We start from the raw sequence: 68,548 nt of genomic DNA on the forward strand, positions 1-68,548 counted from the left end.
GCTGGGAATTATTCAGCTGTGAAAAGAACGGCTGGGGAAGGGCGAGGGGCAGAGCTGGAGGATGAATGAACCAACAGGCTGAGATGAATGAAAGCTTCTCAAGGACATCAGTGAGGGAAGGAGACTGGGTGGAGATGAAAGGGTTAATGCAATGAGGTGGTGTCAGAGCCAGGGGAGGTTTTGCAGTGGTTTGTGTTTCTCCCCCTGGCAGTGTTTCATGCACAAACCCTGTGTGTGCACACACACACACACACACACTCTGCCCTTCCCCCGAGGGCTGCCTGGAAAATAACCTTTCCCATCTGCGGGGGCCCTTATTAGCTCCAGGAACGGGTGATTTTCCACAGGTGTCAGATGAGAAAATTGAGATGTAAAGCAGAGAAACAGCTTGGCCCGAGGTGGAAAATAAATTGGGTTTGGAGGCGCGGCTGGACCCGCTGTTTTCTCACGGCAGGAGGGGATGTGCCTTTGCCTTTGAGCAGGGGCTGGTCCCCAGTGTCAGGACCACGAGTAGATCTCATCCTGCCCCTGGAGGTTTAATCTAATTTAAGATTACAGAGGTTCTGAAAGCCCTGATTGGTGCCTGGGCGAGGCTGCAGAGGGGAATATTCCACCCTGGGCGCTTTTGGGTGGTGATCAGCAGCACCCTGAAGCCAGAGGGGGGCCGGACCCTGCTGTCCTCTGTCCTGGGCCAGCCCTGTTGCTATTCTTGCTCAGCCCTGTCTGCTCTTTTTTTGGGCTGTTTTTTTGTCCTCAGCCAGTCAGGCACCCCATCTCCCAGACAGGAGAGATGAAAATGAGCTCTTGTCCTCTCTGGAAGAGAAGATCAGGGAGAGACATGGAGAAAAAGTGAGGGAAATTAAGCAGAAATAGCTTCAGGGGTCATTTAAAAATATCCCCACGGCTGCCTTAAATATATATTTAGCAAGAATTCATAGTCCATGGCTGAAGGAGTTCCAGGCAGCAAATGTACAGAGTGGATTTTGATAAAGACCCACAGGATTTATCACAGCCTAGAGGGGAAGAAGGAGGGTTGGAGATGGGATGGAGACCCTGGGGCAGGGGGAGGCTGCAGGGTCGCCCCCACACAAAGCCACATGTTGAGCCCTTTGGGTCTCTGAACCATCAGGATCTCCCAGCAGGTGTCCTGCTGATGGGGTGGGACTGGCACACAACCTGGGGCAGGTTTGTGGTGCCACCACCACCCTGTCCTTGGTGGTTCTCCTTTGGCAGTGACCACTCCTGGTGCCTCTGCCTGGACAAGGACAGCCTGGCTCGGGTCCCCGTGGAGGTTGGGAGCAGGTGAGGAGGTGCTGGACTGAGCCCAGCCCTTCTGGAAGTGAACTGCTGATGGACCACCCAGAGGGCTGGAAAAGCAGGGAATTAAATCCATAAATCAACGTCCACGAGGAGACAGGAGTGGCAGGTGTGGTGCCATGGATGGAGAGCGTGGAGCCACCACGGGGATGGAGCTTGGGGAGTGTGAATCACTGGGGTGGCCCAGAGGGACTCTGTGCTCTTTGCATCAGTTGGGATGGAGATCCCAAAGCTTTTTTCAGCTCCCAGCCCTCTGGAATTGAGAAGATTCTAAAACCCCCTGTGAAGAGCAGCCCTCAGCCCCCAGGTCTGCCCTGTGTCACCAGCCAGCACCATGAATTATTCAGGGCTCCTCCATAGGGTGGAGGATCCCCTTACACCTGGAGAAGGGTCTCCTTGAGCAGCACAGCCTCGCCCAGGGCTTGGAAACACAAGATCTTGAGGGAATTGAACTCACACGTTCCTTCCCCAGGTCCAGCACTGCTCCAACAGCAGAGTCAGGCGAGGTTTTGACTTTGGGGCCCCGACTGAAGGTTGGTGGGTGTCTCCTTACAGACCTGTGGGCCTTATTGATTGTCTCCTGCCCGAGTTCCCTCCCCATCCAGGCTGGAACTGTTCCCCTCGAGATGACAAATGGAGCTGCCAGCCTCTGATTTATTTTAATTGCCATTTTTCCCTTCCCCTGGTGACATAAAGACGTGATGAATCCATGCTGGAGCACCCGAGATGGGACGTGCTGGGAGCTTGGTGGGGGCATCGCCCACCCCTACATATGGAAAAACTGCCCCCTGAACCCCCCAGTGTGGGGAAACTGAGGCACTGGAGCTGGGTAGGAGGAGGCGAAAAATTCTCTGCAGATGAATGGGGTGAGAAACCAGTTTTGGGCTGCCTGTGCAGCACAGGGGATGGAAAGGGCAGAAAACAAGGAAAAATCCTGGGGTTTTGTGGTGAGCACATCCTTAGAGCTGAGGGATCCCAGAACCTTCTCCTGGTGCCCTGGGGTCAAGTATGTCAGCTCACACCTTTTGTATTTGGGGAGGTGTTGGAGAGGAAAGATGTCAGGAAGGTTTGGTCTGTTCTCCTCCAGGGCTGCAGGCAAGGCCTAGAAGGGACAGGGACAGGGACAGGGACAGGGACAGGGACAGGGACAGGGAGGACGTGCTGCTTGGCATGACAGGATCCACTCCCCCCGCGGCTGGAGCCTGTCACAGGGAAGAGCTGCCAGACGTGCCACACGCAGCCCTGAAGACAAAAAGGAAATGGGGATGATCCTCAGAGGTGTGGAGGGGAGGTGTGAGGTGCCTGGAGCTGGCTGGCACATGGAGCTGTCTCCTGGGGCCACCTCCTTCATCTCTGTGTTCGTGCCGGGCGCTCCACAGGCCCCTTCCCTTCCCTTCCCTTCCCTTCCCTTCCCTTCCCTTCCCTTCCCTTCCCTTCCCTTCCCTTCCCTTCCCTTCCCTTCCCTTCCCTTCCCTTCCCTTCCCTTCCCTTCCCTTCCCTTCCCTTCCCTTCCCTTCCCTTCCCTTCCCTTCCCTTCCCTTCCCTTCCCTTCCCTTCCCTTCCCTTCCCTTCCCTTCCCTTCCCTTCCCTTCCCTTCCCTTCCCTTCCCTTCCCTTCCCTTCCCTTCCCTTCCCTTCCCGGCTGTTTGTTGCAAATGGTTGGGAAATGTCATTTTCCGCAGGCTGTGTCCTTGTCCCTCCCCTCTGGGGCGCGGGAAGGGCGCAGGTCTCCCTGTCTGGCTCCTCAGAGCATCCTCAGCCAGTGCCACTTGTGTCCTGCAAACACGTCACACTCAGCGGTGACATTACAGCTCAGAGCAGTCCTGGGGGCGGGGGGGTTCTCCCCCATTTTTCCCCTCCCTCTCCCTATCCAAGGAGAATCCTTTGCCAAGAGTCCTGGCCGGGATGAAATCTCTGCCGTTTGGGTCATTTTGGGCCCCTGTGCGGTTATGTGATGTCCCTCCCTGCAGAGCTGCCACCTGTCCGGTGTCTGCCCAGCTCGGCGGTGTCACCGTGCGGTGACAGGGGAACGGCTCCGGCGGTTAAAGGCACATCCCTGCCGGGATCTCTGCGGGAGCACAGACACGCCGGGCCCTGCTGGGCTCTGCTGCTCCCCCGGGCACCGGGGGAAACTGAGGCACGGCGTGGCGATGGAGCAGATCCCTGCCTGTCCGTGTTGGGCTCTGGGAGGGGGCGGGATGTAAATTCGGGCTCCTCTGAGCACAGGTGAGGCTTGGAAGGAGAAGGCGGCAGCTTGCAGGGGGCAGATGGGCCGGAGACAGAGCGGAGCCAAGGCTGTGGATGTGAGCAGAGTCCAGGGCTCCCTTGGCTTCCTCGGGCTGCGGGAGGAGCCGCAGGGCCCGGCACTGCACCCAAAATCAGGCGGCTCCATCCCCATCAGACACCCCCATCCTGATGGGGCCACGCTCAGCAAATCCCTGGGAGGGAAATGGGACCAACGGGGGGTCCCTGGGTGCCCAAAGCTCTGCAGTTCTGGGTTATGGCCATGCACCAGGTCTCCTCAGGACACAGGGACAGGAGAAGGATGTGGCCCTGCAATGCAATCCCTGATCCTGCCTTAATTCTCCCTGTACTTTGGGGGTTTATTCTTCCCTCTCCATTAATCTCTGAATATTAGGTGGAAAGCGAACAATTACCGTGCTAATGGCTCCATAAAATTCCTTCATTACTTATTAAAACTCCAGCCCTCCCCACGCAGCGGAGGGAAAGACACGAAATGGAGAAGAAAAGGGAGCCGGGGCAGAGGGTCTCGGGCTGGGCTGCGGCGGCTCAGAGCCGGTAATTCGGTAATTCACGGGCTGTCGTTGCCCTCTGCCGGCAGCGGGGCGGGCAGGGGCTGCTTCCCTTCCCTTCCCTTCCCTTCCCTTCCCTTCCCTTCCCTTCCCTTCCCTTCCCTTCCCTTCCCTTCCCTTCCCTTCCCTTCCCTTCCCTTCCCTTCCCTTCCCTTCCCTTCCCTTCCCTTCCCTTCCCTTCCCTTCCCTTCCCTTCCCTTCCCTTCCCTTCCCTTCCCTTCCCTTCCCTTCCCTTCCCTTCCCTTCCCTTCCCTTTTGGGGCCGCAGCTGCTGAAGATGCTCCTCAGAAATCGCCGCTTGGAGACCCCAAACTGTCCCCAAAGCCCTCGGGGACGATGCTAAACAGAGCTCATGGCAACACGAGCTTGGCTTTAGCAGCAGTTTAAGCCGGCCAAGGGGTGAGGAAGGCTGAAGCTTCTCCATCTCATTCCCCGGCCAAACCTCCCCGGCATCCTGCAGCGTGGATGTCCTCCGGCTCATTTTCTGCCGGCCAGGGCGAGGTCCAGTCCTCCAGCCCTTTTCTCCCGGCCAAGGCGAGGTCAAGTCTTCATTTTCTGCTGGCCAGGGTGAGCTCTGGCTGCTGCGGGGATCTCGGCCACCATTCCGGGGGAAGCTTTGCTCGAGGACCATGGCAGCCCCGCTCCCGGGAAGGCTCTTGTGGCCTCGCCTAAGTGGAGCTAATGGATTTCCATGTCTGCAACCGGCCAGCTGGGACACACACAGCTCGTCTGAATGCGAAACTGCAAACGGGCAAACGCCTCCCTCCCCGGCAGAGGTGCTCGCAAGCCTTGCCTGGATCAGTGGGGTTGGAGTGGGAGATCTGGGATCCATCCAAGGATCCATCCAAGGATCCATCCAAGGATCCATCCAAGGAGCCCACTGCCTCTCCTCCTCCGCCAGACCCACTGCAATCAGCTCCAGCTGAGTTTGGAAAGGAAAACACGCAGCTAAACACCAAGATGATGTTTTGGTTGGGTTTTTTTTTTGCAGGAAATTGCCAATTTCTGTGGTTCTGCAACACCCAAGTGTCCTGTGGGATGAGCCCAGCTCCGCAGAGGGACCTGGATGCCCAAGTCCCAGGGACAGCAGCTGTAATTAGATGTTTAGATCTAGGCCAGGGGCTCAAGGGCCATCTGGCACCTGAATTATTCATACACTTTTATCTAAGCACAGGCAGAGCAGAGCGCAGCACTCCTTCTCCAGCCTGGGCCCAAGGGAAGATTCCTGCTTGTGCCAGATCGTTTTTCATGGCCTGGCAAACATGATCCTCTCCAGGCCTCCTTCCCGGTGCTGCACTGCCTTTTCCCAGGGCCAAACCTGCTCCAAAACACACCAGCACTGCTGAACAGAGACCCACAGAGACCCACAGAGACCCACAGAGATCCACATCACCAGCAGCTGATGCAGAGGTGGAAAAATCCAGGAGGAGAAGTCTCCCCTTGGAAGGAACAGCTCAGGAGTGAAATCAGATTAAATGTCTATCAGGAGGGCCCGTTCCTGTGGTGATGTGGCCCAGTGCTCCCCCCCAAGGTGTCTTTTACCCTGTGACTCATCTGCTGAGGAATTTTAATCCCTGTCTTTCTCTCCCAAGCCCAGGCACCACCGGGAAGAGAAGAGGACCTTGGAGACAGAAGTCTCTATCACTTGTTGTTAAAGTGACGCATTTCTTCTCCAGCCATAGAGCTGTGCCGGGTTTTATGACATGTAAGTAAAAAAAATCAGATGAAGCTGAAATATGGCACATTGTGCACTTTTCTCTCACTTCATTGAGTGATTCCTCAGCTCCTCTGAGCAACCTGGGCTAGTGGAACATGTTCCTGCCCACAGAAGGGGTGGAAGGAGATGAGCTTTAATGTCCCTCCAACCCAAAACAGTCTGGGGCTCCATAATCCATAATTCCACAATCAGAGATGCAGGAGAAGACCTGGAGGGGAGGGATCTCTGTGTGGGATGTGTGGGATCTGATCCAGACTGCAGTGATGTTTTCTTATTGTACACTGGGATATCCTGCTCTCCTGACTCACCCAGGCTGGGATTGTCAAACACAGCCCAGAGAACCTGGAGCATCATGTTCTTCCCACTCCAGGGAATTCCTCCTCAGGAACTGCTGGATTTCCATGTGTTTAGATGGCAGAGAACACTGGATAATTCTCCAGTTGGCCCTGGGGAGTGAAAATAGCAATTAGGAGAGTGAAATTTGGGCTTGGGGGAATCAAACCAGGGTGAAATTGGGGTTTAGAAGGTGAAACGAAGAGTTTGGAGGGTGAAATCAGGATTTGGGGGTGAACCCGGGGGTTTGTGGAATGATATTAAAGCTTGGAAGGTGAAATTGGGGTTTGAGAGGATAAAGCTGGGGTTTATCCTCTCTGAAATTGGATGAATTTCAGGGGGTGAAATTGGAACTGGGGAGTGAAATTGAATTTGTGGGAGTGAAATTGGATTTTGGGGGGAAAACTGGGGTTGGATGGGATCAAATTGGGGTTTGATGGGGTGAAATTAGGGTTTGTTGGCACATAATTATTGCTTAGGGGGATGAAAATGGGGTTTGGGACATAAATTCAGGATCTGATGAGGTGAAATCCATGTTTGGGGGGAGAAATTGGGATTTAGGATGTTGGAATTAGGGTTTGAGATAATTAAATGAGGGTTTGGTGGGGGAAATTAGGCTGTGGGGGAATGAAATTAGAATTTAGGGGTGAAATGAGTGGTTGGAGTATGAAATTGGGATTTGAATGATGGAATAGAAGGGGGTGACATTCGGGCTTGGGAGTGAAATTGGACCTTGGGGAGGGAAATTAACATTTGGGGCATGAATTTCAGGTTTGGGCAGAGAAATAAGGGTTTGGAGGGGCTGAAATGAGGGTTTGGAGTGTGAAATTTGGGGTTGGGGGGATCCAGCTGGGGTCTGGTTATGAAACCGGAGGGTTGAGGGTGAAATTAAGAGTTTGGGTGCTGAAATTACGGTTTTATTGGGGGGAAATAGGGTTCAGGGGGATGATTTATGGGATCGCAGGATGCAGGGGCAGCAGTTCTACCAGGCTTGTAGGACCTTGCCCCAGCTTTCTCCCCATTTAAACCTTTCTTTTTCCCATCCACGCTCCCCACAGGGAGAGCGGAGCAGGAGGAAAGAGGAGGAAGCGCCCAGGACCCGCAGGTGGCAGCGGGATCGTCAGAAAACACAGGGATTAGAGAGAAATCCTGACAAAACACAGGGATTAGAGGCGTTCTGCCCCACGGGAGCGGAGATTCCCTGACACTGAGGCCTCTTCCCCATCTCCGAGAAACTCCGAGCTTCGACTCCCTCAAGGAAACACGGCACGGCTGGTGAAAGTAAAATGTATCAGGATAATCCCCTGTGATGTGAAACTTTAAATGGGAAATACTTCACGCGGTTTGGCGGCCTCGAGCAAGGAGTGACCGTGTGGCCCAAGACAGTCCCTGTAGCTACACAGGGCTCCAAACCCGGCAGAGGAGCGCGGGCCCGGCCCTGAGGAGCCCCACAGAGCTGCGGGAGCGTTTCTCTGCATTCCCTGGTGCGGACACGCACAAACAAATAGGGAGAGGGTGAAACAGGCACTGAATCCACCCGTGGTTCCTTCTCTCCCCCCGTGGTGAGTGCACTGGCGGGCTGAGGGGAGGCACAGCGAGTACCAGCGAAGCTCCGCTCCCCATCACAGCCCGCCGCTTTCTGAGCCCTCAGGCGCCGCCGCACCGCGAGCTCTGCCGGGGACCGCCCCCTCTCCCCCTGCGACCAATCAGAGACAGAAAAAAACTGATTGATTTTTCTTCTAGCCAATCAGCGCTCTGCCTGTCTGCACCCAATCAGACGCCTGGGGATATTTTCTCGCCCAATGATGAAGCAGGAGTGGGAATGGAGGGCAGTGCGCACTCTTCCGTGAGCGGCGTAGGGATCAGCCAATCAGGGCAGTGCGATGAGTTGACTAAAGACCAATGAGGAAAGGGCCGGGGAAAAAGCAACTCGCGAGATTTTGAGAGGCACGACGGGAACCCACAGCCAAGCGAGAGAGCCAATGGCAAAGAGCGGGGCGGGGACGGATAACGATTATTGTAACTGGCACGTAGCAGAGCCAATCAGAAGGCTGAGATAAGTTCAGCCCAGTGTCCAATGGGCAGCTAAAATGCTCCCATGGTTGAACTACCACGATTGACGGGTGAGCCTGTCCAATCAGTTCGCCGCGCCCTTTCTAACTGCCCAATGAGCGAGCGGGGCAGGGAGGCGCGCGACGGCGGCAATTCCCGCCCCCCCGCGGGAGCACGGGGCTGCCTGGCAGATCGACAGCGCGGCGAACCAATGGGAACGCGCAGCGCCAAGCGGTGAGCGGAGCTTCCCGGCAGCGACAGCCAATGGGCGAGGGCACCGCCCCGGGCAGCCAATGGGCGCGGGGTGGGGGGGCGGCGCGCGCTGCCGGCGCGGCTCCCAAGATGGCGGCGGGTGCGTGAGCGGGGCGGTCGGGGAGGCCCGGCGGGAGCGCGGCCGCCGCCGCCATGAAGGGCAAGGAGCGCTCGCCCGCCAAGGCCAAGCGCTCCCGGGGCGGCGAGGACTCGGCGTCCTCCTCCTCGTCCTCGCGCGGCAGCAAGAAGCCCAGCGGCTCGTCCGGCGGAGGCGGCGGCTCCAACGGCGGGAAAGCGGCGGCGGCGGCGTCCGGCGAGAGCAACAGCGGGAGCGGCCGGCGCGGCGCCCACACGGACAAGGCCGGCCGCGCCGGCAGCCGCGAGTACGACACCGGTTCGGCAGCGGCCGCGGGCGGCGGGGGCCGGCACGGCTACAGCGGTAAAACCGCGGAGGCGTCGCGGAGCAGCAGCAGCAGCAGCCGCGGCGGCGGTGGCGGAGAATCGCGGGCGGCCGCCGCTGCCGCCTCCTCCTCCTCCTCGGAGCCGGGCGGCGGCGGCGAGTACAAAACACTGAAGATCAGCGAGCTGGGCTCGGCGCTGAGCGACGAGGCGGTGGAGGACGGGCTTTTCCACGAGTTCAAGCGGTTCGGCGACGTGAGCGTCAAGATCAGCCGCCTCCCGCCCGGCGCCGGCGCCGCCGACGAGCGCGTGGCCTTCGTCAACTTCCGCCGGCCCGAGGACGCGCGGGCCGCCAAACACGCCCGCGGCCGCCTGGTGCTCTACGACCGCCCGCTCAAGATCGAGGCCGTCTATGTCGGCGGAGGCAGCGGCCGCCGGAGGAGCAGCCGCTCCCCGGCGTTGTTGGATAAAGAGTCTCCGTACGGCGCGGCCGCGGTCGGGGCGGTGGCGGCGGCCGTGCGGCACCCGCCGGCCGGGGCCGCTCAGCGGGCGCTGTCCCCGGCGGGCAGCGGTGGAGCTTTGGGATATCGGGACTACAGGCTGCAGCAGCTCGCCCTGGGCCGGCTCCCGCCGCCGCCGCCGCTGCCGAGGGAGCTGGAGAGGGAGCGGGATTACGGCGGGTTCTACGAGGCGCGGGTGAGGCCGGCCTATGGGCTGGAGCGCGTGGCCGGAGTGGCGGCCGCCGGGGGATTCCGAGGAGGAGGAGGAGGAGGCGCCGGAGCGGCCGGTGAGGAGGAGATCAGCCCCGAGGATGACCAGAGAGCCAACCGCACGCTGTTCCTGGGCAACCTGGACATCACCGTCAGCGAGTCGGACTTGCGGCGAGCCTTTGACCGCTTCGGGGTCATCACCGAGGTGGACATCAAGAGGCCGGGGCGTGGGCAGACCAGCACCTACGGGTTTCTTAAGTTTGAGAACCTGGACATGGCGCACCGGGCCAAGTTGGCCATGTCGGGGAAGGTGCTGCTGCGGAACCCCATCAAGATCGGGTACGGGAAAGCCACCCCGACCACCCGGCTCTGGGTGGGCGGCCTGGGGCCCTGGGTGCCCTTGGCCGCCCTGGCCAGGGAGTTTGATCGGTTTGGCACCATCCGCACCATCGATTACCGCAAAGGGGATTCCTGGGCCTATATCCAGTACGAGAGCCTGGACGCGGCGCAGGCGGCCTGCACCCACATGAGGGGCTTCCCTCTGGGGGGGCCGGATCGCCGCCTGCGCGTGGACTTTGCCGACACGGAGCATCGGTACCAGCAGCCCTACCTGCAGCCCCTGCCCTTGCCGCCCCCGGCTCATTACGAGCTGGTGGCGGAGGCTGCTGCTTTTGGGGCTCACCGGGGAGCCCCCCCTGACCCTCTGCGGGGGGCCCGGGACAGGACGCCACCGTTGCTTTATAGAGACCGTGACAGAGACCTTTATCCCGAGACAGAGTGGGTGCCCCCGCCGCCCCCTGTGCGGGACAGGAGTAACCGGGCGGCCGCCTACGACCCGCTGGAGAGCCTGGAGCGCCGCCGGGACGGGTGGTCCTTGGAGAGGGACCGCGGGGAGAGGGAGCTGGGCAGTAGCAGTAGGGATCAGCCTAGGAAACGGAGACTGGCGGAGGATGGAGGCCGCCACTTGGACCGTTCCCCCGACAGCGAGCGCTCCTCTTCCTCCCGAAAGCGCCACTGCTTGGCCACCACCTCTCCCCCGGACCGCAGCCCCGAGCTCCTCACGGGCCGGGAGCGTTACAGTAACGACCCCGAACGTTCATCCCGTTTGCTCCTCTTGGAGCGACCTTCCCCCATCCGGGAGTCCCGCCGGGGCAGCCTGGAGCGGGGCGGGCAGAACGACAAGCGAGACCGCAAGAATTCTGCGGAGCGGGAGCGCAAGCACCGCGCCGCCGCCGCCGCCCAGGAGTGCAAAAGCCCGGCCAAAAAGGACGAGCGGGCGGCCGAGGGAGGTGGCGGAGGCTCCCGCCTCAAACCTCCTCCCCAGAAACAGCAGCAGCAGGACGGAGCGGCGCAGGCCGGCGCGGCGCCCAAGCTGTGCCTGGCTTGGCAGGGGATGCTCCTGCTGAAGAACAGCAACTTCCCGTCCAACATGCACCTGCTCCAGGGGGACCTGGGCGTCGCCAGCAGCCTCCTGGTGGAGGGATCGACTGGGGGGAAAGTGGCTCAGCTCAAGATCACCCAACGTCTCCGCCTGGACCAGCCCAAGCTGGACGAGGTGAACCGGCGCATCAAGGTGGCGGGTCCCAATGGATACGCCATCCTTCTGGCCGTGCCCGGCGCCTCGGACGCGCGCCCCACCACGGCCGGGGCTGCCGAGGCCGCCGCCACCTCCACGCAGAGGCCGCTCAGGAATCTGGTGTCCTACCTAAAGCAAAAGCAGGCTGCTGGGGTGATCAGCCTTCCTGTGGGGGGGAACAAAGACAAGGAGAACAGCGGGGTGCTGCACGCCTTTCCGCCCTGCGATTTCTCCCAGCAGTTCCTGGACTCCACGGCCAAGGCGTTGGCCAAATCAGAGGACGACTATCTGGTCATGATCATTGTCCGTGGGGCGTCCTAAAGGCCCTCGTGTTCTGTTCCCAAACCCTGCCTACTCTCCTCCATGCAGCCCCTCCAGCGTGTGCCAGGTGCTATGGGATACAGCCTTAGCCAGCCCTGTTGTTATTTTAAATAGATCTTTGTTTATAGGTGATTTTTTTTTTCCCAGCCCGATTTTTCTGTTACTACATTTTTCTATAAAGGTAGAAGTCCAGAGAGGTTGGTTAGGAGTAGTGTGAATAGGATATTTTGAGAATTCCCTATCAGTGGGGACAGCAGGGAGGCTCAGCCTGCTTTGATTTACAGAAAATAGAAAAAATAAGAAAAACTGGGGTTGGGGTGGGAGGAGGGGGGGGGGGGAAGAAAAACTCCCGTTTTCTTAATTTAGATTCATGTCCTTTTTTCATTTCATGTATTTTAAAGCAAGTCCCAAGAGCTCGTTCTCTAGAGAGAGCTCCAAACCAAACAGACCAGATTTAAAGCACTCAGTGGAAATGGAAAAAACACACTTTAATAACAGACTGGTGTCAGCTCCTCTTTTGAGTCCTGGAAATTCCATGTTGGCCTCAGGCCAGAGGCCCTTTGGCCCATGGGATCCCTTCCCTGGGGAGCCACAGTGGTTTCCCCGTTGAGCCTCATGGCTCAAGGTTGATGTTTTTCAGGTGAGCAGCAGCTGCTCTCGGGTACACAGCAGAACACTGAATTCCTTTTTGGAAAGGGATTCCTTTTTCATCCACCTCCCCAGGTGCATGCACTGAAACTGGGGTTTTTTTACCAGGTGTATTTCCCTGATTTCCCCAGTGTATCCCATATGTGCACTTTGGGTTTGTAGCAGTGACCAGGTTTGGTGGAGAGCTGAGGACTTTGTTGCAAACCAGGAATGTCTTGTGCTCGCTCTGGTGTGCAGGAAACAAGGAGGTGCTTTAAGGAGAACTTGAGTTATATTGTGGGGTTTTGGTTTTTATTGCCTTTTTTTTTTTTTTCTTTTTTTTTTTTTTTTTTTTGGTTTTTCGTTTTGTTTTCCAAGAGTTGCAGGTTCAGTGGGGTCTGGTTCCACAGTGCAAACTGAGCAAGTAAGTGCTTCTCTCCAGAGATGCTTTTCATTCTGTGATAATTTAATTACATAAAAGTTCTCATTAACATTTTACCTCTTTGTTAATAGCAAGGAACTGCTGTCTGCTAGGGACTTTTCAGGTACAGTGTGCAGCGGGCATTACATGAGGTTTGTCATGGGCACCTGGAGTAAAGTGGTGTTACCATCCTGGAGGAATATTAAAAATACTCCAAGATGCCAAGGTTTGAGCTCTTGTTATTGTGATTCAAGGATGAAACAGTTTGCAGGTTGTTTTTTTTTTCTCCAAAGAACGTAGTTAATTTTTTTTTATTTTTTCCCCAATCATTGGGCACTTTTCTCCAGTTGTCTCAGCCACCTTTGATAATCCAGGCATTTAGGAAGGAAGAAGGGATCTCAAACCCTGATGGGATCTAATTCCATGATACTCTGTTTACCAACCAAAAGTGTGTTGCAGCAGCTTCTAAACTGAAGTGCAAATCTCACTGTATCTCTTCACAGGCCCCAGAATTGTAACCTTGCACTTAAACCCAGAATGTAGCCTTGCACTTAGCCATGTTTTCAGGGATTTGGGCAATGGAAAAGTAACGCTGCCTCACCCAGTCCATGCTCTGGTGGATTCCCTGGGTAATTGATACAGGCACGAGCTGATTTCTGTTACAACTTGCACAGCAAAAAAATCAAATTCAAAGTGTGGAATAGGATGCAAATAGGAGATGAAAGAGGAAATGTCTTTGAATGTATTTTATGGGTGTAACTGAACTTGCTTGAGTTTCTGTCACAAAAATAGGAATTTTTTGTTACTGAACCACTTGTCAGAGAGGGCTGTGGTTTAAGAGGGCTTTGAGTCCTTTATCTGCCCAGAATGAGTGGACCCAGTATCCCAAACGTTGTGGTGAACTAAGAATTCCAATGTGGCAGCATTTCTTAAACCCAGATTTTGTTTTTATAACTGCTTTTCTTTCTAAACGAAAAGGTGAAAGCCTCATTTAATGCTCTTAAATTTAAGGGTAAAACCCAGAATTTCTGGGTTGTCCTTCAAATGTGAATGTAAGAGATGGCAGAATGCAGCTGTTCAGCTTACTATTAACAACGAGAATTTTGGGGAATGGCACCAGAAATGCAAATCACTGTGTTTAAGGAAGAATCCAGTGTGTTTTACCACTTATTGCAAAGAATGTTTTAATTGGAGCAGGTGCCTGTTGTGTGCCAGCAGGGGATCAACGCTGCAAGTGCTGCTTGCATTCAGAGGGGGAGTTTTCTCATTTCATCTGACAGAAATCACTTGCAAGAGTTTTCTAGGAAAGAGACTTGAACAGCTGGGAGTTTAAATCTGAGGGAAAAGAAAAGCTCTAAAGTTTGTTTTGGACATTTAAAGTCACAGAGAGAGCAGCGTTCGTTCCGCTGATCCGCAGCAGGCACCTGCTTAAAAACACATAAAACTTGGGGTCAACATAGCTTGTCAAAGCCAGCTTGGTTTGGGAGGAGCATTCTAGGTGCACTTCCATTTTTCCTGGGAAAATCACGGTGGTTCCACCTGCCACTGGCTGTTAAATCGTGCTGTGCTGGAGGGCGAGAAGGAGCAGCTGAGGCTGTGCTTGACTCCAGGTTTTCTGGTTCCTTATTTAATGGAGCACCTGCTTCTCTGAATCTGGTTTATTTGTGGTTGCTGCTCTGTTTTGTAAGCGAGGATGTTGACGCCCTTTGAGGGTTCTTGTGGCAGAACTTTGGCAGCTTTTATTATTTTTTGCCAGCACTGAATTCCCGTGCTGCCATCCCGGCCGGTGCAGCTGGGCAGGCTGTGCTTTCCTCCTTGCTCTGAGGTGTTCCCCATTGGAGTAACTGTCCACTGAAGTCAGCTTGGCCAGGGCTGAAGGTTTTTAGAAGCCTGTGGGTGATACCACTGTGTGTGTAGAGCAAACCAGATGTAGCAGCTGTTGGCTCTCTCCTTGTGTCTGGCATTACATTGCTCTGGCGAGAGCTCAGTATTCCCTCCCGACTCGTGTGCAGCTGGTGTTCTTCTATTTCATTAGTGTTGTTGAATTAGCCTGGAAAAAGGATGTCCTTTTCCTGAATCATTTCATCCTCGTGCTTTATGCTGTGGGGGAAAGAACCTCAAACGACTCGTAGCTTTTGTTTGAGATTTTAGTTGGTTGTTTTATTTGTTTCAATTGGAAAACTTTGCGCAACTTCCTTGGCCTCGGGCCAGTGGCTTTGTTTGCTCCTGCTGAGCTGCTGCCACGGGAGCACCGAGGTTATCCTCAATCCAGAGGTTTTTAGGGGCACAAACACCAACACATCCTTGTCAGCCTCGCAGGGAGAAAAGGCCGCTATTGGCAGATCTCTCTCCCTTTTGTTTCCTACAAGGATGTTCAAGGTGGGATATTTTGGTGACAGCTTTCTTGGCCTCTGTGCAGAGCCAAGTTTTATAAAGAACGAGTTTTAATTTTATGTGTGGGTTTCAGAACCCTCTGGTTGATGGTAACTGAGGTGAAAGGCCTGAGGTGTTAATGGGGAGGAGGAGCAAATCAAAATTGTGAACACGAGTTCAAAAACTCTGAGGACTCAGGGAAAAATGGCTTGGAAAATGGTAGTTCCTGGCTCTAAACAAAACAGTGTTGAGGGCAGCGCTCCTGGGGAGTGCTCTGCACCCAGAGGGGAAGGAATGGTTTGCCATGTGGCTCTGGAGCTTTTGGGGTTCTTTCCCCTTTGTCCCCCCGTTTATTTCTTTATGGCACCCAAGGACAGATATTCCAATGATTGACAGACTGAACGATGAGGTGATTTTTGTATCAGGCTCAAAGCAGAGCGGGTGGTGCAGAGAATGGTTCACCGAATATTCATCTTTCCTGCAGTTCTGATTGTGTGAAAACGATGGCTAGGAGATACAAACTTGAATAGTAACAATTCGAAATTATCTTGGGCGTTGTCTTTGATTTGACCTTTTAATATTGGCATTGTCTGCTGCTAGAGCTGCGCAGCAAAACGAGGGCAAAGGAGCTGTGTGACACTACATTTCATGGTTTTTGTTGATAAGTTGCCTTCAGGAAATAATACCCAGCGAGGAAAGTCAACCGAATTAGCAAGAATTAGGTTGGTTTTTCTCCTGGTTAATGATTTCAATGTGCCCCATCAAGTGTTATTGCAAGTTGAGTAATCATCAGTACTGTAAGCCTAGTTTAATCCTGGTCCAAAAAAGAAGCCCTGCACTGCTTGTTTTTGCATCTGTCCCTAGAAGGCGACTTCATTCCGAGGTTTCGTGGCCGTGGGTGGTATTGGTGCTTTTTGAAATCCAAGTAGAATATTCAGAAAGGCCTCGTAGATCTTTTTGTTCATCTGTATAATGTAGGGAGGGGAAAAAAAAACCCAGATCTGGTGTACACATTTGTATTGAAATAACATTTTTTTTCCTCCTGCAAGCAAATCTGGTGGACTGCAGAAGACAACCGCATGGGATACCAAGCTCTAATGGACCTTTGGGAAGAGAAGCTGTGGCTTATGTGGAATTTACATGGGCCTCCTGGTGGAAGAAAGCTTATCTGTTTAGTATTTGTGCATTTTACTAAAAATGGCAGCTTTTAAAAAAAAAAAAAAAAAAAAAGTTGTGTATCTGCTATTGTGATGCCAATGCCCGTGTTTTAAGTGGAAAAAAAAAAAAAATTGACCTCTTTGCTTTGTGCTGTGTACACAAGATTGCTGGAAAAAGTAAAGGAATACCCTTTTTATGGCTCACACAGCTTAAAAGTAGCTGTCACTCAAAACATGCGCTCACAGTTGAGCTGATTTTGTTTCATTCTAAATAAATTGTTTCTTTTGAGGAAAATGGTTTTTCTGCCTGGAAGTGAATTGACGACAAACGTTTGACCTCCCCCTGTTGTTGGCAGCGGAGGGGGTTCCTGCTGCTGCTGCTGCCCAATTTTGAGCTGATAGTTTGTGGGTCTTTTGAGCAAGAAGCAGAGGGGAGAGAGAGAGAGAGAGAGAGAGCACCGACACACGTTCGCGTTGAATCGACCTTGTGGTACCAGGCAGAAGAATTGTGTCTGATGGCCTCGGCCGTGGCCTCCCCCAGCGTTGTTTGCAGTGAAAAAAGGGGGTTCACTTTGCTGCGTTTCTCCTCAGCGGGACGGGGCAGCCGTGCTGCTGCTGGCACCCAAGAGAAGCAGGGGAGCAACCACCCGCCCTGAGCCTCGGAACGGTGCCCAAACTCTGGGGCTTCGCTGGTCGGAAGAGCTGGAGTTGCTGAATTTTAAGTTTTTTCCTGATTTGTTTCGTTCACCCACCCAACACGTTTTGCCTTTAGTTTTGATTCTTGGTTTTTTTCGTTGTTGTTGTTGTTTTTTTTTTTTTTTAATTTCGAAGAAAAAAAAAAAAAAAGAGTTTCGAGATTGCTTTGAATCTTGCACGTTAAAACCTTTGCAACCAAAATTGCCAAAAAAAAAAGAGCAATGAGTCCTTAAAAAAGTGTTTAAATGCTGTTAATAAAAGCCTTTCCCGCCGCACGCGAGGCGCTCCTCCATCTCCAGGGGCTTTTCAGCAGTTGTGGGTTTTAGTGCTGAACGGATGAAGAGTTCCTGAGAGCTGGAGGCGGTAATTTAAAAACCTTGGCGTGGTGTCTCAGTGCCTTATTTTTTTTGACCGGGTCTTTTCGAAGCCGTTGGTTCCACACGCCTCAGGATGTGCATGTGCCCTCTGCTCGCGTCCCGGCCCCGCCGCGCGCTCCCGGTGTAGCACAGACGGGGAGAGGAGGAAAAAAAAAAAAAAACAACATTGTGTGCTGTAGTTCTCCTGTCCCGGGGGCTCCTCCTGAGCTTTGGAAGGCTGTTCCTCCCTCCGTGCAGGAGCACAACTCCGTGTTTGCTGCGGGAGAAACTTCGGGGCGCCGCGCCTGAGGATCCCCGCGGCCGTCGAGAGGAAGCCGCCGCTTTGCTGCTTTGTCGTCGGCTTCAGGAGCTCCTTGTGTTTGTGCTCGTGGTAGAATTCTTGTGACCTGCCGTGAAGACACCTCCAATGGGCAGCTTGCCCTGTTGGCCTTGACATACTTTAACCTCCGTGGATAACCCCCTGCAGCCGGGCAGGGTCTTTGCTTGGCCGACGGATGCTGTGGTTGTGCTCCGCGAGGTGTCTGTTCCCGGGGCTCTGTAAATCCCTAAAAGCAGGTAAGGGGCTGGAAGAGAGGTTGAACTTGAGTTGTAATGTAAAAGAAGATTGTTGTTGGCCTTTTGCTGTCTTGATTCTCCAGTTTATTAATGCTTGATGCTACTAATTGTGTTTTCTTCAAGTCACCGTGCTGCTCCACCCGCTGGGGAATGGGAGCCAAGGAGGCGACTCTTGGATGTTCTTCCCTGTTTGTTTTGGGGTCCTGTTGAGAACCAGGGCTGTGCACATAAAGCATCATGTTCTGGCAAACTGGAGCTGCTGTTTTGACTTCGTGAACTGCTTGAATTAACGCTGCTTTAACCCAGAGTGGTGTTTATAGTTTGTGTGTGTTGATAAGGAAAGCCAAGCCAGTGGTTTGGCAAATTGTCCGTGTTTGTGGGATGCTGGTGTAATAATTTAAATGAAGCTTTTTGTTGTAAATGGGGAGCAATTGTAGTTATTGCTGGTTATGAGGAAGGGAATTGGAGAGGGGAGACTCAGGAGGTGCCTTTTCTTCTAGAAGTTGGTATTTGTAGTTAAAATTCCTAATTTTTGCAATGTATTTGTTATGCTGTTGAGATACAACCTCTGAATCTCCTTTAAAGTGTTGCACAGTCGGTCTGGGGCTGGTACCAATAATGGGAGATGTGTTTCAGCCCCTCTGCCTGGGCTGGGGGAGGTTGATGCTGACAGGAGATGGGTGATCTGTTAGTGTACCCCAAAAAAGGGGCTGTTTTTGGCAAGCTGCTCACCTGCTCAGGTATCCAGGTGTTTGTGCCAGGGCTCAGGCACTATCCCACCTTTTGGGTACGCCTTAAAGTGTCGGTGGCTGTTCCACAGGAGTTCTGCCTCTCTGAGTCAGATTTCACTGGGAGACGGTTCCCTGTGTCCTTTTACATCATGCCTTTATTGCAGAGCCTCGGAGGTGCCGTGGGATGTTCTCCTACAGTCACTTTGCTCTAGCGAGTTGTTTTTCGTGCTCTGGGTCTGCCCCTCTGCCTTCTCAAGGGCTCAGAGGGATGCTCCAGCAGCCAGGTAGAGAGCCAGGCTGTTGTTAAAACCAGTCTCTTGGAAGGGTTAAGTGCTCTATATGCATCATATTAATTTAGCTAATGAGACTTCTGGGGAAAGTGGATTTATAACGAGAACCATTTAATTAACTGCACTGCAGCAGAGCGCGGCGCGAGCGGATTAGATGGGAGCCGGTTATTTGGATTCACACATTCTTTTAGAGCTGTGCTTTTACCAGCTGCAGCTGAATTAATAAGTTTAAAACATCAGATGGCCCAGATTCTGCTCTTGGCCAATAACAAGCTTGTGTTGGCCTCATGCTGCTGGTTTACTGTGAAATGGCAAATGCTCTTGGGGGAGACGCTCCTGCCTCGTGTCCCGAGATTTGGGGCAAAGACCAAAAAGGGTTTGGTGGAACAGGCAGAGCACTGGAAAGGCTCTGGGGCTGGATGGCTTTGTGATTCCCGTTGTGTCTCCTGCGGTTCCTGGCTCGGAGCCCTGTCCCTGAGTGTAATTAGAGCTGCCTTGAGAACTGGGTGAGGTGAACTCCTAAGGCACAGTCAGCTCGGAGGGACCGGCTCAGCCACACGTGCCGTGATGGGTTTGACAGGAGCTTCCTGCTCCTCATCCCAGTGCTGATGGAGGTGCCTGTAGCAGGAGCAGAGAACATGGACAGTGGCACAAAGGTTGCCTGGTTGTTTTCTTCTCTCTGTATCCTGCTCCAGGGATGGATTAATTAAACATTGGAACACAGGGGTGTGGATGCTGTCAGACATGGTGCTGTTGTTAGAATTGTTACCTCCCAGCCCAGCTCCTGTGCCCAAACTCTTGGGTTTGAACTCAAGTGTGTTGTCCCAGGGATGTTGTCAGCTCCACAGACGAGGAGGATGAGCTGTAGATTAATTGTGGATCACAGTTATTTCATCTCCTTATCTGCCTGCCTTGACCTTCATACCCAGTCCTGCAATTGCATCTGGAGATTTTTAGCTCTCTTCAGTATTTCCTGTCCCCACATCCAGTGATAAGTCAGGCCAAGGTTTAGCAAAGCACACAACTCGACCCAGCCCCGAGCTGGCAGCTTTCCCTGGTGTTCCTGCCCTTTGCAGGCGAGCACTTGGATCCTCCAGCCAGTCTCTCCTTTCAGGTGCCTGTGCTGCATTTCCAGGCTGTACAACTGCACATTTTAGATGTGGCTGAGGACACACCAGAGGTGCAGAAGGGTTTGAGTGAAGGGAAAGCCAGTGAGGTCTCCTGAGGTGGTTGTTCAGCTGTTTGCCCATGGGGAGGAGATGTCCTTTGGGCCATGGAGGTGTTTGCAGCCCCCTTGGCCAAGGGGTTGCTTGGGTTGTTGCCAGCCTGGGCTGCTCCAGCTCTGAGCTGGGCAGAGGTTCAGAGCAGGGGGAGGTCCTGAACCCCCCACAAGCTGCTGTTGTTGAGGCTTGTGGTGAGAAAAGGGGATGTTGATGTTCCTTGTGCTGCTCCTCATGGGTGGGCGAAGACAAGAATACAGGAGGGACTCTCCATCAGCAACTGGAGTGACAAAGGGGAGTGGATTCAACTGAAAAAGGGGAAATTTGGGGTTGATATTGGAAGAAATCCTTCCCTGTGAGTTGGGGAGGCCCTGGCACAGGGTGCCCAGTGCAGCTGTGGCTGCCCCACCCCTGGAAATGTCCAAGTCCAGGTTGGATGGACTTGGAGCACCCTGAGATAGTAGAAGGTGTCCCTGCCCATGGCAGGGAGAGGAACAAGATGAGCTTTAAGATTCCTTCCAACCCAAACCATTCCAGAGTTCAGTGATTTTAAAACTTTGTGTTTCACCTGTGCCAGCCCAGCTTTCCCCTCTGGCACTGAGGCACAGCATGTTCTGAGCTCTCAGCTATCTCAGAGTGCCTTTGCTGTTCTTGTGGCACCCAGAGCTGATCCCAACATCCCAGTCCCAGATATCCCATCCCTTGTGTCACCCAGGGTGCCTGGGACTCCTTTCCAGCTTTCCAAAGGTTTGAGGTGCTGGAGCTCAATTTATTGGTGTTATTTTCCTCCCTGGGGTGTTGTAAAGACACCCTTTGCCTCTTTCTGCCAGAGTACAGTCCTGGCTTTATCTTGCCAGGGATATCTGTAGGGGAAGGTTTTTTAAATCTTCAGAGGCAAAGTCTGCTTTGGAAAAGAGACTTTGACCCATGAATTACTTCTGGAATTGTCCATGGCCACGAGCAAGAGCTCCCATCCCCTTTTGTGGTTTCTGCAGGCTGGAAAGTTTTCCCATGAGGATCTCAGCTAAAGCTAAAACCTCTGCGTTTTCAACATCTGCTTTAATTTTTGTTCATTAGAGTCTCTGATAAATTCCCATGGACTTCAGTGAAAACCATTATTGGTCCCTTTAAAGATTTTTTATTATTCTTTTCCAAACAACTCCCACCTCTTATGAATCCTTTCAGCTCCTCAGGAGTGATGTTTTTTAATTCAGACTCTGGTGAATTGCAGCCTAATAATGCTCTGCATGGTAAACACGACTGCAGGACATGCTCCAGGCCAGGGAGGGGAAGGCAGCACCAAAAAAAAAAAAAAAAAAAAAAGAGTGTTCCTGTTATCAGTGTGTGTGAGGACAAACAAACAGCCCAGACAGAGCCTGTGGTTTGTGCCAAACAGGGAGAGGGAAGAGCAGCCACGTTTCCTGTGGCTGGAAGGTCCTGTTGTCATATCCTCACCCAGCTATTTTAAATTGCTTTTGGCTTTCTTCATGTGGTTTTAGGTAAACACAGGGAGCTCAGCAGTGCTGGGAGCTGAAGCACCTTGTCTGGGGTGTGTTTTGTGCTGCCACAGCTCTGAAAAAGCCTTTAAAAATGGGAATTATGGAGATTTTTCCCCGCTGTGGTTAATGAGTGTGCTGGGAGCAGGGTGGAACTGCAGAGGAGCAGCTTTCGGTGGGTTTGGGTTCAAACAACCCCTGGAAAGGGCTGAAGGGGATACCAGGGATTGGAAATTTTTGTCCCTCAGCCTGGTCTCAGCCCCCTGGGGGGTGTGGGATTCCCAGACAGCTCCCCAGGCAACCCCAGAGCTTGGAGAGACAACTGAAATAATCCCAGCCCAGCCCTTGGAGGGGATTTCACTGCCAGATAAAGATTGTTCTCCTTATTAAATGATAAACCTCAGGATCAGCTTTCTCCCTGTCCAGTGCCTGGGTTTTATCTGCTCTTGGCATCTGAGGAGTGCTGGGAAAGTCCCAGCCTTGGTTTTTTAGTAGATGATGTTTTTTATCAAGGGCACAGCCTGACCACAGACACTGCAGGGCAAGGAGGGGGTTTATTTTATTTTATTTTATTTTATTGAAATGCCTAAATCCACATTTCAGGAGCTCTGTCCTGCCTTTTGAATTCCCCAGAACACAAAACAAGGAAGGGAAACCTGCAGCTCCAGATAGCCAGGGAGCTCAGGGGTGTACAATGACTGTATAAATTAATAATATAAAATAATTCCAGTGGGATTGGAGGGGGGAGCAGTGTGATCTCTGATTGCACCAACTTCTGTAGCTTTGATATCCCTGAGCTGAGCCTTATCAGCTTTTCATCCTGCCATGTGGAACATCACTTGGAGTGGTTTAACACCCAGCAGGTGCCTACCCCATAAATCAACCCTGCCAAGAGCCCTGGCAGGAGGTGGGAGCAGATTCTGGAGGCTGCCCAGGCTCTTCCTCCAGGGTTACACCTGGGAGTAAATCCCTGGTTAGCAATGGGAGAGCATTTCCTTCCCAAGCAGGAGTGATCCTTTACCTGCCACGGCTTCTTGGAGAAGCCACTTCCATGTTTTTCTTCTTGTTTTCTTAATCCTGTGGTGCTAAAATTAATCAGGATTCAGGGTATCAGTCCTCAGTCTGTCAGAGATTAGAAAACTAATTATCTAAATGAAATTGTTAAGGGTTTTTTTGGTTTGTTTTTTTTTTCAAAGGGAAAAAAAAACCACTTTCCCTTTGGGAAAAAAAAATTAACAGTTTCAGATGTTGTACCAGGTCTTTTTTGGGGGTACAGTGAAAATTGGAGGCTGAATTCTTGGCTTCCTTTGGTCACTCAAATTCCTTCCAGCCACAGTTTTAGTTCCCTGCAGGTCGCTGCATCTCTGGAGAATTTTTTGGTGTTTGGTGTCTCTGCACCTTGAATTTTAGAAGATTTTAAACCAATAAATCCTGGTTAAAGTGTTTCCAAATGCAATTTTCCCATCAAGACCCAGCTGGTCAAGGCATCCCATGTGCAAAGGATGAGCTTGGGCAGGAAAATGTTTCCCAGGGTGGCTCAGGGGACAGTGCTGGGATTGACGTTGGTTTTCCAAGGGGTTTGGTTTATTGGGAGTGAAATTATCTTCTTGGAAAGATCCAGGAGATTTTTGGTGGTTTATTTCCAGTGCAAAGTGTGGGGATGTTGCCTGTGAGGGTTGGAAGGCAGGAGGGATCCAGAGGACCAGGAGGGATGGCTGGGAGGGCACTGCCTGTAAATGAAGCATTTTTCATGTTGAGGATCATTTTTTAGCTGATTTTCTCTACCACAAACAAGCAAGGGAGGAAGGGAAATTCTCTTTGAGTGAGGGAAGAATTTTCAGGAATAATTTTCTGCATGGAAAGGATGATCAGGCTTTGGCAGGGAGGTTTGGAGTGCCCATCCCTGGAGAGTTCAGGGAATGCCTGGAGGTGACACTCACTGCTCTGGGCTGGGGACAAGGTGGGGATCAGGGACAGCTTGGACTGGACAATCCAGGAGGGCTTTTCCAACCTTAAAGATTCTGGGATTCTGAGAAGGGAGTAGGGACAAAAAAAGGGATTTTCTAATCCACCTCAGATTGCAGCTTTTAACCTCATTTGTGTCCCAGCCACCCCTGTTCTTGCATTTCTCCACACCTCCTGTCCTGCTCTGCACTGTGCAAAAACAACTTTGGGAAAGTGATTTACAGGATGATTTCAGTGGGATGGGAAAACCTTCCTGGGGGCAGATAATTCCCATCCTGCTCACTGCTGCTGTTGTATCCTGCAGTAAATAAATGCCTTTGGTTTTCAGAGCTTCCAGGGGGGAACTGAACCATCTGTTCTGTGTTTGCCTCCCCAGCACGAGGTGTTTGACCACCCTGGGGCTGCTCAGTGGGAAGAAAAAGGTTTTGAAGACTCTTCACCCACCTCCCAACCCACTGGCAGATGATCCAGGGCTCCTGGGAGGAGCTTCTCATTGGTTTCCTCAACAATTTTTGGATAGACAAGAGGTAATTGTGGCTGGAGAAAGGTGATTTACCCATGCAGGGTTATTTTGGGGGCAGGTAAAGGCTGGTGGTGGTGCCCATCCTTGGGCTGAGATGTGGGAAATGGGAGCAGAAGGAAAAAGAGAAGGGAGGACAAACACTCCCATTTTACTAAATAAAGGTGAGGAATTGGTGACCTGTTGGTCTGATAGAGAGAAAGGGAAGGATTCTCCTTCAGATCCTGGAGGTTTGGAGGGGGGAGCTTTGCTGGAGCAGGTGGGATGGGATGGGAGGTGTGGACACACCACGTCCTGCCAAGTTGTTTCTTGGTGGGAAAGAGGTGAAACTATCCCAGGGCTTGTGTTGGAAGGAGGAAGGTGCTGAGCCAAGGCTCCCACATAATTCCTGTTACTGCAGCAAAGCAAAGCTCCTGGCAGTGGTTGATTTGGTGAGAGGGAGAGTGAGGAACTTTATTATTTCAAGAGGTGTCCTGGTTCTGCCTTTAATCAAAAACTGCTTTTGCCTCCAGGTCCTCTGTGCTGTGCCTGGGATGTGGAATGGCCCCACTGCAGCATCTTCCCAGGGATGGAGGAGCTCCTGGAGCAGCTGCAGCATCTCCCCAAGGAGAGAGGAGCCCCTGGAGCAGCTGCAGCATCTCCCCAAGGAGAGAGGAGCCCCTGGAGCAGCTGCAGCATCTCCCCACGGAGAGAGGAGCTCCTGGAGCAGCTGCAGCATCTCCCCACGGAGAGAGGAGCCCCTGGAGCAGCTGCAGCATCTCCCCAGGGATAGAGGAGCCCCTGGAGCAGCTGCAGCATCTCCCCAGGGATGGAGGAGCTCCTGGAGCAGCTGCAGCATCTCCCCAGGGATGGAGGAGCTCCTGGAGCAGCTGCAGCATCTCCCCAAGGACAGAGGAGCTCCTGGAGCAGCTGCAGCATCTCCCCAGGGATAGAGGAGCCCCTGGAGCAGCAGATCCCTGTGGAAGTGTCACCCTGCCCTCCCAGCCCTCCCCAGGGCCAGTTGTTTGTGTGTGAACAGAGTGAGCTGAGAGCTCTGGCTGTGCTCTGGCACTCTCATCTCCCTGGCTGCTCCCACGAGGTGAGTGAGTCAGCTCTGCTCTGGGGAGAGACAAGAGCTGAGGATTAAATCTTGAGAGGCAGAAAAAAAAAACCAAAAACAGCTCAGGAGCAAAGGCAGAGCAGAATCCCAGCCTCATCCACACCCTGGGCTGTGTTTTTCCCATCAAATGACACTGAACACTGCGCATTTCTCACATGGCTTTAATCAGGAGAAGGATCCAGGTGTACAAAGAGAATCTGGCAGCCAAAAATTCCAGTTTTCAGTGTTGATACTTCCCAGTACAGAGCTGCAATCAAAGCCCAGCCTTTAAAACTTCAGCCAGATCAGGGGCTCTTGTTCAAATTGGCTTTTTTTAGCTTCCACTTTTGGGCTGAAGGCTCGAAGAAGAAGGAAATAGGTGAGATGAGAGCACAGGCTCCAGCAAAGAGGAAGGAGCAGGCGTAGGTCTGGGTGTAGTCATAGAGCCACCCTGCAGGAGAGAGAATTGTTGTTAAAGCTGTGGGATTTTTCTCAGTGAAAAAAATAAAAATCATTTGGGGAGGTGGGTGGGAGGCAGAGGATGTGTGTTCTCATCTAAGAATTCCTCAGATATTTTCCTTAAATTATTTTAACTCATCCTGGGCAGCATTTCCTCTAAGGAAATGACACGTAGGGCATTTTCCCCAAAGCCAGCTTTGATCCTTGCAGTGGACATGATGTTTAATGTGATTGAATTTAATCCCTGAATTTTTTTTTTTTTTTCCCTTCTTTAAATAAGCAGGCCTGAAGTGGCTGCTGGAAGATCCTGTTGGACTGATGGGATGATTTATTTGCATGTTGCTGGTGTTGGCAACATCTGGGCTGCAAACCCCCTGTTCTCCAGCCCTTGTCTAACAGGAGACACCCCAGGCCAGGAGCTGGAAGTGAACTTGACAAAAACAGCTCTGGGAGGACTTAAAAGGAAAAGCTGAATTCCATGGAGCCTCAGGAATCTCTGCAGGACAACAGGTCACCTTTTAAAGTGACCTCCAAGCGTTGGGTTTGGAGGCAAATCCTCTCTGGTCTGGGCAGTGCTTTGAAAGGTGGAGAATTCCTCTCTTTGAATCTAAAATGTGCAAAGTGCTGCACATAAAAATCCCAGTCCAGTCCCAAATGTGGGTGTGGGGCAGCAGCTGAGGCAGATCTGCTGCTGGTGTGAAATAAAATTCTTCTGGAGACACCCATGGGCTCCCCTGATTTACACCAACAGCAGATCCCAGTCTGGGATCCCTAAACCCAGGAAGGGACAGGATACAGTCCCTGAAATCCTGTTCACATGGGAGGTAAAATTTGGAGGGAGGCACCAAACATTTCCCTGCTGTGGATTTCCACAGGAAGGTTTTATAAAACAGGAAAAGCTGCTCATGGCCAGTTTCAGTTTCTGCTGGCTCCCTGCTGTCCCAGGGGCAGAGCCTGTGTTTGCTCCTCAGGGATGGAGAGGAGGATCCAGCCCAGGCTGCTGCTCTGGGGACTCTCCCATGACCCTGAGGATCCTCTGGAGTGTTTCATTCCCAGGGGTGGGATCTGTGTGTGAGTCTCTGGGATTTGGGGAGGAGAAGGGATGTTGACGTAATCACTTGTCAGAGGAACAGGACAGAGTGCTCCAGCTGAGCTCTGATTTATTGCAATTCCTTCTTAAAATATCCTTCAGGATATTTGCTAATTTATTTTTTTAAATAAAATATGTTTTGTTAACATATTTTATTAATATATTTTAATAATACGTTAACAACTAAAATTATTTAAGAGCATTTATTTTGGAAATTTTACATTTCCTGGGGATTTTTTTGGGATTTAGGTGCAGTGGGATTTACCAGCCATCAACTTCCATCACACCCCAACCTTTTCAAGCATCTCCACTCTCTGTGCCCCTCATTCTTTTCTTTCCTTTAGCTGCAGAAATCTGAACTGGGAGCTCGTGGTGTGCAAACCCCAGCACAGCAGCAGTTTTGTGAGGAATGCTGGTAAATCCCAGGTAAATCACCAATGTGAGCCAAACAAAACCTTCCCAGCACTGCTGGTGCTCCCAGCTGGGCCAGGCTGTTTAAATGGTGCTGTTTAAATCTGGAATCAGGAGTTTTATTTATCCCTGAGGAGCAGAATTCAGTGGGAAAGTGAAGATAAAATTGAGAAAACCTCTGAACAGATGTGCCAGCAGAGCTTTTGGGTGACTCCAATCCTCTCCCCTTTCACCACCCAAATCTCTTGGGAGTGTGGAGTTCATGCTCTGGGGCTGGAATCTCTTCTGGAATTTGCCTTAAATGCTTTGGTTCAGCTCTTTTTGCACTTTGAGTCAGTGATTTCTACTGCTCATGGAAATAAACTGTGCCTCATCTTGCTCATGGTTGCCAAAATAATGTTTATTCTGCTTTGGGTTGGGGTTTTTTTCAGCTTGGCAGCATCCAGAGGTGCCAGAGGATGGGGAGATCTGAAAGAGACTCCAAACCTTCCCTTTGGGTCCTGCCCCTGGATTTCAGAGCTTTGCAGGTAAGTCACCTTTTCCTTGCATTAATTGGTCTAATATGCAAATCAGACAGTTCTCATTATCCATCATCATTATTTCCATTTGGGTTTGATAAAATTGTGATTCTAAACTCAGGGTTTTTGGGGAGGTGAAAGCACCAAATCCCAGGGGTGTCCCAGAGCATTTAAATCCTGCGTTCTGCAAGGAGCAGATGATGGTTTTGGACACTTCATCAAGAGTTTCTGCTCTCACTCAGTTTTCACACTTAAAACAGCACTGGGAGAGAAAATTAAAGAATTTATCTTGGATCCTGAGCTCTGGATTGTTTCCATCCTGCTCTGCCTGTGAGGAGATGGATCAGGAAGTGTTCTGCTCCTTGGCTTCATTTGGCCTTTATTTCTCCCACCTGCATTAAGGCTGATTTCTTTGGGAAAGCTCTTTGCAGGAAACCTGCCTTGAGCCTCACAAACCCTCTGCAGAAAGGGAAAAGCCTCCCCATTAGTGCAAATATATTGCAGGTGGCTGGAAATTGAAACTGCAGCGTGAGAGTGGATAAGCCAAGGTGTTTTAACTCCTGCTGTGTGTTCCTGTGCCAGGGGATTCAGTGGGATTGAGGGATGGCTTTGTGCTGGAGGTTCAGCAGCAGGGATCTGCAATCCAGGCTCTGCATCACCCTGACAGTGAAATGTTGTCAATGAAATGTTTTGGCTCCTTGAAATTGCCTCCACAGACAGAGAGAGCAGAGCCAGCCCAGGGATATTGATTAAGGATATAATTTTTTTTTTCCCTGTGCTGGTGGAACAGCATTTGCTGAAACTTTGCACGGAGATGGAATTTACAGAATCTTTGGCAGCTTTGAGCCTCTGCAGGCTGGGGGCAGCTCATTTGGAGGGCAGGGAACAAAAAAATGATTTTTTTGGATTGGAAAGGACCCTAAAGCTCCTCCCATGGGCAGGGACACCTTCCACTGTCCCAGGTTGCTCCAAGCCCCATCCAGCCTGGCCTTGGACACTCCCAGGGCTCCAGGGGCAGCCACAGCTGCTCTGGGCACCCTGTGCCAGCCCTTCCCTTCCCTCACAATTCCTTCCCAATCTCCCATCTAACCCTGTTCTCTGGCAGTGGGATCCATTCCCTGTGTCCTGTCCCTCCATCCCTTGTCCCCAGTCCCTCTCCAGCTCTCCTGGAGCCCCTTTGGGCACTGGAAGGGGCTCTGAATCCTTCCCCTCTCCAGGTGAGCACCCCCAGCTCTCCCAGCCTGGCTCCAGCCCTTGGAGCATCTCTGTGGCCTCCTGGACTCTCCAGGTCCTCCTGATGTTGTTCCCCAGGGCTGGAGCTGCAGGTGGGGTCTCACCTGGGCAGGGCAGAGGGGCAGAATCCCCCCCTGGGGGCTCAGCCCAGGAACATTTTTGTCCTGGCCAAGATTTTGGAGGAGAGCAAGCCCCCTGCTCCTCAGCAGAGGCTGGACACTCATTTCTAAGCACTTAAAATCTCCCAAATCCTCACAGCTGCCTTGATTTCCTGGCAGAGGGAGAAGAGCAAAGGCTTTTCACTCTCCTTATCTCCAGGCCCAGAGCTCTGGTGGCTGAGCTGTGTAATCTCTGACAAAACAAGAGATTCCTGAGCCTTGTCCCCACGTTCCAGTGCCTCTGCCTGGTGGGAATGTTGCTGAGCCTGTCCTTGTTTTCCCTTCCTCTCCTTGCTTCCCCCTCCAGTCCAAGTTCAGTGTTATTTTAACACTGTTGGGAGTAAAATCCATGGTAATGTGGTGGTTCTCCTGCTGTGGTCAGGGCTAAGCTGTGCATTGCATTTTCCAGATATTCCAGGCAGGATTTGCTGAATATTCCAGGCAGCATTTCCCAAGCTGCTGGTTGGATTTTGCAAAGTCCCAAGCAAAACGTTGCCTGTCTATAAAAATACAATTCTGAAATAGGATTTATTTTTTTTTTCCTCTCCCTTTGAACAGAAAACCCATCCTGGGATGAATCCCTGTAAGGAGAGTGGACCAGCAGTGTGTTTTCTCCCTGGATTTCTGGGGTGGGTGTGTGTTTTCTGTACCATCACTGACCTGCTAAAGGGGGTCCTGCCATGGCTGCCATCCCTGCAAAGAAGGCAGCAAAGCCCAGGTAACTGTGGAGCTTTTCCACTCCCACCAGATCCACCTGTTTGGAAACCAAAAAGAATAATTAGTGATTTCATAGGAATGAAATATTGCACAGGAGATTAATTGATTATTTTTTTCTTTTTTAAGCACAAGAGATGATTTGATTTTTTTTTTTCTGGGGAATTTCCTCTTCAGCTGCAGCTTTGGAAGGACTTTGCCCCTGCAGGTCTGATCCAGCCTGGGATTTGTTTGCCTCCTTTAGGCAGCTGTGGAAATTGCTGGGATGGGAGACGCTTTTCTGCCTTCCAGCTGGCCAGACTTTTGAGGAAGGAGTTTTAAACTCTGAATTCCTTCCAGAAAGAAATGCCAAATTATAATGGTGCCTCTCCCTGCCTGGATCAGAGAATCCTGGAATGCTTTGGGTTGGGAGGGACCTCAAAGCCCAGGGACCTTTCCACTGTCCCAGGTTGCTCCAAGCCTCAATATCCACCCTGGCCTTGGACACTTCAGGGATCCAGGGGCAGCCACAGCTTTTCTGGGCACTCTTTACCAGGACCTCACCACCTTCAGAGGGAATAATTCCTTCCCAATATCCCATTCCCTTCCATGGGAAGCCATTCCCTGTGTCCTGCCCCTCCATCCCTTGTCCCAAATCTTTTTCCAGCTCTCCTGAATCCCCTTTAATCCCTGGAAGGAACTCTTGAGCTCTCCCTGGAGCCTTTTCCTTTCCAAGCTGAGCATTCCCATCTCTCCCATCCCTGGAACAACACCTCTGTACCCTCCAGCAGGATCCTGCTGCATCTCTCTGCTTGTTCCAGGTGATTTTTGGGCTCAGAGCATCACCCAGAGCCCCAGACTCACCAGCACGGGCAGCACCAGGGCCATGAATCCCCCACAGAAGACGGCAAAGGCCACGGTGTAGGCGAGGAGCAGAGGGAAGGAGGTGGCCAGCGGCCCCAGCAGGTTGGTGGCCCCGGTGAGGAGCAGGTAGGTGACGTGGAAATGGTATTTCTTGGTCCAGTTGTGGTCGGCCAGCCAGCCCGAGAGCAGCTGGCTCAGCATCTCCGTGATCCCTGGGGGACAGGAGAGCTCAGGGGAGACGTGGCTTGGGGTAAGATTGAAATTTCTGTTGTTTATAGATATTTTTATATATTATATATATATATAATATTATATATTTATATATATATTCGGTTCATATAAATATATTGGATATTCTAAATCTAGCTGTATTTTATATGATTATTTATATTATTATTCTGTTGTTTCTATATATTTTTATATATTATTGGTTCATAGAAATATATTGGATATTGTAAATCTAGCCGTATTTTATAGTATTTTATATGGTTATTTATATTATTTGTAGTATAGGTATTATGTTGATATTTACCGTGTTTTGTATTGTTTATATTGTTTTATATTGTTTCTATTACAGTTAATATTCTATTCTATTCTATTCTATTCTATTCTATTGATATAACATAATATAATATAATACAATATTTTATTCTATATTATATCATATCATATTATATTATATCATACTATATTATATAAATTATATTATGTTACTTATTATAGTAAATTTTATATTATCTATATTGATTAAAATAATTAACTGTATTTCATAGTTAAATTATATTTACCTTCATATTACTATATTTGTTATTTAGTACTTGCAAATTTTTAATATTTTTATTTTTTTACTATATATTATATGATTTTACATATTATATATTCTAATATAGATATTAGAAAATATCTATATTAGAATATATTATTTTAATGTGTTATTTAATATAATCAAGTTAAATGTTAAATCAAATACTATTTAATATATTAAAATATTAAATCTTTTATAGTATTTTATATTTATATTATTATCATACATTGATCGTGTTACACATTATTTATATTAATTTATATATTTATATTATAATTAATTTATTCTTATATTTATTTCGTAATGTTAATTATTTGTATCCTTTTATATTATAAACATTATTTTTATAGATGTTTATTTTTATATTTTAAAATTATTATATTTATTATTTATTAGTGATTTTTATAATATTACTTATTTCTATAATTCAATTTTATTTCTGTTACTGGCTGTGTCACATCCCAATTTCCCTGTTCATTGTGAGGACGTGACCACAAAGGGCTAAAATGCCAAAATTTCCAGGTATTTTTTCCCTTTTCCCTTGTGCTGCTTTTCCCAAGGGCACTAAAATGCTCTGGAAAAAAAAATTCCTGTCAGACCCCTCTAAATGCCCTAAATCAGGAACTTGCTACAGAGAAAAAGCTGAATATTAAGAAGAAAAATGTGCCCACAATTTTAATTTTTCTAAAAATCCAAAGAGCACAGAAACTCAGGCCTGACTCTCAGTCATTTGGGTTTTCAGAGTTTTGTTTTTTACATTTTTTGATACATTTTTATGAAGCAAAGATCCAGGAGCTCCTGTCCCACTGACCCCTGTGTCCCTCCCACTCCTAATTCCAAATATCCCATTAATTCCTGACCTCTCCTCACCCCCCACTGCTGAACATTACCCAGCCCTGCAGAAATAAAATCTATTTTTATACAATAAAACATTTGCTGCTGATTTGAGGCTGGAGCCACTTTCTTTACCCCAGCAAGGCTTTAATGTTAATTAATCCTGGCTCATAACCAGGGTTTGGTTTTTGGGGATTGTGCTTTGTTTTTTTTTTCCCCAATATTGAATTTCTCCCTCCTGGGTCAAAAACTGGAGGGTTTTGGATTTTTGGGGTGGGTTGTGGGTTTAAGCACAGCAGGGGAAAAGCTCCAGAAGGACACACAGAGCACCTTGTAAGTGGAAATTTGGGGAGCAGGGGAAATTTGGGAACAGGGGAAATTTGGGAGCAGGAAAAATTTTTAAGGGGAAATTTGGGATCAGGGGAAATTTATAAGGGGAAATTTGGGGAGCAGGGGAAAATTTTAAAGGGGAAATTTGGGGAGCAGGGGGAATTTGTAAGGGGAGATTTGGGAGCAGGGGAAATTTGTAAGGGGAAATTTGGGGAGCAGGGGAAATTTGGGGAGCAGGGGAAATTTTTAAGTGGAAATTTGGGGAGCAGGGGAAATTTGTAAGGGGAGATTTGGGAGCAGGAGAAATTTGTAAGGGGAAATTTTGGGAGCAGGGGAAATTTGTAAAGGGAAATTTGGGAGGAGGGGAAATTTTTAAGTGGAGATTTGGGGAGCAAGGGAAATTTGTAAGGGGAAATTTGGGAGCAGGGAAAATTTGTAAGGGGAAATTTGGGGAGCAGAGGAAATTTATAAGGGGAAATTTGGGGAGCAGGAGAAATTTGGGGAGCAGAGGAAATTTATAAGGGGAAATTTGGGGAGCAGGAGAAATTTGGGAGCAGGAGAAATTTGTAAGGGGAAATTTGGGGAGCAGGGGAAAAATTTAAGTGGAAATTTGGGGAGCAGGGAAAAATTGTAAAGGGAAATTTGGGGAGCAGGGGCAATTTTTAAGAGGAAATTTGGGATCAAGATCATCCCATGTGTGGGATCACCCAGATCCCACTGGGGGGAACCACCCAGAGCCTCACTGGAGCTACAAGAAGCGACTCTTTATCTACAAAAAGATGTAAAAGCTGAACCTCTACCAGGAGTATCCATCCCAGGACCATTTTTTTGGCCAAATTGGTGTTTTTTTCCTGTGAGCTGTGGGTGTGAGGGATTTTTTTTTTTTACCTACCAGCCACGGCGATGAGGTGGGAGCCATCCCTGCCGCTCATGCCCAGAGTCCGAGCTCTGGCCACCAGGTGGAAATAGGGCACGAAATAGGCCAAGTGGCTGAACAGGAAAGACCAGGTGAAAACGAAGAAAACTGGATCCTTCAGCGGGGAGAAATCCAGGAGAGGCTGAGCAGGTTCTTTTTGAGAGGTTGAAAGGAGTTTGTGGCTTCTTTGGGCGTCGGGGGGTGTTTTTGAGGAGGAGCTCTCCAAGGTGGGCTTGTCAAGCTTTCCCAAGGTGTTTGTTGGGTCAGAGACATCCCTGCCATGGGACATCACCAGTCTCTCTGTGCTGGGAGCCTCCTGTGCAGGGTGAAGTTGTAATTCCCTGTGAGTGTTTCCATCTAAGCATCCACCAGGAGATTCTGGATCTTTTTTTGCCACTGGAGATCCCTCGTGTTGATTTTTGGCAGATTCCCGAGGCTGTTGGGTCCTGACAGGCCACAGCAACATGCTGGAAGGCACCAGGTTCAACATGATGCCTCCAAAAATCAGGAGAGTACCTGAGGGAAGGCAAGAAAAGGAGTTTTGTTCTTGGATTGGGAAGGGAGGAGCAGCAGGAAATGGCCTTTGTAGAACAGTTTTCACTGACCAAAGCTCTGCCATGAGAAGGGAGTTTGCCTTCTCCTTATGGAGGAGGTAACAAAACAGGGATTTTTTTATTTCTGTTTTTCTAGCTGGGAGTTCATTTTGCTGTGATGCACAGAACAAATCCACAGCTACATCTGGAATCTGGGAGCTTGTTTTGTTTTCCTTATTTAAAGTCACAATGGACTTTAAAGATGGTCTTAAAACACTACAGTAAAAGTAGTAATTTTTTGGGTTTGATTTCCAAGGTCTGTGCTTTAACTCTGACTTTAATGAGTGATTAATTATTAACAAGATGTCCCCAAACTCTCCTAGAAGAGGCAGAGTTATTCCTCACTGTGTCGAATTTATAAAAAGACCCTCTTACCCTGCCCAGACCTCCCCAAACACCCTCTGAGAAACCCACAAACTTGAAAGAATGGGATATTCCTCACCCTGCCAGGCGTAGAGCTCGATGAGGAGCTGGGTGAAGGGAGCCATGAGGAAGGTGAGCCCCATCCCAGAACGGGCCAGGGCGTTGGAAAACGCCAGACGTGCCCGGCAGCGCTTGGCCGTCATCACTGCTGCAGCCTGGTACAGGCAGGCAAAGCCCAGCCCTGGAGGGGGGAAATGAGAATTCAGGGCCTAAAAATGGCTCCTGTGTCCCTTTATTCCTTATTCCTGTCTCTCTATCCCAAGCTGGCAGTTCCCTGGCTCTGCAGTGTTCAGCTGGAAGGGGATTTTTGCTGTCACAGTTTCGGTGTCTGGAGGATTGGTGGGTCCCTTCTTTTGTAATAAATTTTAAAAGGCCAGGAGCCGTGTACCCAGTCCTGAGGAAGGGGGGAAAATGAGAATTCTGGGCCCAAAAAGAGATTCCTGTGTCAGGATTCCGTGTCCCTCTATCCCAAGCTGGTAGTTCCCTGGCTCTGCAGTGTTTGGGGCTGAAAGAAGGAATTTTTGCTGTCTGGGGTTTGGTGTTTGGGGGGGATTGGAGGCTCTGCTCTTTTATAAGAGATTTTAAAAGGCCAGGATTCATGTAGGTGCAGGGGAAAAATCAGTGTTAGTTGGGACTGGAATGTTGAAACTGGTGTTTTGTTGTGAGCATGAAGCTTGGGGAGTTCACACTGTCTCAGACAGGAGCTGGGGGTGCTCTGGCACTGAAGGGTCACAGGATCACAGAACATCCTGAGGTGGAAAGGACCCACAAGGATCATCATCAACTCCTGGCCTTGCACAGACACCCCCAACAATCCCACCCCGTCCCTGAGAGCTTTATCCAAACACTCCTGGAGCTCTGGCAGCCCTGGGAAGGAAAGAAACCTTTCCCTGATCTCCAGGCTGACACAGCTCCAGCCCTTCCCTGGCTCCTCCAGCTGAACCAACCCTCCAGCCCCTTCCCCAGGTTGAAATGAGCTGATGTGATCATGTCTCACCTGGGAGGAATCCCATGGAGAAGCAGAGGAAGGGGACACTGGTGGCCTGAGTGCTGAGCAGGCAGCCCCCGGCCACCAGCCCTGCCCCGAGCAGGGAGGTCGGGCGCTCCCCCAGGCGCCGGCACACCACGGCCACCGCCGGGGCTGCGGGGAAAAGGGACACAGCTCAGCCTGGGGGGTAAAAAGTGCTCTGCCAGGGCTTGGGGACCTCGGGGGGATCATTGGGAAAGGCTCTGTGTGCCCAAAGGGCTTCAGCATCATCCCCATCACCAGGTTTGGGAGGCAGGGGGTGAAGCAGGGTTGGGGTGGGTTATTGCTAATAATGTTAATAGTGTTAATAATGTTAATAATATTAATTAATGAACATTATTATTAATGTTCAGGGGAGAGGCTTTGCCTGTGCCCTGGGAGCTCAGGGAATGGGGCAGGGAAGGAGGCAAACCCCAAACTTGGAGCTCTCCTGAGCCTCCTTCCTCAATCACACCATGTCCAGAGACTCCAAATTATTGCACAGCTGGACAAGAGTGTTGTTTGCTCTGGGTCTGTCCAATGAACTCACAGTGAAGTTCAGGGGATCCCAGAATGGGCTGGAAAAGACCTTAAAGCTCATCCAGTCCCACCCCTGCCATGGCAGGGACACCTTCCACTATCCCAGGGTGCTCCAAGCCCCATCCAGCACTTCAAGGAGTCCACTACTTCTCTGGGCACCCTGTGCCAGGACCTCATCACCCTCACAGGGAAGGATTTTCTTCCCAATTTCCAATTTTTTTCCCACTATCTCTGTGTTTAGAGCACATCCCTGCTCAGACACATCCATGGGACCCATGTCCAGTTTGGAGCAGTCTGGGATGGGGAATTGGATCCATAAAACACCCAGGACAGAGGGAGCTCAGGCTCCCAGCCCTGGGGACACCAACTCACCTCCAAGGAAGCGCAGGGAGGACATGATGGAGCCAATCCAGCTGACCTGCTCAGAAGATCCCCCCATCTCCTCTCGGAACACCACAAAGAAAATCCCAAAGGTCTTGAGCATCCCCATCACCAGCACGTTGACCTGGATTGGGAGGGGGTGGAGGGTGAGGTGCCACAGGGGATCAGGAGGGAGGAAAAACTTTTCCTTCTGCTTCTTCTGTGGTGATGTGGGAGAAACAACCTGGGGCACTTGGACTGGTGGTGCTGGGGATGGTCAGCAGGGTGGGCTGGCCTGGCCATGCTGCAGTTTGATCCCAGCAGACCCTCAGGAAACCCTCTGCAAAGTGACTTCCCAAAGGAAAGGAAAAAAGTAACTCTAGAGCTCAACTCTCCTAGGACACCTTTACCTTTTTAAATTAAATTACTGCACTAATTGTCTCTATGGATCAGTTTGGAGCTCACTGGGAGCTGATGAGGGCATGGATGTTATCTGGGGCAGTTTCCCAGGATTTCTCTGCCACAGGGGGCAAAGGACAGACACTTTGTGTCCTTAATTTTAACTCCAGTTGTCTCCCTGGTGGTTAATGATTGGCACTGAGTTATTTAGGGGGCATCTGAAGTGAGGAAAGCTCTCCCAGCTTGGGGGATGGTGCCTTTACAGCTGGACTCAGTGGCCTTAAAGGTCTTTTCCAGGCTTCACAATTCCTTAATTCATCACTGGTGGGCACAGAGAATTTGTGGCTTTAGGTGGTGTTGAGGTGCCTGGTGCTCCCAGAGGGTACCTGAGAGTTTGGTGCTCCCAGTCAGCCCCTGGCTCCCACCTCAGGGCCCTTGGCCAAGGGGTTTGGGGTTTGACACCCCCGTGGTGACGTGTTTGAGCAGGGAAAAGGCATCCTGGTGAGGGAACCCTCTTGTCCATGGCTGAGACTGGGACATTGCACAGGGATCAGCCTGGGACTGTGCCCTGGGGTGGATGGTTGGGATCAGCCTGTCCCACCCTGATTGAGCCTGGAGACTTTGGGGTGGTTTGGATCAGCTTATCCTAACCCTGAGTGGGCCTGGACACTTTAGGGTGTTTGGGATCAGCCTGTCCCACCCTGATTGAGGTGCAGACTCCCCCGTGCCCAGCCCCGGGCAGGTCTGGTCCATGCCCTGCTCACCAGGAAGAAGTGGAACACCACTCCCCACGCCCACCCTGCGGCTCCTTGGCTCTTCCCGGCTGTGGGAGCCTCCAGCTCTTCATCCTGGGGCCTCTCCCCTGCTGGTGAGAACATCAGGACACATTAAACACCTCCCATGCTCCTGTTCCATTCACAAACAGTTCCTGTGCTGCCCTGGAGCCCCGTGGAGCTGCTGGGACAGACACCCCACCCTGCACTCACTTGGGTGATGCTCCCACCGACCTTCCTGACAATCCCCATTATCCCTGTCTGCAAATAGTTTAATATCACAGAATCACAGGATGTGCAGGTTGGAAGAGACCTTCAAGATCATCGAGTCAAACCCAGCCCTGACACCTCAACTGGGTCATGGCATCGAGTGCCACATCCAGTTTCCTTTTAAACACTTCCAGGGATGGTGACTCCACCACCTCCCTGAGCAGACCATTCCAATTCTTCTTCATTCCCACCAAATTGCTGCAACCACTTGAGTTTTAAGGGTGAGCAAGTGCCTTTAGCAGTTTGGAACCCAGAGGTCACTGAATGGACCTTCCTACTCCCTTCTCTGCTTCTGTCCCTTCCATCCTCTCCCCCAGCCCTGGCAGAGGCAGGATTGTTGGCAGAGGAAAGGACACACAATCACAGAATTGTGTGTGGTGCTTTATTTCAGAGCTCTGGAAGCCGGGGGATCTTGGAGGACCCAAATCTCGGCTTGTCCAACATGCTAAATTACAATTTTATACCCTTTCTTGTTACATAAGGATTTGTGTTAATCATTAAACCCCATTGCTCCATTGATTCCATCCCGAGGAACAATAGTCTGTGTGATTCTTGCTCAAGATTCTAGTTGGAGAAAATAATCACATTTAATTACCAAACTGATATTACAACTGACAATTCCAGCATGTGTCATACTAATGATTATATCAGTACAGATCCTCCTGCCCTAAATTTATTCTTTTTAGAGCCTGTGTGTTCTACCAGGGTTCCCTTTTCTCTCCCCCCACCACCTGGGCAAAGTTATATTTTATTTAGTTAAAACAATAGCATGGAATAACTATGGGGATTCACCAGAGTAAGACAGACTTAATCAGCATATCTAGTCTGGTGACTGGGATGCTTTGGAAAGAAAAAACAGAACTTTAAGCTCATGAGAAGATGAGATTAGAAATTTGCTTAAGAGAAGAAGATTTAATCAACTTCTTACATGGATATTTTAAAAAATGCATGAGTTGTTTGTATGATCTTTTAACCTAAATGTTGTAGTAGAAATTATTAACCTTACTGAAATGGTGTATAAGTTCTTGAAAAACCTGAGTAAAATCGGATTCTGATCATGGTCAGTCTCCCCGTCTCTTCTTCAAATAATAAATAACATCCTGGTTAGAGTGGAGCCGTTCCCCTGTTTTGGGGGATTTCAGAAATCAATTTAACCCTGTGCTATCAGCATCCTGCCCTGGACTTTACATCCCCCAGGGATGAGGATCCTGGGAAGTTTTCCTTACCGCCTTGCTGCTGCTGCTGCATGCTGGAAAATCCTCCCCAGGACAATCTACAGCGAAGAGGAATCTCTTCAGAGTCTTTTCATTTGGTGCAGAGATTAAATCCCTCCTTTTTGCACCCCAGAATCTTCATTCCCGCCCGGGCAGGGCGGTGGTGCCTGTCCTGGGCAGGACATGGAGCCTGGAGGGGCTGGGGGGGCCAGCCCATCTCATCCTCCTCCTTTTCCTCCTCCCTGGAGGCAGAACTTGGCTTGGGAGGCCCCGAGAACCGAGAGTCCCTCCCCTTCTCCAGCTGGGAACAGGAAACTCGGGGAGTTTGGAGCAGAATTCCTGTTGGGAGGAGGAATCTGCCAAGGAAAAGCTCCGGATGCTGCCAGGGCAGAGCCCGGGGCGGCACCGCTGGACTGGAGCCCAGCCTGGGGCTGCACAGGAGCAGAGCCCTGGCCCTGCCTGTTCTGCACGGCAAACTCATCACTGAGGAGGGACAGGCTGGGAAAATCGGTGTTTTCCAGGCGGACAGAGCGGCTGGGCTGCAGCCCCGGGGCTGGAGCGGGATTGGCGTTGGCTCCTGGCTGTAAATCTGCTCAAAATCCGGGGTAAACACAGCCCTGCTGCTGCTCCCTGTCCTGCTGCTCCCTGCCCTGCTCTGGGCTGATCTCTCATTCCAGTCATTCCTGAGCCCAGAGAAAACCGGGATCCGTGGGGACAGTGATGCTCTCTGCTCTCCCTTGGCAAAAAATTCAAAAGCTGCATCATTCTGGTGGAGCCCAGGCTCTGTGGCAACCACAAATTAAATCCCAAAGGTCTTGAGCATCCCCATCACCAGCACGTTGACCTGGATTGGGAGGGGGTGGAGGTTGAGGTGCCACAGGGGATCAGGAGGGAGGAAAAGCTTTTCCTTCTGCTTCTTTCGTGGTGATGTGGGAGAAACAACCTGGGACACTTGGACTGGTGGTGTTGGGGATGGTCAGCAGGGTGGGCTGGTCATGGCTGTGCTGCAGTTTGATCCCAGCAGACCCTCAGGAAACCCCTCTGACTTTCCAAAGGAAAGGAACAAGGTAACTCCCTCCAGGAGGATTTTTGATGTGTTCACTCAGCTTTATTTAAGCAGGGTGAGGTTTGCAGTGAGGGTGGTTTCAGGGCCAGCAGCACCTGCACCCAGAGCTGTTGATGGCCAGGGGGAAACTCCAGCTCCAGCTGCTCCCAGCCTGGTGGGATGGAGAGGGGAGAACCCTGGGCCACCACAGAGCTTGGATGTGCCAAAATCAGGGATTTACTGCAGGTGAAGGGATGTGGAGCCTGGCTGGGCTGGGGCTGCTCCTGTGTGAGCCCGTCCCTGTCACTGCCCACTGCTCCAAGGAGTAAAGTCAGAGCAGTGACAGTGTCATTTCTGACTCAGCCCAAGTTCTCCCTCATGCTCTGCTGTGAAATTTCCCCTTCCAGCAGCTTCAGCCCAGCTCCTTTTCCCTCCCCAGCACTCAGGAACCCCTGGGGTGTAGCAGCTCCCCATCTTTTTGCAGGATTGTTTCCCTGCAGCGTTTCAAACCTGCCAGGAGTGAGAGGGGCCTGGATTAGTGAGGATGTTGCCAAAATCCCCTCACAGCTCCCAGGGCACCAGAATGTGCAGGTTTGAACTTCAACCCAAGGCACAGTGAGGGAGTAACTCCCACAGAATGTTTAACTTGAGGAGGCGAAATGTTTCCTAGGAGAAATTCCTGGGAAAGAATTTGTACCTTTTCTCCTGCAGGAGCCTCCACCAATTCCAGAGAAATGCTAATGAAGGGAGTGGGAGAAGTTACCTTTGGAAACAAAGCACCAGGCCCAGCTCTCCCAGCCAGAGCAAAGAGAAGGAAGGAAAGAAGGGTTTTTACAGGTCATTTATTAATTTCTCCAACAAAAGAAGCCCCCACACAGAGCAGGGAGGATCTGCTCCTTACAGGGCCTGGGGCTGTGCCCACGGCTCATCCTCAGCAGCACAAGGACTGAAATGTGAGCTGGAGGCCTGGGGAGCTGCCCAGGGGCTGCAGGGAGGGGAGGGAGAGCTTCATCCTGGCCGTGGAGCTCCAGAGGGAGGGTGGCAGTGCGGGAGGAGGAGCAGGGCTGGCTGCCAGGGCTCAGGACAGCAGCTTGTGCACGGCCACGGTGATGCTGTCGTGCTTCTGGATCATGATGTTCCTGCAGAAGGGGGAAGGTGATGAGGGAGGGTAGCTGGGACTGGAGCAGGGAGGTGGGCAGGGGGATCACAGAGCAGCCACAGAGCCTATCCCCATCCCAGAGCTGCTCCATGAGCTGTGATGGGGATGTTACTGCTGCCTCACTGACTGACAGGCTGGGTTATAAACAGGGGTCCCAATCTTCCTTATCCACAGGGATCCCCCAGCCCTGGTTATCCACAGGGATCCCAATCTTCCTTATCCACAGGAACCCCTCAGCCTTCCTCATCCACAGGAATCCCTGACCTTTCCTTATCCACAGGGATCCCCCAATCTTGGTTATCCACAGGAATCCCCCAGCCCTGGTTATCCACAGGGATCCTAGCCCTGGTTATTCATAGGGATCCCAATCTTCCTTATCTACAGGAATCCCAGCCTGGGTTATCCACAGGGATCCCCAGCCTTGGTTATCCACAGGAATCCCCCAATATTTGTTATCCACAGGGATTCCCCAATATTTGTTATCCACAGGGATTCCCCCCAATCTTCCTTATCCACAGGGCTCCCCAGGGGGAAGAGCTCCCAGGGTACATTATCCACCACCCCCTGAAGTGTTTCCCCCTCCTTTTCCATCTCCTGCCTCTCAAACCCCTTGAATGCAATCCCTGTGCCCGTGGCAGTGTCTCCTTTCCCCCCCAGAGGAGGAGCTGGGCAGGGCTGTGACTGCAGGAGCCCCCAGGGCTGGGGAAGGCCCAGGAGGGGGAACAGCAGCAGCTGCAGGTGGGAACTCACCCGTTGTCCGACTCCAGGCACACCACGGGCGTGTCTGTGGGGTCAGAGGTGAGCTTGGCTGCCTGCTGGGCCAGCACTGAGATGATCCCAGCGTGCTCATCCGACAGGGTCCCTCTGCCTGCAGGGGGGGACAGGATAAAGCCCCCAGAGCTCTGGGACAGCCCCATTTCCCTCCCCCAGCCCAGTGGGGTCAGTCCTGCCCCGGCACATTTCCCTCCCTGGAGGCTTCTCCCCAAATAGTTCCTCTCCATCCACCAAAAATCCTGAATTGAAGCCTCAGGAAGAGCTGGCTGGGGTTTCCTCTGAGGCACAGGCAGGTGGTAGCCCTTGGGGACACCCCAAGGAGGGCAGGACAGCAGGGCAGGGCTGGGTGTCCTCAGAGTGGCCCCAGTGTCCTCAGTGGTCCCCAACCTGGGTTCCCCCCACCCCTGGGACCCCCTGAAGGGCCTGGGCAGGGCTGGGTGTCCTCAGGGTGGAGCTGAGCAGGTCAAGGCCAGGAACCCCAAGCCAGGGAGGGTCTGGCAGGGCTGGGCTTGGTGTCCCCATCCCAGGGAGTCCTTAAAGAGCAGGGATGGCCCTGGGGTGTCCCCAACCCTGGGACACCCATGGGGCAGTGCTGGGTGCCCCCCACCCCTGGGAGCTCCTGAAGGGCCTGGGCAGGGCTCGGTGTCCCCTAAGGGGGTGTCCCCAACCCTGAGCAGCCCCCCAGGGCCTGACCAGCCCCCGGTGCCTCCAGCCCTGGGCAGGACCCGCTGTCCCCCAGCCCAGGAGCCCCCCCAGGGTCCCCCCAGCCCCCGATGCCCTCCCTGGGGGGCTCCCTCACTCACAGCCCAGGTTGAGCCCCTGCGAGTCGGTGCACAGGACGCCCACCACGGCCGGGCTCTTCATGCTGGGGGGGAGACAGAAGTGGTCACAGTCCTCCCATGTCCCCCCCGTGTCCCCACAGTCCCCAAGTGTCCCCTCGTGTCCCTGCAGTCCCCCGTGTCCCCACAGTCCCCCGTGTCCCGCAGTCCCCGGCAGTCCCCTTGTATCCCCCGCTGTCCCCTCACGTCTCCTCCAGGTGCTGTTCCAGCGTCCCCTCCATCTCCCCCACCGCCACTTCCGCCTCGCCGCCCCACCCACGTGCCCCCCCCCCCCTCCCCCGCGACGGCGGCTCCGCAGGGCCAAAAGCGCTCAGAGCGCGCTCGGCTCCGCGCGAGTTCCCACGGGGGACGCCCCCAAATCCGGTTCCCTCCCGGTCCCCGCTGTGGGGGTGTCACCTCACCCCGGCACCGTGCCCGGGGCTGCTCTCAGCAAACCCGCACCCCCAAATCAGCCCTCCCTGGGTGTGTTTTCCCGCAAAGCATGCAGCACAATTGCGATATTTGGGGTTTTTTTTCCTTAATTTTCTCTGTTTTATCCTTCTGGGCTCCCATGGCAATAGAGAGAAGGCAAAATTCAGCCAAACCCCCGCAATAATTCATAAAACTGTCCAAAATTATATAATTTTATGTTTTGGATTTCTTTTATTAAGATGTTTTATTTTATTAGTTGACTCTGGTCTTCCACAAGCTCAGAAATGGTCAGAAAGGGGCTACAAATTTGCTTAATTTTTGGACATCTCCCAGTGGAAAATATTGCAAATTATTTTCTCCCAACAGACCCCACCACAATAAAAAGAAAAAAAAAATTCCTCAGCAGGTTCTTACCACCATCACTTCCCATCCTGGAGGGACTCCCCAGACCCCAAGAGTGGGAATTACCAATCCCCCAGTGCCTTTCAATGATGGGAGGTGACAATTTAGTGGGAAATCCCTTTATTAAATAAAGGGACAGCCCCATAACAAGAGCAGGCTGTGCTTGATTTCATATCGTAAATTGGAGCTGCCCACAATAAAGGTGATGGAGAAACTCTCCTGTATCCCTGCAGGGTTTTCCTTGCAATTCAGAGAAAAAAAAAAAAAAAAAAAAAAATTTTTTAAAAAAAAAAAAATCATTTCTGAGCTGCTTTAAAAGCACATTTAGGGAAATATCCTTTTAACTTGTCCTTAGAGGGGCAAAGCAGGGACGGGGAAAGTCAACACGGGCTGTTTGATCCCGGGGCCAGGAGCCCCTCGGGGCCCCCCGAACGTGCCAGTCCCGGCTCTGTTTGATGTTCTGCTCCTGCTCCAAGGTGAACCCGCTGCTCCAGACACAGGGTGGGGTGGGAGAGGCCGGGAAACGGCTGGGATGGGGGTAGGGAATGGATTGGGATGGGAGTAGGATATGAATTGGGATGGGAGCAGAATTGGAATGGGATTAGGACATGGCTGGGATGGGAGTAGAGCATGGATTGGGATAGGAGTAGGATATGGATTGAGATGGGATCAGGGCATGGCTGGGACAGGAGCAGGGAATGGATTGGGATGGGAGCAGAACTGGAATGGGATTAGGACATGGCTGGGATGGGAGTAGGGCATGGATTGGGATGGATGGATTGGGATGGGATCAGGGCATGGATGGGATCAGGACATGACTGGGATGGGATCAGGACTGGGATTGGGATGGGATCAGGACAAGGATTGGGATGGGATCAGGACTGGGATTGGGATGGGAGCAGGACATGGATTGGGAGGGGAGCAGGACAAGGATTGGGATGGGATCAGGACATGGCTGGGATGGGATCAGGACTGGGATTGGGATGGGAGCAGGACATGGATTGGGAGGGGAGTAGGGCATGGATTGGGATGGGAGTAGGGCATGGATTGGGATGGGAGTAGGGCATGGATTGGGATGGGAGTAGGGCATGGATTGGGATGGGATCAGGCTGGGATGGAATCAGGACATCGATTGGGATGGGATCAAGGCATGTCTGGGATGGCATCAGGATATGGATGGGATCAGGACATGGATTGGGATGGGAGCAGGACATGGATTAGGATGGGAATAGGACACCTCCAAATCTGGAGTGGCTTTTCCTGCAGCATCCTCTCAGTAATGGCAATTCTCGGGGGAAATTAAACAATTAATTAATAAATAATAATAAGAAGAAAGAAGAAGAAGAAGAAAGAAGAAGGAGGAGGAGAAGAAGGAGAAGGAGAAGAACAAGGAGAAGGTTGGAGAAGGAGAAGGAGAAGGAGGAGAAGGAGAAGAAGAAGAAGAAGAAGAAGAAGAAGAAGAAGAAGGTGGAAGAAGGAGAAGAAGGTGGTAGTTTTTCCCTTCCATCCACAAGGAACCCCAATCTCCTGCAGCTCTGGGGCTCTGGAGGGGATGGAGTGTGGGGGACACGCCGTTAAATCAGAACCAGCAGGTGTCAGATCCGTGTGCCCCATACCCAGAGCCTTTCCCTGCCCCAGCCCGGGTTCCCCCCTCCCCAGCCCGGGCAGGGGGCAGCCCCGGGGGCCACTATCGCTGCTGATAACGGGGCCCTGGGAGGCCCAAGCGATGGATGGTCCCGTTATCTCGGGCACTGCCCGGCGCCAGCGCTCCCAGGGGTCACCTTGAGCTGTTTGCGGCGCTGATGGGGTTGGAGATAACGGGGAAAACTGAGTAAAACCTCCCCAGGATGGAGGGGGACCCTCCCGTGCCAGCCTGGGGGACATTCCTGTGGTCCCACAGTGCTCTTTGCAATGGCCTCGGGGCCAAAAGGAAAAGCCCAAGTGGTGCCTCCAGCTCTGGGGTCTGCAATGTCAGGAGGACCTGGAGAAATTCCAGAGGAGGCCACGGAGATGTTCCCAGGGCTGGAGCCCCTCTGTTCTGGAGCCAGGCTGGGAGAGCTGGGAATGCTCATCTGGGGACGAGAAGGATCCAAGAAGACCTTGGAGCCCCTTCCAGTGCCTAAAGGGGATCCAGGAGAGCTGGAGAGGGACTGGGGACAAGGGATGGAGGGACAGGACATAGAGAATGGCTTCCCCAGAGGGCAAGGCTGGATGGGATATTGGAATTCTGCTCTGTGAGAGTGGGTTGGCCCAGAGCAGCTGTGGCTGCCCCTGGATCCCTGGAAGTGTCCAAGGCCAGGCTGGATATTGGGGCTTGGAGCAATCTGGGATAGTGGAAGGTCCCTGCCCATGGCTGGCTATGGGACTGGATGGGCTTTGAAGTCCCTTCTAACACAAATTATCCCATAATTCTGGAAATATCCTGGAATATTTCCAAATATCCAAAACATCCTGTAATTCCACACCCACAGCCAGGCAGTGCCTGATCAGGATGAAGGATTTGGGGCCTAAAGGATGGCGAGTTCGGATTTGGGATCTAATGGGGAGCATGGGGTCCCAAAGGGAGGACTGTGGGTGGCATTAGGGGACAGTTCCCCCCTGCCAGGTGACGTGTGGCTCGTGTTTGCCGTGTCCCTCAGTCCCTGGGTGCCACCTGCCTTGGCTGGATGCCCAAAGGAGGGGAGGGGGCAGCTCCTGTTGGTCCTGGCTGCTCTTGGCACAGCAGGTGGGGTGGGCAGGGGCTTTATAAACCAGCAGGAACTCACCCTGGCTGTTCCTGGCAGGATGTGGCTCCTGGTGCTCCTCTGTGCTGCCTCTGCCCTCTGCCAGGGTGTCACCAGGTAAGTCCCAGCATCATCTCTGCCAGGGGTGCCTGGGGAAACTCAAGGGGGGAAATGAGAATTTGGAGGTTTTTAATGGCTTTGGGGAGCAGAGGTGAGGTCTGAGGCTGCAGAAAGCTGCTCCAGGGGTGCAGAGAATGAGGGTGTGGCTTCTAGGGTTGTTTTGGGATTTTTTGAGGAAATCCTTGACTCAGAGTTTTAGGGGAGTTTCCTGTGCTCCTGCTGTTGGATCATAACACTGGAGATGTCAAAGACTGTCCTCTGGAGCAGTAAAATCCCATCTCACTCTTCTTTTTCCCTCGTTGCCTGTGCCAGGCTGCCCTTGGAAAGGGGGAAGAAGCTGAGAGATGTCCTCAGGGAGAAGGATTTGCTGCACCAATTCTTCCAGCATCACCACTACGACATCGGCACCAAATTCCCGCACGCCTTTCCCAACGGGACCAGGGTGGTCACTGAGCCCCTGCTGAACACCCTGGACGTGAGTATGGGCTCTGATCCCCTGGGAGGGTTTGTGGGATGTCCATCCCTCTGTCCTGGGCACGGATCAAACACAAATCCTTTATCCCAGAGCCTTCAGCTCACATCCTTCACCCCATCCTTCATCCTCCATCCTTCATCCTTCATCCTTCACCCCATCCTTCATCCTCCATCCTTCATCCTTCACCTTCATCCTTCACCTTCATTCTTCACACTGGTGGCTCTGAGCAGAGGAATGTCCCCCAGGAGATCTGCTAAAAGCAGGAGCTCTCCATGAAGAAGGGGACCTGTTCCAGTTCTGCTTTCTTTTTCTCTGCTGAGGTTAGGGTCAATAATACACAGGAAAATTAGATATCAATTTTGGAATTGGATGTTTATTAATTCTTATCTATATTACAGCCTCACGAGCTGTGAGTTCTGCAGTACCTCGAGTTAACAAGGTGCAAAATTGAGCAATTCTCTATCTCTGCTAAGTCTTTTCAAGGACAATCTGTCCAATAGTGAAGTAACACCTAAATTATTTTTATTTTAAACCCAATAACTAACTCCTTGAAGTCTGCAATGCGGACTCCATCAACCAATTACAGAAAACCACCCAAACCCATGAAGAAGAAGGAAGAAGAAGGTGAAGAAGAAGGACTTAGACAACACCCAAAGCCCTCCATCTTGGCATTGCTACACGCCAAAACCCCAAAATCTAACTTTCCAGAATTCCAACAGGGACCAAGCCTGGGGAAAGGGAAACTCCAGGTTTGGTTTCATGCCCCAAAATCCATCCGTGGCCTGGCTGCCCCACAGGTGGAATACTACGGGACCATCTCCATCGGGACCCCTCCCCAGGACTTCACCGTGGTCTTCGACACCGGCTCCTCCGACCTCTGGGTCCCCTCTGTGTCCTGCCCCAGCCTGGCTTGCCGTGAGTAGGAGCCAGGCCCAGCTGCACCTCCTGGCTTTGGAATGGCCCCACCCAGCCCAAAAATTGGGGTGACATTGCCAGGGGAGAGGGGTTCACCCAGCTGGGTCTGTGGCACCCGTGCAATGAGCTGGAGTGATGGATGTTTGGGGTGTGGGGATTGCTCAGGGCTGCATTCCTCAGGTGATGTGATTGCTGCCTCAGTTTCCCCATCTGCCCAAGGGGGTTGGGAATGCCTGTGGATCCCTGGGTTGCTGGAGGAGGGGAAGGATGGACAGCAAATGTTCACAGCTGAGTTATTTCTGAGGGCAGAAAAACACAGAGCAACCCAGCAGGGCTCCTCCTCCCACACCTCCCTTAGACTTGGCCTTGCCCAAATGTTTAATTCCATATTTTTCCACTTGTCTAGAAACCCACCAGATGTTTGACCCCTCTCAATCCTCCACCTACAAGAGCACGGGGCTGACTCTGTCCATCCACTACGGCACGGGCGAGATGGAGGGGATCGTGGGCTCTGACACTGTCACTGTGAGTGTCCCCACGGCACCCCCGGGCTGGGGGGAACATCCCGTCCCCCTAAAGCTGAGCTGCTTTTGGTAACCAGGCAGGACAAGCTTGGTTAACCAAGCACTGCTGTCCTGTAGTGAGTTATTCTGGGGCCACGGGATCAGCACTGGACATCTCACTGTTAATGTGAGATCTGGCACAATAAATTTGATTTAGGACTGACAGACATTCAATTTAAAAGCCACACCAGACTTCCACAAGGCAGAAATCCCCTGCACATTTTCCTGGAAATGTGTGGAGTTTCTCCTGTGAGTGGGGATGGCCCTTCACAGTCACTCCTCAGGAGTTTAAGTGAAGGAATCTGAGCACATGCTGCTGGATTTCTGGTTTTCTTATCCAAAGAAAAACAACCAAAAAAAAAAAATCAAGAAACCAGACAGAGTGGAACCACCCACAAATGAATCTATCAGATAAAATGATTAAAGAAGACAACTCGAAGAAAATGTCTAAATCAGGCATACGTAATACATATGCATTTTAACATATTTTTTACGTATACATATGCACACCTTTAAAAGCAGAGGTCTGAGGGAGTGAAAGATGTGCTGCTGGCTGACTTTACACCAGACACCCTCAACCAAGAAACCTTTCCTTGTTCCATCTCTTAATTATCTATTTTTATTTTTATTAAACTTATAAATTTTTAAAAGAGAGCAGAGTTCCTTTTCCACCCCCCCCAGCTGAACAGCAGGAGCCCAGTCCCTGCTCACAGCCCCCCTCTGTCCCCAGGTGGCCTCTCTGGTGGACACCAACCAGCTCTTTGGCCTGAGCACTGCAGAGCCCGGCCAGTTCTTCATCCACGTCAGCTTCGATGGGATCCTGGGTTTGGGCTACCCAAACCTGGCTGCTGATGGGATCACGCCAGTCTTTGATAACCTGGTGAACCAGAGTTTGCTGCAGGAAAACCTCTTCTCTGTCTACCTGTCCCGGTGAGCCCGCGGGGCTGGGGAAAGAGGGATGTGTTGGGGAAGATGAATTAGGGAAACTTTATAAATATGATTGCTTAGCAAAAGATTCTGAAAATATGTAATTTATAATCTAAATAGAAATGAAATAGAATAGAAAGAATAGGATAGGATAGGATAGGATAGGATAGGATAGGATAGGATAGGATAGGATAGGATAGGATAGGATGATATTGGAATGTTGTTTGCTCAGTTTAGTGTAGTGGTTTAAGTGGGTTTTTTTTCAGCTGTGAGATGGGATTAGGAGGAAAAGGCAGGTAGGCCTAACTTAAAGGTACACAGAGAAATTTATTAACATACACTTAAAACAAACAAAAAAACCAAACAAAAAAACCCAAAACCAAAAACAAAACAAAAACCAAACCAAACCAAACTAAAAACCCACAAAAAACCAAAAAAAAAAAACCCAAAACAAAACAAAAACAAAAACTAAACAAGAAAAAAACCAAAACCAAAACAAAACCACAAAAAATAATAATAAAAAAATTAAAATAATTAAAGAAAATGAAACATAAGGAAAAAAATGAAATAAACCAATACAACCTCTCCTTGTTTTTCTCTCCTGCACCATCCAGTGAGGAAACAGGGAGCGTGGTCATCTTCGGGGGCATCGATGAGTCCTATTTCACCGGCCCCATCAACTGGATCCCCGTCTCTTACCAGGGCTACTGGCAGGTCTCCATGGACAGGTGACAAACCAGCTCTGTTGCTCTCTGGTCACCTCAAAGCATTGCTCCTAAAGAGACCTTGGGCCCGTCACCACCAGAGGCTTCCATTGACATCCCCATCCCTGGGCTGAGGGATGCAGAGGGATAAGGGGACAAACTCTGTAGTACTTTGGTAATTAACACCCAAAATGAGTGGGGTGGGTACAGCCTAGCCCCTGTCCTGTTATTTGGGGGATGTCTCTGGTGATGAGGAAAGCAAAATTGTGGGTCAAAACCTCCTTTGTTGGGCCCAAATGGGTCCCAGGTGCTGGGCTGTGTTCAGTGCCCACGTCTGCAGTGGTGGCTGCGTTCCCAGCTGGCTCTGCAAGGGAAGAGGTTCTCAGGCAGCACTTGGGGTTACCCAGCTTTAACTCTTATAAAATGAGTTAAAAACCATCCCTAAGGTTGGAAAGAACCCATTGGTTATTTCATGGCCCCCTGGTTGGTCTCTCCACAGCATCATCGTGAACAGCCAGGAGGTCGCGTGTGCCGGGGGCTGCCAGGCCATCATCGACACGGGCACCTCCCTCCTGGCCGGGCCTCCCTCGGGCATCAGGAACATCCAGAGCGCCCTTGGGGCCAGGCAGGGCATGTATGGAGAGGTGAGAGCTCGCCCTGGGGGCAGCTGGCACAGCAGAGCCCAGCCAAGGCTGCTGCCAATGCATGGGGAGCCTGCTCTCTGCTCATGGTAACCCCAGCAGGGACACCCTGGACACTCTGGTTTGTATCGGCCACACAGAGAATCTGGGAATGTCCTGAGCTGGAAGGGACCCACCAGGATCATCAAGTCCACCCCCTGGCCCTGCACAGACACCCCAACAATCCCACCCTGTGCATCCTTAGGAGTGTTGTCCAAACTCTCCTGGAGCTCTGGCAGCCTCGGGGCTGTGCCCATTCCGTGGGGAGCCTGGGCAGTGCCTGAACCCTCTGGGGGAAAACCTTTCCCTGGTCTCCAGCCTGACCCTCCCCTGGCACAGCCCCAGCCCTTCCCCGGCTCCTGTCCCTGTCACAGGGATCAGAGCTGCCCCTTCGCTGTCCCCCAGGAGGAGGTTGAAGGCCCCAGTGATCTCTCCCCTCACTTCTCACCCTCTGAACATATTTCCCTCCTGAGAGCCCCTTCCCTTCCCCCTGCAGCACAGTGTGAACTGCAGCTCCATCCCTGCCATGCCCGAGGTCATCTTTGTCATCGACGGGGTGCAGTACCCTGTGTCTGCCCTGGCCTACACTGAGCAGGTGAGTGGGAACCAGCAGGTCCTGGCTGCAGGAGCCTCTCTCAAGGTCCTTCCACTGCCTGCAGTGGCTCTGGTCACCTTGGCTTCTCCCATTCCCTTGGGAGATGGGGCATGGATGGGCAGGGACCTCCAGAGCAAAGCAAGGAGAGGCACCAGCCCACACATCCCCAATTGCCTTTTCCTGCTCTAACGCAGCACGACCAAGAATTTTGCATGAGCAGCTTCCAGGACACCTCTGGGGACCTCTGGATCCTGGGAGATGTCTTCATCAGGGTGTACTACAGCATCTTTGACCGGGCCAACAACCGTGTTGGGCTGGCCAAGGCTGTTTAGATCCACCACGGTGTGAGCTCTGGTGTGGTTTGTCCACAGCCACGGCTTTGGGCACAAATAAAGTGTTGGTGGCTCTGGGCTGGTGGCTGTGTGTTTATTTCTGGTGGAATGGCAGGGGTCAGGAGGGAGCTGGTGTGCAGCAGCTGCCTTGTGGTGGCCAAGGACTGTTTGGTCGTGGCAGTTCTGTTTGGGGCCTTGAGAGCTGTGATCACTGCAGGGCTGAGGGATGGGAGTCAAGATTGGCTCTTTGATTTGGGTTACAACAAGTGGGTGATTCTGGAACCTCCAAATTTCCAGGGAGGCTGAACTCACCACTGCAGACACAAACCATCCCAGAGCAGAGCCCTGCAGACCCACAGCCACGTCCCACCAGTTCCTGCCCCTGTAACTCCCCATCCCTGGGCACAGGGTTTGTTCCCACTCTCCCTGCACAGCCCAAAGCCACCCCAGGGCAGGGAGTCCCTCAGGAGGATGTGGCTCAGCTGGGGATTTCCCTTGGACCACCCAAGAGAGCAGGAAAAGGCTTCCACCCAGTGCCTCCCATGGTGAGGGTTTTACAGAAGCACAGAACCCACACAGGTCAGTTTTGTGCAGGAAATCACCTCCATCCATACACAGCCCTGTTAAAAATGAAGGCTGCCTCTTTCCCCAGGAGCAGCTGCAGTGGAATTGCTCAGCAGGAAGCCAAGAGAGAGATCCAGGTCCCTGCTGTGTCTCCATCCCTGCAGTGCTGAGGGACAAGGGACTGCCTGCATTATTTATTGATAAATGAGGCTCCGTCGCTGGTGGGGCCTGGAGGTTCCATACCCAGCAGGAACAGGGATGTGGAGGGAGAGATCCAGGTGATTTGGGGTTGGAAATGGATTATTCTCTTCTCACACTGTGTAAAAACTGAGATGACTGTAGGGGAGGATGTGGTGTGGGATGGTGGGAGTGTGATTTATCCCCCTGGGATCACACATCCCTGTATTCCCAGCCCAGCTGGTGGCAGTCCCTTGTCCCCAAGCACAGGAGTGACCCAGCCCCAGATTTTGGGCACAAGGATCTTGCCCTCAACTCCACCACAGGAATTTCCTCATCACTGTGAGCAGCAAGAGATGAGGCAGATGCAGTGGGAACCACAACTCCATGCAGGGATCAGCCCTGCAGGACAGACAAGGCCTGGAGGAGCAGCCAGGGGCTGGATCTGTGCTTTCAGAGCAGGCTGGGAATGAAATGTTGGTCCTTATTCCAGGCAGGAATATTCCATCCTCAATGCAGTTCCTAAATCCTCCTCCTGCACTGGTGCTGAGAATTCCCGGCACAGGGATTCCCCCACTGGAGCATCCCCTGGCCGGGGCAGCCCTTCTCTCACCCCTGTTCACATTCCAATAAAGGAAATAAAGCAGAGAAAATCTTCCAAGTGCTGAGAGCGGGGACCAGCCTGCGGCAGAGAAATGCTGATCCTGCGGTGCCACCTCGTGGCTAAAGGGCCAAACCTGGATCCTCCATCCTGGAAATGTTCCAGGACAATTTGGAGTAACCTGCAACAGTGGAAGGTGTCCCTGCCCGTGTCAGGGGTGGGACAAGGTGAGCTTTAAGGTCCCTTCCCACCCAAACCGTTCTGGGATTATTTGAAATTCCAGCTCAAAGGAGGGAAGAAAGAACTCCTACCTGCAAATATTTGGCACCTGGTTACAGGTTTTATTTTGCTCCAAGGATAAAATACAGCCAGGACACTTTTCTGATAGAGCAAAGGGGTGTCTTGCCTTATTTTAAGCTGTTCCTGAGGCAGTTAAAATTTTGAAGAGGGAATTAATCCTCTGTGCAGAAGGACATGGCAGGTTGGCTCATTAGGGCTGGACTCAGGAACAGGACATTTACTGAGGGCTTTTTATGGATGTCATTGAGCTTTGAGCTTTGGGGCTGTGTTTGGGAAGGGACAAAGCTGCAAATGGTGCAGGAAAATGGGGTTTCTTGCAGGTTTTTGTCAGTGTTGACACCGGGAATTCACAGCCTGGTTTTCCTCCTCTTTTGGGCAAGTCAGAAACAGTTTGATGTGTCTGGAGAGGTTTAATGCCTCTGACCCCCTTCCCGTGGCACCAATCAGGGATCCCCCTTGGCCCTGGCCTCCCACAGTGGATGGTGTGAGCCAAATGCAGAGTTTGTCCTCATCTCACGGATCTGGAGAGCTGCAATCATCTGTTTTCCAGAGCAGCTGTGGCTGCCCCTTCCCTGGAAGTGCCCAAGGCCAGGCTGGACGGGGCTTGGAGCAACCCAGGGGGTGGAATGAGGTGAGCCCTGAGGTCCCTCCCAACCCAAACCATCCTGGGATATTGATATTGCCCCACGTCCCACCCCTCCCACACACAATCCCCAGCTGGAGCTGTGCTGCCATGGAGCAGCACAAAGCCAGGGACAAAAGAAGTTGAGTCCAAAATCAACGGTATTTTCTGCGTACCAGATTTTTGAAGCATTTATTCTTTTATTTGAGGATAAAGTTTACAAGTTTGTAAGAATTAGGTTGTCCATCTGTCCATCCATCCGTCCATCCCAGCACCATTACAGTCCTTTTTTTTCAGGAGGAGTGGAAATGTGTTCATGGCTGATCAGGCTGAATGTTTCCCAGCCCAAACCTTCTCATCAGAGGTTTTTTTTTTTTTTTTCATGGTGGTTTCCCAAGGAAAAAAAAAAAAAACCACCAAAAGTGCTTCTGACTAGAAAGGCTGGGAGAGAATTTTGAGGAGAGAGAAAAATAAAAATATAAAAAGAATGGAAAAAAATTCAAGTTTTCTGGAAAAAAAGGAGAAAGAACCTGCTATGAAATAAAAATAGTGATTTGAACGAGCTGCTGGAGAGGATTGAGGGCTGAAAAGAGAGGAGCTGGGAATGTTTGAGTGCTGTTCCCAGCTGTGACTCCTCCAGCTGTGCCCAGCTGTGCGTTCTCCAAGCGCCCCCACAGATTATGGGACTCGGGCACAGTGGGAAGGAGATTAAATAGCACTGACAGTTTCTCCTGCCTGAGATGATGGTGTGAGGGCTGCAAGGGAGGGGGGAAAAGGTGGTGGAGGGATGGGAAAAGAACACCAGGGAGAGCAGGTGGTGAGTGGGGTTTGTCCCAGCGGGAAGAAGAATTGCACTGGTCACGTCTCAGATCCATCCCCTGGGGTGCAAAACGCCTCACTGCAGAAATACAGCGCACAGAACCCCCTAAAACCAAAATAACAACCCCCTCCCACCAGGGCTGTGGGATTTCTGCCACAGGGAAAATCCCAGCAAGCCCAAACCCACATTTTTCCAACAGAGCAGGAGCGACAACTCTGATCCCTGTTCCACCGCTGCTTTCTGAATGGAATTGCAAACCAGGGATGCTGGCAGGCTGTGTAATGATCATGGGGATCTGTCAGATGAGACATCTGTGCAGCAGGTGTGGGACATCAGAGCAGATGAGACACTGCATGAGAAGCTGGGATTTTAATGAAGGCAAAAACATTAAAAAAAAAAAATAAAAAAAATAAAAAAAAATTCGAGTGAAACAGTGAAGTGGGAACAAAATGTTTTTGTCAGTAAACCTGCTGGCATTGGAGAGAATGGCAAAATGAGCTGTTGCTGGCTGCTCCCATCCAAAGTGCCACTGGAAATTTGCATTTTTAGGAAAGCAGAAGTGCCTTGTTACAACGGGGAGCGGAGCTGTCAGGAAATGTTGGCTCTCGTCGCTCTGTGCCCCCTTTGCAGCACCAGGAGTGACAATAAAAGCTACAAGGTCACAGTGGCTCATCCCCAGGGTTGTTTGTAGACCAAATAATGAGCATTTGTTGCAGGAGAAATCCCATTCCCCCTCTCAGAGCTCAGTTTTCCAGCAGAAACCCTGGTGGGGTTTGAGCTGCAGTGCCCTGGACCTTTGGTGTGGCTGTGCCTGGTCAGCATCCCCCAATCCCACCCCACTGCCTTGTGTCCATCCGTGACTGCCCACCCTGCTGTGCCACCAAAATTAATTAGTCAGGCAGACCAGGGAGCTCATCCAGCTAAAAATATCCCTTCTCGTTTCTTTTTGCCAGCTTATTTTTACAGTCAGAGCTGTCGCAGGTCTGGGAATTTGTCAGACCCCCCAGATCTGAAGTGGTGGGTGGGGAGCAATAATTTAAAATGGGTTAAGCAAAGCAGGGAGCTGGACCCACCTTCATCCCTGGACAGCTGGGTGTGTCACCGAGCCAAGCATTTCATGTCATTTTGCCCTTTTTCTTCTCCAGTGAATGGGGAAGTCTCTGTGTGTGGGGAATTCCACTCTGACGCCAGGGACAGAGAGGAGAAACGTCAAGCAGATGAGCATCAAATAAAAAAAACACCAGACCGATGGGCAGGGCAGAGAGATAAGAAAGATGGTATTTATTTGAACAGCCACAGGAAATCAGAGATTGAAAAATGCCTAGAAAAAAAAAGAAAAAAGAAAAAAAAAAAAGCAGCAGCACATTATTTAAAAAAAAAAAAAAAATCAGAGCATGCAGATGTTGGATATTTTTCCAGCCAATCCCACCTGACCATGCCCAGTCCCTCAGGGCCTCCTCCACCATCATTTTTTGGCCTTGTCTCGAGGGTAACCCCCATTGGTCTTATTGAGTGACTCCATGCTGCCGTTGCCCGTGGCCACGCTGGCCAGCAGCCGCTCCACCTCCCCGGGCAGCATCTGCTTCTCCTCGTTCTCCGTCTCGCGGTGGTAGAAATAGTTGAAGTTCGAGACGATGACGGGCACGGGCAGGGCGATGGTCAGCACGCCCGCAATGGCGCACAGAGTCCCCACGATCTTCCCTCCCAGCGTGGTGGGACACATGTCCCCGTAGCCCACGGTGGTCATGGTGACCACGGCCCACCAGAAGCCGTCGGGAATGCTGGAGAAGTGCGACTGCGGCTCGTCGACTTCCGCGAAGTAAACGGCGCTGGAGAAGAGGATGACGCCGATGAAGAGGAAGAAGATGAGCAGGCCCAGCTCCCTCATGCTGGCCTTGAGGGTCTGGCCCAGGATCTGCAGCCCCTTGGAGTGGCGGGAGAGCTTGAAGATACGGAAGACCCTGACGAGGCGGATGATCCGCAGGATGGCCAAGGACATGTTCTGCTGCCCGTTGAGTTCGCTCTGCTGGATCAGCTCGGTGGTGAGCGTCACAAAGTAGGGGATGATGGACACGATGTCGATGATGTTCATGATGTTCCTGAAGAACTCGGTCTTGCTGGGGCACACGATGAAGCGGACAAAGAGCTCGAAGGAGAACCAGACGATGCAGGCGGTCTCTATGACGAAGAAAGGGTCCGTGAAGGTGCTGTGGGCCAGCAAGGTGTCTGTCACGTTCTTAGAAAGCTCCTGGGTGGATCTAAACTCCCTCTCCTCCCGGAACTCAGGCAAGGTCTCCATGCAGAAGATGATGATGGAGATGACAATGACCAGGACGGAGACCAAAGCTACACCTCTGGCTGCACTGGAGCTTTCAGGGTACTCGAAGAGCAGCCAGAACTGCCTGTGAAAGTCATTGGTTGGTAAGAGGGTCTCAGGATCCTTGATGAACCCTTCATCCTCCCGGAATTGGTCCATGGCTTCATCACCCAGCTCATAGAAGGTGATTTCATCAGCAAAGACGTCAATGGGGACGTTGGCCGGGCGCCGTATTTTCCCCCCGGACTGGTAATAGTACAGGATCCCATCAAAACTGGGCCTGTTCCTGTCAAAGAAATACTCATTCCTCATGGAGTCGAAGTAACGCATCCTCTTTTCCGGGTCCCCGAGCAAAGTCTCGGGGAACTGGTCCAGGGTCTTGAGCCGCGTCTCAAACCTCAGCCCAGCGATGTTGATGATGACTCGTTGGTCGCCCTCGTCCATGCCCACCCTCTCCCCCACCAGGTGGTCGCTGAACTCGGCGGAGAACCTGGAGAAGATGGTCTCATTGTTGGCGTTCTCGCTGTTGATGAGGATCCGCAGGTTGGACAGGAGGCTGGCACAGCTGGGGTGGCCTTTCCGCGACTGCCCGGCGGGGCTGAGGTCGTTGGAGTAGCAGGGATCCTCCACGATCTGGTCGGCGTTGTCAAAGCTGACTAGTGCCACCTCCATCTCCTTCCAAGTGGCCACGTCCATCATACGCTAATCAGCTCAGCAGCAGAAATCCCCGCGGCCGACGCCGCCCGCCCGCACCTGTCCCGCGCTAGGAGGATCTGCAAGGGACAGGGACACAGAGCTGAACTGTGCACGTGCACAGGAAAACAAACCTGAGCTCACACACAAAATCCTCTTCTCTTTGTCAATGGAATTGACGTTAACTGGCAAATGCCATAATGCCATTGACTGGCAAAATGACTCCCAGCGAATCGTTCGTCTTTGGATCCTTTGCACACACTTTTGGAATGGCTTTGCTGTTGTTAAACCTTCCCAAAACACCTACAGAACCCGAGGGTGAAAGGTCAGGCAGCAGCAGAGCCTGGGGGTGAATCCAGGTGTCCCACCCAGCCTCTCCCCAGTGATCCCAGAGCAAAGGGGTGGTTTTATCCGTTTTCCAGGTGCGGATCCAAAGCTCAGAGCAGGATTTCGAGGTTTTAAACACGGCTGTCCCAAGTTAAGAGCAGCCTTTGATCCAGGTGGAAGAGGCATTGGGTCAAACCCCAGGAGGTCCTGGGCATGGTACAGATGGGTCAAGCATTGTTTGGAAACAATTCCCAAAGCAGGAACCACTTTGGAATTTGGGGAATGCAGGCCAGGAGGAGAAATGTCCTCCAGCCTTGGAGAACCCCTCTGATGTGGGAAGATCAGAACAGGACCCCTTGCCTTGGGGCAGGCAGGGGACGGGGTGACATCCTCCAGAGCTCTCCTAGAGCATCCTCCACTACAGACCTGATATTCCCAGCTCCAGGAAGAAGCTCAGGATCTCTTGGAGAGCACCTTTCAGGCCATGGGGGTGGATTATTTCCCAGCCCAGCTCTGTGAGGAGCTCAGGGACAGTCACCATGTCCCCAAATATTCCTGGGCACACATTTCCCCCCGCACTGACACCATTCTGAACTCAGCAAAGTCAAAGAGGAGCCCGGGGACCAGGCCAAGTTATGGAGCAGGGAAATTACCTGTCCTGCCTCAGGGACAAGCACAGAGAGAAATTAAGTGTTGACAGGGAACGGCTCTGTGGAGATTTCCCCCAAAATGAACTTTCCAAGTAAATCCAGTGCCCTGATTTATTTCCCCTCCAAATGTATTTCCCAGACAGCACGGGAGGACACGTGGGGCTGCTCTGCGTGACCGCTGCTCACCAAGGGCACTCTGGCTTTCTTCCCCAGCCAGCTCCAGCCAGAGGGAGACAAAAAAACCCAAATGCCCTCAACTGCCAGGAATAGCAACACAATTTAGGCCACGGAGCAGCAGCAGTGGCACTGCTGGGGCTGGTGATGAGGATGGACCCAGCCCCTCGTGGGGCCTGAGCTGCTCCCAGTGCCTCGAGCTCCCTCTTTCACTGCAGTGATTTGGGGCACTGGAGGTTTTGCCTCCCCAGAAGCAGAGGATCCATCCTGGCTGACACACAGCTGGGAAAAGTGGGGTAGGAAAAGCCAAAATTCCCGAATCTGTTGCAGAAATGGCCGTTAAGTTCCTGACTTGTTACAAATCCTCCCTCTCCTCCTGTCAGCTTTACAGTCCCCACAGAAGAATTCCTACAGGACCCAACATCCACATCCCAGACAAGACTCAACCTCACTCTCTCCTTGGTAGAAGAGATTCTGGATTTGGGGACAAATCCCACAGTTTATCATAAGCTATTTACAGACCAGGTTTCTTTGCTTAGAGTAAACCCACAAAGCTTGGCTATTCATAGAAATCCAGACCCACAGAGCTGCTTCAGGCTGGTTTTGTGCCGAATTTCCCTCTTGGGCGCATGTAGAGAGGAGTGGTTGGAGGGCTTGAAGAAGGCTCCCCAGCCTCAGCCTGACATCTCATTTCTGGTCACAGAAGAAATTGTGATGTGCTGAAATCTGCTTTTGCTCCGGAACCTCCGTGAACACCCAGCTGAGCCCTGTCCAGCATCACCCTTGCTGGGGAAACTGAGGCACGGGGACAATTGACATGTCATGGGCAGGGCTGGGAGGGGAATGTTGGGCTCATTCTCCCCGTTGGGACATGGAAAGGAGCTTTTCAGCTCCACTTCAAGCCCTTGGAAGAGCTTCCCATGGGAGGCAGGGCTCTGAGGTTCCTTTCTTTACCTTAAAGCCCCAGAGCATGGTGACATCTGTCTGTCCCAGTGACATCTGTCTGTCCCCATCCCTGGAGGGAGGTGCCCCACCTGTCCCCAAACCACTTTATCGATCTCATTTTTAATTCAGACCAAAATCAACAGTGCACAAAACACCCTCCCCGAGCTTTGCACCTCCGCGCTCCAGCCGAGGCTTGAACTAGAAAGTTGCCTCGTTTTTTCCCCTCCTAAATCACCCAACATCTGCTTCTCAGAATCTGATTAACTAATATCCTTCAGCAGGAAATCCCTGCCTGTGGAAAATCATAATAATAACAACAAAAAAACCCCAAACCCCACGCGAGGGAGAGCGACGGTGAAAGAGAAAGGTCATTTTGAGGGAGAGTTTGTGCTTTACCCAGCACATCCCGGCCAGTCGGGGCTGTGGTTTTTTGCATCCATTGAAACCTTCCTGCCTGCAATCCTCCCACTCCTCTAACCACCCTCACATTCCTTCAGTGAACAATATCCATTCCTGAGGTTTTTCCAGATGATTGGAGATGTTGAGCCTTTTCTCCCCCCCTCCCTTCCCCACCATCCATGAATGGGATGAGAAATGAGGAGTTTCTTCTCCTCTGCCCACCCACGCCAGCGTCTCCCAGGACTTACCTGGGCAGGGCATGGAAGCGCCAACGCTCTTGGCATCTGGGAAAGAGAGTTATTAAACACGGATAGGGATGCGCAGGGGAAGCGGAGATGAGAAAAAAAGTCCAGCCATACCTTGGAAAGGCGCCTTGGGGACAACGCGGGCAATGTCATTGGAAAGGCTCCAGTCGCTCTTGGTTCACCGGGGAATTGGCAGCCCCGCCATCCCTCTGGGAGCCCTGGGAGCAGCCGGGGGTCCATGGGGAAAGGCGCTGGTGGCAGCTTGGGGACACCCTCTCTTGGGGAAGGGGGACAGGGCCACCCACCTCCTGCCCCCACCCGCCGGGTGGGCGAGCCGGGGGAGGACGTGCCGCCCTTCTGGCGGATGCCACCTTTAATCCCCAATAATGCTCCGGATGGTCCAGCGGGGACAAGTCTTGTCCGTGACGTGGCGAGGTCTGAGCTGGTCCCTGGGAGGGAGGTGGAGAGGGGGGACAGGGACCCCGCACACACCACCAGAGATTTCCAGCGGGCCAAAAAAAGGGGCTCCTTCAAGCAGGGATATAATAAAATAATGGCCTTCCAAAGAGGAGGGGAGGGGAAAGCCCAAGGGTTGGAGCATCCCTCGGTGCCCACCTACCTCTCGCCTGTGGCCCTGGGGACAGCGGGCGCCTTTCCAGGAGGGGACGGCCACAGTGCCACCACCACCACGTGGGACAAAGCTCCATCCCCGCCCCGGGGTGACCGGGACCAGTGGCAGCAGCGGGTAGAGCTGGCACAGCCCAGCAAAGGGCATCGCTGGGGGACGAGGGAGAGGAGGGACGTGGCCTTTTCTCAAGCCTGGGTGCAGCTGGGTGCTGGCTTGGACCCCAGCGCCACTCCAGGGATTAATTAATTAATAAAGAAGCACCCTGGGTGGACAGGACCGGGCAGGTTGGCATGAGTCGTTAAAATAAACGGGATTTCTGTTTTCTTTCCTTATTTTTTCTTTCTTTCCACTCCAGAGCCTGTTACTGCTCACGGCCATCTCGCCTTGGGTGCTCCAGAGTGATTTTGCCCCTGTTGGCCTCACCCAGGGCTGATCCCACCTCTCCTTTCACCCAGGTTATCTTCCCATTCTCCTCTTCCTCCTCTGTCCCGTCCTGGCCCTGCCAGGCAATGGGGGAAGGCAGAGGAGAGGGTGGCACATTTCTACCCTCAGGCTTCAGCCTGAATTCCTCAATTCCTCCTCGGTGACGTTCCTTTGCTCTTGAGGGACCCGGTCACCTCGATTTCCCTCCCTCCAGCATCCTTCTCTGTCCTCTGAGCTATTTCTCCTCTCATGACGTTAATGAGCACATTAAACCTCCCTGTCCCGGAGGAGAGCCCGGCTTGGAGCCGGCCTGGAGCATCTCACAGGCATCTCCAGCCCTCTGTGAGGGAAAGGGGACAGGAGATTATCCAGACCTTTGATCAGCTCCTCCAGGGTGGCTTTATCATTTTACACACCATTTCTCCACCCCAATAGACCACAGCCCTTAAATTTACCCTCATCCCAGTGAGGGTAAATTTAAACAAAAAATAATTCAATTGACATTCCTGGCACCTCAATTCAGCTCGTGTCCATCTCCCCTCCACACCCAGCTTTGGAAGGGCTTTGACCACAGGGTGATGGGGGCTGAAGGCAATATCTGACCTCTTTTGGTGGGTTTTTTTCCCCAAAAAAATCTACTTGGAACCAACCAGGGTCACTTCCTGCACCTGGGCATAGAGCAGCTGTGGCTGAGGGAAATGTGGAGTATGAAAAGCATCCAGAGGAGCAGACCTGGGTTGTGCTGGGGCCCCCACTGATAACAGGGATATCTCTGCAGTGAAAGCAGGGTTGTGGTCCAGGGGGGAGATGGCTGCAATAACATCAGTCACTCTGAGAAACGGGGCAGTTACACAATCCCTCACCTCTGGGGAGCTCAGCTGCACCCCAGACACCCCCGGGAAAGTTCTGCCTTTGTATCCAGCCAAGGTGACTCTAAACACCCTCTTGGCTCAGAGGATTTCAATCCCCCCTCCAGCCAGGCTGCCCCAGGCACTCCTCCGGCACTTCTTTCCCTCTAATCCCTGCTCCTGGAATCACCCACCGGCTCTGCTGGGATTTATCCCACAGAAAAATTCGGCCTCTGAGGGTGTCCTGTATCCGGGATGGAGCAGAACCCAGCAAGTTCTGGATCACTGCTCAGCAGCTCTGCCCACACAGCTCTGACACCAGAGGGGAGATAAAACACCCCTGAGCCTGTCCCAAAACAGAGAGGGATTAGCTGGCAGAGGAGGAATGTTTGGCAGCAGGTCCCTGAATTATCGTTTGGACAGGGAGCTTAATTTTCCCTGTGGGAAATAGTGCAGGAGACTGAGCAGCTCATCCTTTCCTTTTGATCTGACACGGGATGAACAGGAGCAGGGTGAGAACAAGGAGGATGAGCAGGAACACGGTGAGAACAAGGAGGATGAGAAGGAACATGGTAGGAACAAGGAGGATGAGCAGGAGTGGGATGGGAACAAGAAGGACAAGCAGGAGCAGGATGGGAACAAGGAGGATGAGCAGGAGCAAGATGGGAACAAGGAGGATGAACAGAAAGAGGATGGGAACAAGGTAGGGACAAGAAGGATGAGCAGGAGCAGGGTGGGAAAAGGAGGATGAGAAGGAGCCCAGTAGGAACAAGGAGGATGAGCAGGAGTGGGATGGGAACAAGGAGGATGAGCAGGAACAAGGCAGGAACAAGGAGGATGAGCAGGATGGGAACAAGGTGGATGAGAAGGAGCCCAGTAGGAACAAGGAAGATGAGGAGGAGCAAGATGGGAACCAGGAAGACAAGCAGGAGCAGATGGGAACAAGGAGGAGGTTGGAGTTGTCCTGCAGGTCCCATCCTGCAGCAGAACAAGGCAATGACACTTTATTTGCTTTTCCTGAATTCCTGTGAAATCCATGTGAGCCCTGCACTGGCTTCGGGCCACGGAGCAGCTCAGGGCACTAATGAGCCTCCGCTAATTGTCCTCTCTCTGCAGCACTAATTACCTGGGGTTCGGTAATTCCAGCCCTGCAGCTCCGGGGATGGAGCTCAGGTGGCTCCACCAAGGGAATTTTCCCTATTTCTCATCCCAGCTAATTGAAGTGCCCCTCAATTAGCAACAGTCCCCCAGCATCAGGCTGGATTTTTGGGGGGTGCAACCTGTAAAACCACAACCCAGACCCTCCCATGCCCTCAATTAGGGCTGGGGTTATTAATATTTGAGCTCTGATTGCAGCATGGAGTGTCCTTGGAGGCTTAGCGAGGTGCCCTGGGCAGCTGGCACGGCTGGAGAGGGGCAGGAATCATCCCTGCAAAGGAAAACAAGGAGCTTCTTTCTGGGTTTGCTGCATGGGGGTGAGACCCTGCCAAAATCTGTGCCTCATCCTCCTCCTCCTCCTCGGGAGAGGAGTTTGTAAATTGAATTCTGAACACACATTTGTGTGTGCAGGAGGGGAGATGCTGGTGGTTTATGAATGATGAAAAAGACAGGAAAGAATAAATTCAGATCTTCCAGGGTCTGGCAAAAGCTGCTTTCGAGTCCTGCCTGTGCAGGAAGAGTGGAGAAAAGGAAAAAGGGACAAAATACACGGAAATGATGGTGTGGCTCAGAGCAATCCCGGGGTGTCTCCAGCCCCAGGAGAGCCCAGGGCTCAGGAGCAGCCAGACCTGAAATCTCTTTGCTTTTAAAAGCAGAGGTTAAAGTTTGTCTGGGGCAAAGGGGAGGTGGGGGGGGTGGGGGGGAAGGATGAACCTCAACATTTAAACACACAAATTGTCTTTAAACTGAAAGAGAGTAGGTTTGGATGAGGTATTTGAGACAAATTCTCCCCTGTGAGGGTGGGTTGGGCCAGGCACAGGGTGCCCAGAGCAGCTGTGGCTGCCCCTGGATCCCTGGCAGTGCCCAAGGCCAGGTTTGGATGGGGCTTGGAGCAGCCTGGGATAGTGGAAGGTGTCCCTGCCATGGCAGGGGATGGAACAGGATGGGCTTTAACACCCTTTTCCAACCCAAACCACCCCGACATTCCATGAAATTGCACCAGGAAACAAATTATGACCCTGAGCAAGCAGCCACCAACTCCTGTGGGCTAATTCCATCCCCGTGCCTCAGTTTCCCCAGGGCTGTGGATGGGCCATGAAGCCAAGCAGGAGCTGCCCAGGAAAAGATGGACATGGGGAAGATCCCCAGATGGACTTCTGGGGCTGGCACCGAGTGTCCATCCGTGCTGACCCCAGGCAGGCACAGCCCTCCCCACTTTTCATACCTCCTTCTGATTTTTCCACCCCTAAATATTTTTATATTAAAAAAAAAAAAAAAAAATCTGATTATCAGCGAGCTCAGTACATACAGTCCACGCCACGAGACAGATGAACCCTTCCTTACAGCCAACCATGGAGCCCAAAATTAATCAGCTACGGATTAACCGGGTCAGGATGTAATTTAATAAACCAGCCAGGGTGAGTTCCTGCTCGGAGGGAACCGCTGGGGTCCCGCTCTGGGTGTGCCCTGAGAGCTGCAAGAGCCCGGCACAGGGAGCAGGGAAAGGCAGATGGGATGAAATGAGCCCTGCAGTGACAGGAACAGTGACAGCCTGGGACAGGGCCAGGCTTGGCTGCAGCTGAGCCCTCCTCATCTTCCCAGCCGGGCTTTTAGCCTGATTCAGGAAAAGATTTAAATGGATTTTTTTGCCCCCGAGGTGCTGCGGTGGCTTTTTGGGGATGCTGAGTGGGCTCTTTGGGGGCTGGGGGATGGTCCCCGCTGGGATTCAGGGAGAAGTTGATGCTGCAAAGTGTTGGACACGCTCTGGGAAGTGTCTGATGAATGGACACACGGACACAAAGAGCTTGGAAAGCGCTTTGATCAGGCTGAAGCAGCAGAGGTGTAAAAGTGGAGTGACCTCTCCCCTCCGGAGTGACCTTTCCCCTCTGGAGTGACCTCTCCTCTCTGGAGTGACCTCTCCCCTCTGGAGTGACCTCTCCCCTCTGGAGTGACCTCTCCCCTCCGGAGTGACCTCTCCCCTCCGGAGTGACCTCTCCCCTCTGGAGCATTCCGGCTCCATCCAGGCGCCCGGGGCAGGCAGCCATCCATCCCCTCCTGCTTACTGCCCTGTAACCCGAGCAACAATCCAATCCCAAATCAATGGAAAACTTTCCCTGCGTGTCCCAAAGTGCTGGGACAGAGGCAAAGCCACCTCCTTCCCTCCCTCCCTCCACCTGCTCCCCCATCCTCGAGCAGCATCCCTGTAACCTCAGCCTGCTCCTATAACTAATGACTAATGAACTAATGACTAATGAACTAATGACTGATGAACTAATGACTAGTGAACTAATGATTTTGTCCCCCCCCCCCCCCCAAAACCTGCACCGGCAGCAAAGCCTGGAGGAGGCCGGGGGCCGGAGCCAGCCATGGAGGGAAGGGATAAATGGAAAGCCATAGGAAGCCGCTAATGGGGTCAGACGGATCCTGCATTGATCCCCATTTCTGCAACAGCAGCACCGCTGGCAGATTTGGGGTCCTGGTGTCACTCCTGGTTTGTGGCTTTGTGTGCTGAGGCAGAGCCAGTGCAGAGGTGAGGGCAGCCCCCAGCCCAGAGCACACACCCCAGAGCACCCCCAGGGGAATTTGGACCCACAATAAGTAATTTAGACTTAAAATTATTGAGGTGATACCAGTGAGACCCTCTGACTCCTGGGAAATCCTGGGCTCCTCACAGCACTCACCCAAATTCTCAGGAAAGCTTCACCCTCTCTCTGTTTCTCCAAGGACAAACTAAACTTCCCCCGTGGTCACCACCAAAACACAAAAAAACACGCACCAAAAAGAAAGTAAAGGAAAACAGCACCCGGCTGCCCCAAACCCACCCACCAAACCCTCCTCTCCTCTCCTCTCCTCTCCTCTCCTCTCCTCTCCTCTCCTCTCCTCTCCTCTCCTCTCCTCTCCTCTCCTCTCCTCTCCTCTCCTCTCCTCTCCTCTCCTCTCCTCTCCTCTCCTCTCCTCTCCTCTCCTCTCCTCTCCTCTCCTCTCCTCTCCTCTCCTCTCCTCTCCTCTCCTCTCCTCTCCTCTCCTCTCCTCTCCTCTCCTCTCCTCTCCTCTCCTCTCCTCTCCTCTCCTCTCCTCTCCTCTCCTCTCCTCTCCTCTCCTCTCCTCTCCTCTCCTCTCCTCTCCTCTCCTCCTCCCCCATCCAAAAAACACCCACAGAGAAAAAAATTTTAAAAAAAGGAAAACAGCGCCCGGCTGCCCCAAACTCACCCACCCACCCACCAAACTCTCCTCTCATACTTCCCCCAAACTTCCTCCCCAAGAGAGGGAACAAACAAACCAACAAACCCGGTTTTGGCATCATTCCTCATCCTCCTCCTGCGGGGCTGGGGGTGCCCGGCGCTCCCATCTCCTCTTTCCCAGGGCCGGGGGCTGCCCGGCCGAGCCGCCTGTGGCGGGCAGGGCTGGGGATGCTCCTGGGGATGCTCCGCTCCAGCCTCTCCTGCGGAAAGGCGATGCCGGTACCCACGTGAGCCCGGTGGGACTCCTTGTCCTCATTCTCCTTGTGCCTGAAATGGTTTTTCGGATTTCTTTTTTTTTTTTTTTTTTTTTTTTTTTGCTCCATCACCCGGTCCTGCCCGGCAGTAGAAGCAGCAATTCAGGGCTCCCCGAGCAGCTCTTTTGTGTCTTCAGAAGTGTCTGAGAGGATTTTTCTTGCTGGAAAGTGAGGGTGAGGAAGGAGCAGAGGAGGAGGAGGAGGTGGTGCCCAGGTGGGGCCCTTTCTGTCCCTTCTGAGCTCACTGGGGTGTTCAGCCACAGGCAGCCAGGACAGGGTTTCCTCTGGTTTTTTCACACCCACGGAGAGAAAAGCTGGAAAACCAGGAGCCTCCAGTGCAGACAGTGCAAACACCAGCCAGGGCCCCTCCAGCCCTTTTTCCAGGCATTTCTCCACCTGGGCCTGGTTTTCCTCTGGCACACAGGAAAATCCTCCTTTCCTGGAGCCTGTGATTGTCATCACAGGAGCTCCTGAAGCTCCGAGAGCTGGAATTGCCTCCCTGGGGCTGTTTTTCCTCCCTGGGTCTGTTTTTCCTCCCTGGGGCTGTTTTTCCATGGCCAGGAGGAGCTGTTGGGGTGTCACACCTCAAAGGACACCTCACACCTCTCTCTGAGCCCCACAGCTCTCAGCAGGCTCTGACAGAGCTCTGGATGTGCCCACAACCCTTCCATTATTCCAGTGATCCATCAGGACTCTGAGCATCACCCACCACCCCCGTTCAGGCAGTTCCAACCCTCTGCCTGTTTTACCAGCAGAATTTAATAACAAAACCACGAGTATTTCCCTTTCTGTGCATCCCCCACCCTCATCAGTGAGTTCTGCCTTCCTTCCCTTCCCCAAAACTGCAGGATTTTCTGTGCATGGCAGGGACAAGGAACTCTGCAGAGCTGAGATATTCTAGAAACTCGTGGGTTTATTATTACAAGGGTGGTGGGTGAAAAGGGCTTTGCCTTCAGCCACCAGCCTGGGCTGGAGCAAAGCCCTAAAGAGAGAATGGGGAGAGAGAGAGAGAAGAGAGAGTAGAGGGAAAAAGGGAAGAGGCAAGAGGGCAGAACAAGAGAGGAGCCAGAGAAGAGAGCGATCACCTTGTTCCAATCCATTCTCTCTCTTTTTGTGTTGAATATTCTAATTTACAGTGACCAACCCGTGCAAGACACAAAACCTACAAACTTTGCATGCAGCCCATGAGAACTGCTACATTACCATGTCATTTTATATTCTAAACTCTATAGACCACTTTTCTTATCTGTTTTTTCCCTGATGCCTTGGCAGGGTGGAGAGGCAACATTCTTGAGTCTTTTGGTTTTCTGTCCTTCCACCCATCTCCAGCTCATCCCCGTCTTCCTGCCTGCCATGATCACATCTCAAAACTGGCTTTTATTTCTATTTCACTCACAGGTTTTCCATCTCCAGTATTTCTTACCAGACAATCATATCCATAAGTCCTTCCTGTCCCATCTTTCCCCACATAAAACTTCCCAAAAAAAGGCAAAAACATCACCCTGGAAAGGGATGGGGAAGGACCAGCCAGGGCATTTCCTGAGTGACCTCCAAAAGTCATCTGCATCCTGAATCCTCCTGGCAGCACCTTGGGATGCGGAGTTTTCCCTCAAG

At 52.0% G+C, this 68,548-nt stretch overlaps 5 protein-coding genes across 7 annotated transcripts; 2 read left to right on the top strand and 3 right to left on the bottom strand.

Annotated features, from left to right (window-relative positions):
• Positions 1–8,583: 8,583 nt before the first annotated feature.
• RBM15 (RNA binding motif protein 15) lies at positions 8,584–16,361 on the top strand. The gene is made up of 2 exons (XM_083878637.1): positions 8,584–12,539; positions 15,959–16,361. Exon 1 carries the CDS (start codon positions 8,636–8,638, stop codon positions 11,486–11,488), a length of 2,853 nt encoding a protein of 950 aa, XP_083734763.1. The 5' UTR covers positions 8,584–8,635; the 3' UTR covers positions 11,489–12,539; positions 15,959–16,361.
• Positions 16,362–25,160: 8,799 nt separating this feature from the next.
• SLC16A4 (solute carrier family 16 member 4) lies at positions 25,161–39,274 on the bottom strand. Of its 3 annotated transcripts, none has more exons than XM_083878698.1 (9): positions 38,896–39,272; positions 37,391–37,491; positions 36,240–36,372; positions 35,319–35,462; positions 34,341–34,502; positions 33,282–33,821; positions 30,421–30,632; positions 29,524–29,617; positions 25,161–25,445 (listed from the first exon to the last, which is right to left on the bottom strand). In XM_083878698.1, exons 1-9 carry the CDS (start codon positions 38,915–38,917, stop codon positions 25,300–25,302), a joined length of 1,554 nt encoding a protein of 517 aa, XP_083734824.1. In that variant the 5' UTR covers positions 38,918–39,272; the 3' UTR covers positions 25,161–25,299. The 3 variants fall into 3 exon arrangements, with proteins under 3 accessions (XP_083734824.1, XP_083734825.1, XP_083734826.1); XM_083878699.1 differs by having other exon boundaries at positions 37,391–37,488; positions 38,896–39,271; XM_083878700.1 differs by lacking the exon at positions 35,319–35,462 and having other exon boundaries at positions 38,896–39,274.
• Positions 39,275–39,878: 604 nt separating this feature from the next.
• LOC310919290 (embryonic pepsinogen-like) lies at positions 39,879–51,547 on the top strand (the record flags this gene model as incomplete). Its single annotated transcript, XM_083878590.1, has 10 exons — positions 39,879–39,950; positions 40,659–40,765; positions 46,669–46,831; positions 47,629–47,746; positions 48,153–48,271; positions 49,040–49,239; positions 49,851–49,964; positions 50,440–50,584; positions 51,117–51,215; positions 51,410–51,547. The coding sequence occupies 10 exons, from the start codon at positions 39,879–39,881 to the stop codon at positions 51,545–51,547; spliced, it is 1,275 nt and encodes a 424-aa protein (XP_083734716.1).
• On the bottom strand, positions 40,755–42,968 carry LAMTOR5 (late endosomal/lysosomal adaptor, MAPK and MTOR activator 5). The gene is made up of 4 exons (XM_083878612.1): positions 42,887–42,968; positions 42,665–42,726; positions 41,838–41,955; positions 40,755–41,067 (listed from the first exon to the last, which is right to left on the bottom strand). Exons 1-4 carry the CDS (start codon positions 42,919–42,921, stop codon positions 41,007–41,009), a joined length of 276 nt encoding a protein of 91 aa, XP_083734738.1. The 5' UTR covers positions 42,922–42,968; the 3' UTR covers positions 40,755–41,006.
• A 4,061-nt stretch (positions 51,548–55,608) lies between the features above and the next one.
• KCNA10 (potassium voltage-gated channel subfamily A member 10) lies at positions 55,609–57,647 on the bottom strand (the record flags this gene model as incomplete). Its single annotated transcript, XM_083878650.1, has 1 exon — positions 55,609–57,647. The coding sequence occupies one exon, from the start codon at positions 57,645–57,647 to the stop codon at positions 56,097–56,099; it is 1,551 nt and encodes a 516-aa protein (XP_083734776.1). The 3' UTR covers positions 55,609–56,096.
• Between the last annotated feature and the right edge of the window lie 10,901 nt (positions 57,648–68,548).

This window comes from Zosterops lateralis, assembly GCF_965231275.1.
Source record: "Zosterops lateralis genome assembly, chromosome: 26".
NCBI lineage: Eukaryota > Metazoa > Chordata > Aves > Passeriformes > Zosteropidae > Zosterops > Zosterops lateralis.

Excerpts from the sequence above, each read along its gene's own strand:
- RBM15 (XM_083878637.1), top strand. The coding sequence starts at position 8,636 with ATGAAGGGCAAGGAGCGCTCGCCCGCCAAGGCCAAGCGCTCCCGGGGC.
- SLC16A4 (XM_083878698.1), bottom strand. The coding sequence starts at position 38,917 with ATGCAGCAGCAGCAGCAAGGCG. Across the intron at positions 29,618-30,420 it reads CCCTGGTGCTGCCCGTGCTG|GTGGATCTGGTGGGAGTGGA; the intron begins GTGAGTCTGGGG and ends GTTTCCAAACAG. Across the intron at positions 25,446-29,523 it reads GGCAGGACCCCCTTTAGCAG|GGTGGCTCTATGACTACACC; the intron begins GTCAGTGATGGT and ends TCTCTCCTGCAG.
- LAMTOR5 (XM_083878612.1), bottom strand. The coding sequence starts at position 42,921 with ATGGAGGGGACGCTGGAACAGCACCTGGAGGAGAC. Across the intron at positions 42,727-42,886 it reads GAACAGCACCTGGAGGAGAC|CATGAAGAGCCCGGCCGTGG; the intron begins GTGAGGGGACAG and ends TCTCCCCCCCAG. Across the intron at positions 41,956-42,664 it reads GCAGGGGCTCAACCTGGGCT|GCAGAGGGACCCTGTCGGAT; the intron begins GTGAGTGAGGGA and ends CCCCCCCTGCAG.